Here is a 69,760-nt window from a genome sequence, read left to right as displayed (position 1 = left end):
GTGTCTGTGTTACTTTTTCCACCCATTCAGCATTTTGAGATGGATGTGGGAGGCAGGGAGTTGGGCCAGGGAGAGAGGGGTGGGTGGGTCACATGACGACAGATTTAGGCTCAGCATCAGCAGCCAAGTCTGTTCAACAGTGAGGCAGGTTTCCCTGTCAGCTGATGAGCTCCCCGTGCCTAGAAGTATTCAAGTTATTACAGGACAGTGGAGAGGGCTTCCTATATTACAGGAGGCAGTCGGACTAAGGTCATTTCCTCTGCTCATATCCTGAGTCCAAGATTTCCATTTCAATTCCCAGCTTCTCTGACTGCTTCGATGGTGTTCCAAGTCTTTTGTAGACATTCCTAAATCCTAAGATTCTGCAGGCCTATGAGACCGTGATTGCATCTGTGATCCTGTAATTCTGGGATTCAGTATAAAGACAAAATGCTCAGATCCTGCAATTCAAATATTCTATAAAACGCATCTTTGAGTCTGTGAAAGATGTTCTAATTCCAAGATTCTGTGCGTCTCAGATGCTATGAATGGTACTGACATTCACAAATGCCCCTGCTGTATGAGGAAAGGGATGGGCTTCTCACATTTCAGTATCTCTAGAAGGAGGTTTTTCAGTGGTTTATCTCCAGGGGCCTCTTGGCACTAAGAAGTGGTATCCCTGGGAGTTTCCACTGCATTCTCCCTCTCTCCCAGCCTCTCCCTTCCAGGAGCCAGAGCCCTCAGTGCTGAATGAAACGTCCAGAAGCTCCCACCCCTACGTCCTCCCCACCCCCACCAGAGCCTGGTTAATCTGCCAGCAGAGAAGTACCCCTCTCTTGGTCCCTGACACCAGTCTGAAACTGCTTGTTTGGACTGTCCCACACACGCTTCCCCTGGAGACCACTCCCCAGCTTGGAGAACAGGGCTGGGACACCCTCTGGTTTCTCTCTCCGTGCCGGTCCCCAGCCCCCCGACCCAGGGAGGCAGGTGTGGGCTGTACCCCTTCTGTCCTGCCATAGGTACCTTCTCAGTGGGGCTTGTCACCTGTCATAACCCAGGTAAGGTCACCATTGGGACTCCTGCACTCGCTCGTAAGACTTGAAGCCTCAAGTCACAAAAACCATTAGAAAAACCCTGGGCAGGGGCACCCGGGTGGCTCAGTCGGTTAAGCGTCCGACTTCAGCTCAGGTCACGATCTCACGGTCTGTGAGTTCAAGCCCCGTGTCGGGCTCTGTGCTGACAACTCAGATCCTTGAGCCAGCTTCAGATTCTGTCTCTCTCTCTCTCTCTCTCTCTCAAAAATAAATTAACATTTAAAAAAATTTTTTTAAAAAGGAAAAGAACAACCTGAGCAGATGTGGTCCCAGCTGAACACTTCAGAAATGTTTTCCTTTAGAATAAATTATGACAATAGCAGGGACAGAGTCTTTGGAGGCCAACTAGAATTTTTCTGGTGTGGCTCACTCAAACTCAGCAGCTTAGGAAGCAAGAAGGGAGGAGTGTTCCATTTCAGTTCTGTTGGTTTTTCCTGATGACTCGCCCTGCTCCACCGTGGAGGTCTCTCCCTGTTCACTGTTCTTCAGGGGCGCTCCCGGTAGGCTCTGAGCAAAAGCCATCTGTGCGTTCAGTTGGGTTTCTTAGGAAAGGAATGGGATCTGGGGAGGGCAGAAATGGAGATGAGGCAGGCAGGCTGGAATTCTGGAGGAGGCCGGATCACAGTCCTGGGACGGCCCAGGGGCCCCTCCCCGCCCAGCAGACCTGGGGTCCCCGGGCACCTGCAGCAGAGGGAACCCGGAGCCCAGAGCCCGGCGGACTTGGCCATGGGAAGGAGAGGAACAGGGCTGATGGGAGTTAAATCCCCCGCAGCCCCAGGAGACAGAGTCCCACACACAAGAGGAGGGGCAGTCACTGGCGGCCAGGTGGCCAGGGCACCAGCAACCTGCTTGCTGTGAACTGGGGGTTCAGTGAGCATCTCTGGCCGCTGCTACCTGGCCTCTTCCAGCCGGATGTGAACAGAAGGGACACCTGCACCCACCTGGGCTAAGACAGAACAGGCCTTTGGCTCAAGGACCGGACACCAGGCTGCCTCCATGTGGGAAGATGCTTGTGAAGCCACAGCCATCAGGAGCCAGCCCAGAACCTCATCACCGCTCCAGCCTGTTTTCCACTTGGTGCCCAGGGGCCGAGGTGGCTGCTATAGTAACCGCACAGACAGTCGGGACAGGGCCGAGGGGAGAGACACTAGGGCCGACGACCTGATTGGGGGGCTGGCCTGGGAGAGAATGGGGGGGGGCAGGTTGTGTTTGGAGTGGGGGCCCTGGTGAGCACTTCACATACTTTATCTCATGTAATCCTTGCAACAGCCCTGGAAACCTCTGTCAATTTTTATCTGAGGTGATTGGCACACCCAAGTCACCTGCTTCTCAGTGACAGGGCCAGGATCCCCACTCAGGCCTGTCTGGCTCCAACGCCCGTGATTCTCCTTGTGTCCAAGCAGCATAGACATGAAATAGCCAAGAGTTCCCACAGGCTCCATCAGGCACGGAGCACAGGGCTCAGGGCAGTGGGTATAAGCTCCAGGAAGGGCCCCACGCTGGCAGCAGGGAAACCGATGCTCCAGCCACCGCCCTCTCACCTCTTGGATGCATGCCTTGGGCCTCTCTGGGCTCCAGCTTCCTTATCTGTAAAAGGAGAGTGATGTCCCTATCTGGAGGGGCTTTAGAATGTGTGAGGATTAGAATGAAGCCTGTGTGCCTGGCACAGAGTGGGCTGTCGATAAATGTGAGGTGAGGCAGAATTTGAGCTCTCTGCAGGCTCCTTCCTTCCCTGAAGATACATTTCCTGACTCTGTGCATCCATCCACCCATCTACCCATCCACCCATCCACCCATCCATCCACCCACCCCATCCACTCATTCACCCATCCATCCACCCACCCCATTTACCCATCCATCGATCCACCCCCCATCCATCTACCCATCCATCATCCATCCACCCATCCACTCATCCATCCACCCACCCTATCTACCCATCCATCTATCCACCCCCATCCATCATTCCATCCATCATCCAACCACCCATTCACCCATCCATCTATCCACCCATCCACCCATCCATCCACCACCCCATCTATCCATCCATCTATCCACCCCTATCCATCATTCCATCCATCATCCATCCACCCATTCACCCATCCATCCATCCATCCATCCACCCCATCTATCCATCCATCTATCCACCCCCCCCCCCATCATCGATCCATCCATCCACCCAATCATCCTCTTGCTGATTCATAGCAAGAACCTAGAACCTCTTTGTCAGGGACTAGAGAGAGACACTGTCACCGATGTCTGACAGACCTTCTAGCCCACTGAGAGTGGCTGCAGGCAGATGACCATTGACTGGGGCTGGAACAGAGGCCTGCTGGGAGTCCCAAGGAAGCACTAGGGAGGAAGCAGACTCTCCCTAGGGAGTCAGGGAGGACAAAAGGAGAGGGTGCCTAAGTGATCACCAGTCTCAGCACAGCAGGAAGGGCACTCAGGGCAGGGGCACAGCACGTGCCAAAGAAAGGAGGGACAGAAGAGCCTGGCTTGCTTGAGGAAGAGCTCAGCATGACTGGACCTCAGGTACAGAACACAGGTGGGTGTCTCAAGAGGAAGCAGGGAGAAGACAGAGCCAGAAAGGAAGCAGGGCCAGACTCTGAGGAGCCTTGAATTTCAAGCTAAGAGAGCTTAACTTGATCCTACAACCAGTTAGAAGCCACTGAAGGTTCTTGAACTGGGGCATGACAGGATAAAGTTCACATGTTAGAAAGCACCCTCCAGCAGCACTGAGCTGGACAGGCATCAGGGGACCAGCTAGGATGCATGTCCTGGGCCCTCCCCACAGCAGGTTTCCTGACACACAGGGACACAGCAGGCTGGATAGCTCAGGTTCAAATATCAGGTGGGGGCCAGCCTAGACAATGGCCCATGTTCAGTCCAGCCCAGAGCCCAGACCGTGACCCAGCACCCCAATGTATACCTCACCTCATCCCCACAAAGCCAAGGGGATCCTGGAGTCATGCCCCAGCCCCCATCTGTCCCCAAAGACCTCATCAACAAGGGGACTGTTTTAGCCCCTAGCCCTCCTCATGTTCCCCTCCCATTCTCCTGTCCTTCTTAGCAGGTGATCTCACTTCCTCTACCTAAAGAAAATCCAAGTCTCAAAATAGGAACCCCCTAAATCCCTGACACCAAATACCCAAACGTTCCGGCCTTCACAAGGCCCTCCTCCTCCCCTTTCTTCTCCTGAAGATGGAGACTGTGTCCCCTCCTGCTGTCTGGGGCCCAGAGTGGCTCTGACCAGCCCCTCCCACCCCCAAACAGTCCAGGGGAAGAGGAGGATCAGTTTTTATCTCTTTTTCAATTTATCTATCTATTCAGGTCTCTCTCACCTTACAACAAACATGCACACCTGAACCTGATGTTCCCACTATCTGTCACCCTCTCTTTCCCCTCACGGTCGTGTGGACTTCCAAAATCAGCCGTGTAAGCTTATTGCCTCCCCACACCCACTCTTGAGCCTGCCATAGTCCCCACGCATTCCCCATGGCACTGCCCTTGTCAAGGCCACTCTGACCTTCGAACCTCCAGCCTGCATTGCAGCTAGTACCTCCTGACTGGCCTCTTTCCCCCTTCAGCCCTGTCCACACCCACGCCGTGGCCAGAGGGACCTTCAAACCCAAATTTGCTTGTGTTCCTCCCCTGCTCACACCCTGCACAGCAATTGTCACAGTCAAGATGCATCGTAACTCCCCAGCATGGCTCCACTGCCCCTGCCACCATTTACTGCATGCATGGATGGGTGGATGGATGGATGGACGATGGGTGGATGAATGGATGCATGGATGGATGGAGAGATGGATAGATGATGGATGGATGGATGGATGGACGATGGGTGGATGGATGGATGCATGGATGGATGGAAAGATGGACGATGGGTGGAGAGATAGATGGATGGATGATGAGTGGATGAATGGATGCATGGGTGGATGGAGAGATTGATGATGGATGGATGGATGGATGGATGGATGGACGATGGGTGGATAGATAGATGGACAACAGGTGGATGGATGGATGGATGGATGGGTGGATGGGTGGATGGATGGATGATGGATGGATGATGCATAGACAGACAAACAGAAGGATGATGGATGGGTAGACAGATAAGCATATCCGGGATAACACATCTAGCACTCAGCTAGACCACACCCCACCCACCCGGATTTCACAGAACTCATTCTGCCCAACCGGCAGATCTTCACCCCACTGGAGGACAAACACACACAGGATGAAGCCCTATTGTTCTGCGGACTTGACCTGTCTTTCCTTGTTGCTCCTCACAGCCACACCCCTGTGAGGTAGTTCTCTTGGTCTCAGTCCACAACCAAGGACATGGTGACTCCAAGAGTCCATGTCACCGCCCAGCGGGTGGCCCAGCTGGACTCGCACTCAGACCTGCCTGAGGAGGGCGCCCCTGGTGGAGCTGCTTGTGGGGGGCAGGGGGGGCAGGGGGGGCAAGGGGAAGAGGTGACAAGCCCTCTTCCCTGACGAAAGCCATCGGTCCCACACCTAGAATGAGCTCCTGGTGATAACAGGGCTACTAATGCTAACAATAATAAAAGCACTCACGGCCGCCACCATAGCAGGGCCCTGACCCCACAGCAGGCTCCAGGCCAGCACTCCACCTTTCTCACCTCATTTACCCCTCTCCACAGCCCCGAGAGCTGCGTGACATCCCGCGTGACAGAGGAGGAGAGTGGGATACACAGGGGAGCAGTGGCCTGTCCACGATCCCTCAGCCACAGGCGGGGCCAACCCCCCCAGGGATCTCACACCCGGCGCAGGGGCCTCCGGTGTCTCCCAAGCTCCGGTTGTTTCTCCGGCCTCTCTGGGCTTTTTACCACCTTCACCCTCTACTTGCACCGTATTGACTCAAGGTTCCCTGCAAATCGGCTCAAAATAAGCTCCTTTTTCCAATTTGCCTCACCCTGAGCAATAATATCCATGAAATCAAGGGTTTCGTGCATTAATTGCTTGTGGGGTTTTTTTCCCTGATACTCATTAAAATAAACACACGACTGGTAAACATAAAACGTTCTTCTGGGCACCGCTCGTCCTAGTCGTCCTGTCTCTGACTCACCCGGAGCAGATGCCCCTCCCTGGGAGGCACCAGGGCTGTTGCCTGAGAGGCCGGGAGGGGCGGGGAGGAGGTGGATCTGGGCGGGTGGACAGGGCGTGGCCTCCCCCAGCCCCGCCCAGGACCGCCGAGGAGTTTCTCCTTCTGCCCGGGAGGCCCCGCCCCTGCCTGCTGCCCCGGCCTGGGCCTCGGCAAAGGGAGCCCCGTGGCGGCTGGAGGGGGCTCGGCTGACCAGGGCCCCATGAGGAAGGGATCAAAAGGCTGCAAAGGCCCCAGTGGCCCCTGAGAATAGGATGCACCTGGGGGTGCTCACCACACGCGCTCCCCACCAGTCCTGGCTCCTGGAGGAAGCCCCAGGCTCGGGACAGAATTCCTGGCTCTGCCCCGCCCACAGGAGAGAGGCTGGGCGGTGCTTGTTGTCCCGCGGCCAAGGGCTCCTGCCAGGAATGAAGGCAGGAAACTGCAAGGGAAAATCTGATACCAAGAAGGAGGGAAGTTTCTTCCCAAGTTGTGGCCACATGCCGAACAGCAATGCGTGCCAACCGTGGCCTGAGCGGGGCAGCAAGCAGGGAGGCCCCAGGTGCAAGTGGAGGCTGGCCCTCGCCGTAGGGGGCGTGGCCAAGCTGGAGGGGGTCCGAGAGGCAGAACGAGCAAGGCCGGACCCCAACCCTATGGACCTCAAAGAGCACTGAAGACACCAAAGGGGTCTCCCCTGGAGGAAGGAAGACTCGGGAGGCCATATGGCACAGACGGGCCTGGGTGCAAGACCCAGAGCCTCTACATGCCTCCGCAAAGTCCCTTCTGCTCTCTGAGCCTCGCTTTACCCAACCTGTAGAATGGGGATAGTCCTGCCATCCAAAGTAGCTATAAGGAATTAATGAGATTGGTGCTATTTCGACAATGCTTACTTAGCTCATAGTAAGCACTGACAGATGTTAGCTATCCATGGACTTATTTTTATCAGTTACTATTTATAGGTATATAATATACTATATTCTATTATCTATAATATAGTGTTTATGTTTATATTTATTATTTACATGGTTATATTATTTACATATTTTATTTATATATTATATATACGTATATTTTTATTTGTATATAATATACACGTGTTATCTGGAAGTATGTATAATATACTATCTATACGGTAAGGTGCTATAAATCACTATCGATAAATTATTATTATCACCACTGAAAGGCTATGGGACACAGAGGGGGCAGATATGTGCTGTGTGGCCCAGATGTCACATACTCATTCAGTGTGTCTATTTCCCAAGGCCCCGGGAAGCAGAGGTGAGCTCGAATCCCAGGGCTTAATTGAGCACAGTCACCTTCTCAGACGGGCGTCTGAGAAAGGACGGCGCTGTCGTAGCTGCTTGGTGGCTGGAGTGCAGGGGCCCCTCACGTGGACCAAGTAAGACAGCGTGTGGCCGGGTCTGAGCGGCCGGCAATGCAGGGGCTCCCGGACTTAAGGACTCGCCAAGGTCACACAGGCCCGGGTGTGGAGCTGCTGCTCACACCCGGGTCTGGGCACAGGCTGTCCCCCTGCAGACCCCACGCTCCCTGTCACCGTCGCCATCACCGAGTAGGACAGACACTCGCACTTTGCAGGAGGGGACAGACAGGAAGGAGCCACTTCAGGCCCTGAGGACCTGAGGGGGCCACGGCAGAGGACACGTTCTGACCTGTTGGGAGGTTTGCCACGAGGGAGGAGAGGACAGCTCTTGATCTGGAGGAGGTGCTGTCTCCTCCTCGAAGCCCCGGTGGGAGACCTGTGGCCGGGGGGTCACCTGGGCCCAAACCCCGGCAAAGATGGGGTTCCGTCCTGAGCCCCGACGACAACTCGTCCTGCCCCAGGTGCCTCGTTTCAGGCTGCACGCCCCAGAGAGGTGGGAAACGTTGTCCCCATTTCCTAGGTGAGCAAACTGAGACCCAGAGGGGCAGTCAGGTGCCCCAAGTCACACAGCACGTCAGGGAGGGCCCCGGGACTCTCCCCCAGCCCTTTTGACTGTGGACTTCATGTTCTATCCAGGGTGCCCGAGAAGCCTTTTTAGGGCCCCTCAGTCATGCCTGCTTCGGGGTCTCTAATACCCCCTCCCCCACTCAGGCTGCAGTTATCTTTGCTTAAAGACTCTGATACCCTGACTTAGGGACAAAAGGCTTGGCCATTGCCCATAGGAACAAGAGAGGGGAGGGGAGCAGGAAGATGCCCCTGGGGTGCTCCTACCTAGTCCCCCACCCTGTCCCCCACATTCGGGTGTGAGCGGCCACCCCTCGCCCAGGAGAGCCCGGACGAGCCCCGGGAGAGATGCATCCAGCCCAGGCCCTTCACAGGGCATCTCAGGGCAAGGGATAGCTGAGCACGGCAGGCTGCAGTGGGGAGAGAACCACCGTCTCCAAGAAACCCCCTACCCATGCTCGGCCCCGGGGGACAGGTTGCTGCTTCCTTGGGGGTGTCTCTGTGAGTGGAGGGTGGGGCGGCTTAGAGGGGTTGATCGTGGGCTACTGAGTGCCACAAGTGACAGGAACTAGCCCAGCTCGCTGTGACTGCTGCTGAACCCCATCCCCGCCCCCGCCGCCAGGCCGGCCATCCCATTCCTGGGCTCATGCTGCCATCCTGTGGCCAGATTCCTCCATAGCAGCCCCAGGCCACTAAGATCCCTCAACTCTAAGATCCAAGGCAGTTCTTGAGATCAGTTTACCCAGTGCCAGGGGTCCATTTCACAGATGGAGAAACTGGATCACCCAGGTAGCAGCAGCAAAGGGAGAGTGAAGACAGCAGGAAATTTGGATTCCAACGGGCCTTGGCAACAGCCAAACCATCTAGGTTCTAGTGTGTCCAACTAAGTTTGAAATTCATCTTGGGGACAATAGGGAGCAAGAGAAGGTTCTTGAGCAGGCGTGTGACCTGATCAGATGTGCACTGCAGGACCATCACTCCGGTGTCTGTGTGCAGAATGGACTAAAGAACAAGGCAGGGAAACCAGTTAACCTGCCACGGTCCCAACCAGTACAGAAAGGGCTAGAACTACCCCTTTCATCATAGTGAATTTGAACCTCGGAAAGAGTCCTGCCTTTGGAGCCAGAGATTTCAGGGTTCAAACCCCAGCCCTGCTGCTTACTGGCTGTGTGGCACTTTACCTCTGGCAGCCGTGGTTTCTCCGTTTGTAAAACAAATTTATTCAAGAGATCACTGAGAAGTTTGAATTCAAAATTGTGTGTATAACAGCTCGCACCTAGTGGACAATGGAAAAAAGGTAACTCAGTGGGGGACCTACATCTGATTCTGACCCCAGGAGCAGAGATGGCCCCTCCCACATCAACAAACCGTCCTGCGAACGGAGCTCCCGTGACCGTGACCCAGCTGCCCAGCTCCGGAGGAGGGGGGCCCACACCCAGGCAGCAGGCAGCCTCCGGGCAGCTCCTATCTCCTCTCATATTAATTGCATTTGCAGCTGGAACAGATGGGGTGCTGGGACTCCCCCCCCCACCCCCACCACCACCATTTTTCACAGAGCATTGATCCAGGAGAAAATCATGTAATTAAAAGAGAAGAAATGTAAAACAATCCCCTTAGCGGACTGTGCCGTCTTCCCTCCCTTGTAAATCCGTTAATGAACTGTAATTGCAAAGACAGACCCCTTATTGAAATCTGGTAACCAATTCACTGTGGGGCCAAGGGACTCCCATTGTAATCCAAGACCTGGGGAAAGACAGGAATTTAAAAAAAAAAAAAATCCTAATTAGGTTGGTCCTGTTTATCTATACAGAAATCAAAACAACAAAAATATCGGTTACAAAGTAACTTGCCATCTGCCAATAGACTGTGGGTGCCCTGGGGAGACCCTGGTTTTCTTTCTTTCTGGGACTTGTTTATAACCTTCTGTTAATCAAACTGAGAACAGGGAAAGATGTGGGGATTACATGGAGAGCGTGGGTGGCGTGGGGCCTTGAAGCGGATGTGGGGAGAATTGAGAGGAGTCTGGCAGGAGTTTGGGGCGGGAAGACCCCAAGATCCCAGCCCCTGCCCAGCGGCATGGTCCCGTGAGAGCTGGCTCCCCCATTCAGATTGTTCTGGCCACGGTGATTGTTCAATCGTGGCCACAGTGGTGGTTCGAGGGAGGGCACAGGACTCAATGTGAGCCTGAAGTCTGAACTCAGAGCTGGCCAGGTATGAGTCTGGGCTGTGGGGGCATCTTGAGAGCAGGGCCTGGCTGGACATGAGGCTGCTGGGGTGGAGACCGGAGTCAAGGGTACAGAGAGCCGGCGGCCTGAGGACATCGCGGAGCCCAGCCCCTCCGCCAGCACCTTCCGTAACTGGGTCCCATCAACTCCCTTCTTGCGCTAAAGCTGGTTGGTGTCGTGTTTCTGTCACTTGCAACCCAGAGCCCTAACTCAGCCCATTCGGACCCACGGTGCCTGTGGTCCAGTCTCTGGGGGGTTGACCAGACCTGCTTCTCCCGCCAGCCACCCTGGGACTCTCCCTTCTGCCGTGGGATGCCTTGAGCAGGACTGTTGGAAGCAGAAAGCAACCCTCTCCCACTCCAAAATGGGTGAGTTCTGGGCACATAGCCCCCTCCGGGTATGTGCCTCTTGGAAAATCCTAAGGCTCAGCCCCAGAGGCCCCAAATCTCCCCCAGCCCACCTCGGCTCAGCCTGGACGGGAGCCTGAGCCAGGCCTGACCCGGCACAAGGCCAACCACAGCCTCGGGCCCGTCAGTTCTAGCCTCTGGGTTCTGATCAGTCTCCCTGTGCCAACACCTTCTCCAACCCCCAGCCGGGTTGGCGGGGCACTCACCCCGTGCCTGGCTCCCACCAGCCCCTCTGTGGGGGTCCAAACCTGCCCCCCTTTCCCTTGGGCCCCCTGGGGCCAGGCTCCTCTGGGGCCAGGCCCACCTTCTGTCGAGCTGTGGCCTGCTGACCACTGAGAGGATGACCGGGGAAGATATTGGCCACTGGGATCTGCTGAGCACCTACTATGTGCCCAGGGCTTAACATTCCCTGTCCCGGGCAGCAAAGCTAAGTTCACCTTGCTCTCAAGAAAGGCCCCTTGATAAGGCACACTAAGTCCTCAGCCGGCTACCACAGCCGGATTCCCCGGGAGGCTTTCTGTCCAGTGTCTGCCTGCCTCTCTAGACTGGGAGCACCACAAGGCCAGAGATCATCGGGCATTTTCTATTTTATCCTGAGTGCCTGGTCCATGCTCTGTCCTTTGGCGATGCTCAGTAAATGGGGAGGGAAGGAGGGGAGGAAGGAAAGAGGGAGGAGGGCAAGCTAAGACCGGAACTGCCCTTAGGGCCCCGCAGCCTGACTTCACCGTCCCTGCGCCTCCCTCCCGGAGTCATAGGCCCCTTTTCAGCACCACTGCCCTCCACAAGCCCCTCACTTCCGGATTTCCCCTGCAGGCACAGCCCACAGATCCCTGCAAAGCCACCTCTCCCGGGGAGCCCCACAAGGCTGGCCACCACCACACCAAGCCCTCCGTCTGAGAGCCCTCAGCACGACCACTTGTGAGGAAGGTGCCGTTGCCCTGTTTACTGGTGAGGAAGCTGAGGTCAGAAAATGAAGGAGTCTGTTCCAGGCAAGGAGACTTGGGGACTCACACCAGGACCGTTGACCCCAAAGACGGAGCCACTGAGCCCTCCGCTGTCGCTTCCCCATGGGGCGGTTCCTGGAGGCTCTGAGACTGATGCTTGGTCTCTGCCAGGCCAGACAGGTGCCGGGGCGCTCCTCTGTCTTGTCTGACTTCATCAAGGAAGTGTTGACAGCTTTTGGTCCTTGAGTGATACCATTCATTCGTCCCTTTGGAGAGTCTCCTGGTTTACTCTTGGTTTCTGGATCATCTCTCCGTGTAACAGATGAGGAGCTAAGGCTCACGGGGAGATGGGATGGCTTGTCCAGGCTCATAGAGGGAGAAATACCGTGAGGCTGGAATGTCGGCCCAGGGCCCAGGAGCGCAGGGACTGGTGTCTGTTTCTGGGCTCCGTTCTACCCCTGGGGCCTGGAAGAGGGCCTGGTGTGGGGGCTGGGCAATCGCTTGCTGCAGAACTAAAGGAGGGAGCTGGCTGGCTGTCCCCAGGGCCTTGCAGGCTCACCCCACCCTCCACACCTCACCTCCCTGAGCCCTGGAGCACTCAGGCCAGAGGCAAGGCTGTTCTTGTCTTTGCCCCCTGGCGGAGCTGGAGGATGGGTACCCATTAATGTGACACAGCTGGGCCGGAGCCATCGTGTGCGCTCTGGGGCCGTCTCCCAGCAGGGAACGGGTGTCCCAGGTGGCACCGCCACTGGAGGCCAAGTGGCTGCAGTGTTTTGAGGAACATGGGTGCCAGATGGGAACAAGGCAGGTGCTCAGGACCTGGCAGGTTTGGATGTGTCCCTGAGGCCAGGGAACCACCCCCTGGAGGCACTCTGGATGCAAGGGGTGAGTGGGCACTGTTCTGGGTGCTCTCCACGCATCTTCTCATTTCCACCTTGCAGCGCCCGCGAGGCGACACCGGCTTCCTTCTCCTTGGATGTGGACGGGGGACCCAGAGGGGCGAAGGGCCCTGCCAAGTTGCCAGGCAGCTGAGGCGCAGGCCCGGAGCCCAGGGTGGTCCTGGAACTGAAGAGTGAGCCCAGGACACAAGACCACCCCGTGGGTAGGAGACAGAGGTGAATGATCAGCTGAGTCAGGGCTCTCTCGCATTGCATGGAACAGAAACGGGCTCAGCCGTGTCTAACGTTGATGAGAGGGTTTCCTGGGTGTCCTGTGAATGGCCAAGGCAGGGAATGGAGCCCGAGGAGGGCGCCAGAGAATGCGACCCTGCTATGGATTGCAGGTGGCCACAAATTCTTCCCTGCTCTCTCCCCATGGAGAAATGGCATGTGCCTCCCCCTGTCCCCCTGCATTTGGGCTGGCCTGAAACTGCTTCAATCAAAAAAGTGCTGGTGGCTCAGTCAGTTGAGTGTCTGACTTCGGCTCAGGTCATGATCTCACAGTTCGTGAGTTCGAGCCCCGCATCGGGCTCTGTGCTGACAGCTCAGAGCCTGGAGCCTGCTTCGGATTCTGTGTCTCCCACTCCGCCCCTCCCGTGCTCACGCTCTGTCTCTCTCTCTCTCTCTCTCTCTCTCTCAAAAATAAATAAACATTAAAAAAAAAAAAGTGCCTCCAAAGTCACACAGTGCCAAAGTGGGGCCATAAACCTAAAAAGCTTTTGGAAGCCCTGAGCTGCCACGTAAGAAGCCGCGTTCCCCTGCTGGACAGACTGTGGGCAAAGGCAAGGCCCTGAGACTACGTGGAGAGAGACCGAGAGAGAGGCCCAGCCTCGCAGCCGGGCCTCCCCGGGCAGCGGTCACGAGAGTGGGCCCGGCACAGGTGAGCGGGCCGTGCTGGAGGCCGCAGCCTGGTCGAGACCCAAAGGAGGGTGGCCCCAGTCACCACCAGGGGGAGCAGGAGAACCACCCAGCTGAGCCCAGCCAACCCACAGGACCACGCCAATAGCAGGTGGTCGTAAGCCACTAAGTGTTGGGGGTGTGGTGGTGTAGTTCTGCCTGCTTGAACCGCCTCTCAGGAAGACCGCTCAGGATGGCCTGAGTCTCATAAGAGCCTTTTACGTGCTCTCAAGTGTGAATCGAGCAGTAACACCAAAATTGGGCCATTACACAGGAATGGGTCCCGAAAGTCACCCGAGCTCCCCCTCTGGGAGACAAGGGGTTGAGATTGCATGGTGTGGGGGATGGAGCATGGCTCCAGAGGGACCTGGGAGAGGCCGACAGATCCGGGCAGAGCTGTAGGGGCACGTGGAAGAAGGGAGTCTTTCTCCTGTGCTGTCCCTGAGGCGGGGGGTGTCACTGCCCATGCTGGGGACAGAGGCAAAGCTGTTGAAGTACAAGGAGACCCCAAAGAGGACTCCAACATGGGTGTGGGGGGACAGGGGGCACCCAGGGCCACCCCGGCGCAGCTGGGACCCTCCCGCCATCTCTAACTCACACACACACACACACACACACACACTCAGCCCATGGGCTCCTGGTACAACCTAAACCCACTCTTTCTCCAGCGCCCTGAGGGTGACAGGGTGCTCTACTCAACTGTAAGTCCCTGAGGGGCAGGGACTGTGTCTGTCTCCCAGGCCCCCATCTCCCCACTGCCTGACATGGGCATGTGCTCTGTGTTTGCAGTCTGCATGAATGAATGAATGAATGAATGAATGAACCCATCTGGTGCCATCGTTCTTCTTTCTCTTTGAGGTCTTGCAGTCCTAGATTCAAGTCCTATCCCTCCAACTGACGCTCGGCTGACGGTCTCCCAGTGACACAGCTTTCCCATCTGTGCCATGGGAGTGACTCAAGTCCGTTCCGGGCATGGCTGCTGGAGGACGAAGCGAGACCCTGTGTAGGCAGGACGAACACGGCCACCTCCACCACTGTTACCGCCACTGTGGCCACCCCGCAATGGCCCCCCCTCACCCGGCCACCCTCGCCACTCCTTTGTCCCGCTCCCCAAATGACCACGCCGCCCCTGGCCTCGTTCAGGGCTTAACTTAAGTCATATTTAATTGTTCTTCAGGAGGGAGTCGAAAACTCAGAAAAGAGATTCACAGCACTCGCAGTCAAGAAAGGGTTAACTAAAAAAAATAGGAATATATTAAGCTTTGGATTGGAAAAACAAAAAATGCAAACCCAGTCCCTCTCACACTCACCCCTGTGTTCTCGCTCATAACACACACGCATCCCTGCTCCAGATACGCACCCGCCCTCAGGTCCACAGACACACACACACACACACACACATACACACACACACACACACACACACACACACACCCAGCAGGGCTGGTGGAGGAGGGGGAGGCCTGGTGCCCTCAAGGCCTGTCCCTCCCAAACCCCCCCTCACTGAAACAGCAAAGCTAAACTAAACCCGGGCTCTAGGGACACACGCAGGACTCCGCGGGCTGTGCTTGGGGTGGGCGGGGGGGGCAGACACAGAGGCCGTGGCGGGGACAGGCAGCCTTAGACGACTCTGTTCTCCAGGACGGCCAGCCGCTTACTCACAGCTTCCAGTGGACTCGGGGTTAAGGAGAGACACAGGCTGACCAGCGCAGGGCAGTGACGGCTGTGGTGTCTACACTCGGGACCCCGCTTCCTGTAGCTTTAGGCCTACTGGGCCCCCCATCCGGGATCCCACCTCACCCTGACCGAGCAGGGGGAGCTGTTCCCGGCCTGGCCCTATCTGAGCCAAGACCGGTGGTAGTCGTGTCACAGAAAACCTGAGAAATGGGGAGTCCCCAAGTACCATGCTTTCCCGAGGAAGGCTAGGACTCTGTATGCGTGTCTAGTCTCCAGAGCTTGGTTTCTGCCTCAGTTTCTCTGTTGACCTTCTAGGAGCCTCTGCTTCCGACAGGAGCCGTCCCAAAGCTGGTGCCAGCCCATCTGGCCAGAGTCCAGCCCGGCTCCAGAAGGAGGCAGGCAAGGCGGAGCCATCGCCACCACCCCTTACACAGGGGCGAGGCCCCCTCTCCCCTCCCCGCAGTGCCCTGCCCCACCCCCCTGCCCCCTGCAGTGGCCTCTGGGAAAGGATATGTTTCCTGGTCAGAGCCTGCAGCAACCCCTCCACTGTGGTCTGGAATTTCACAAGGGACTCGCAGGCACACGGGTCTTCCTCTGGAGTGGACGGGAAGTAGGGGGAGAGAAGGGGGGGGTGGTGAGTGGTGGCGAGGCAGGGGGGCGCAGGGCAGACACGACCCAGGGCCAGGACAAGGGAGTCTTGGGGGAGTGTGGGCTCCGAGAGATCTGAGAAGACAGAGAGGCGTGTAGGGTTCTGAGGCCGAACTCCCAGGAGTGACCCTGAACGTCTCCCCAGTCCCTCAGAGCCCTGAGGAAAACCTCCACCAATAACACCTCCACGCTGGTCACCTACTATGTGCAGGACACTGCCCCTGGGAGCCTCTATATCCCCTTGGCGACTTCGCCCAACACTTGAGGTTTGAAAGCATGAGTACCATTTCACAAACGAAGAGCCCGGGAAGTGAAACAACTTGTCCATGGTCCAACAGCTAGCTAGAGTCAGAGCAAACATGACTCTGGAAACCATATCCTCTACCATGGGAGGATCAGAGGAGGTAGCTGGGTTCAACTCCTAGCTCCTCTGGTTATTCACGATTGCCCCCGCCCCCCCCCCCCCGGGCTTGGCTTTCCTGTCCGTCAAATGGGGATGATCATATCCTACCAAGTAGGATCAAAATATGTCTGCTGGTTGCCGAAGTGAGACCGACCAGCCTTCCTCGTGGTCCTGCCAATTCTTGGTGCCCCCCCCCCCGCCCCTGCTGACGGTCCCCATGCGTAACCGGTTCCAGGATGGCTCCACAATCTCCCCCTGGGCGCCCCGCCCCGCCCATCAGTGCCATCTCTGGCCTCACTAACCCACACAGATCTTCTTCTGCAACTTCTTGCCGATCTGGTTGATGGTCTTGAAGTCAGCCGTGTAGAAGTAGTGTTCGGCCACGGGCTCTGAGGCGATTTCCCTCAGCTCGTCCTCCACGGCATTGCCCACACCCACAGCAAACATCTTAAAGCCTGCCGAGAGGAACAGGATGAGTGGCAGTGGCCTTGGGGGACGGAGCAGCCACGGCTGAGCCTGCTGGGGAATGCCCGCGCAATCAACACAGACACCTCCTGGTGGCAGCTTCTGGAATTGCAGGCACAGAGGCCGGTAGGAATTGCGGGACAAAGACAGCATCCGTTGAGATTCTGCTACCTGTCAGACCTGCACTGATTCCCTGTACTGGGAGCTTTATAAGTGCATACGCCCCACAAGTGTCCACCTGGTGGCTATTATCACTCTCATTAAATCGGCGATAAAACTGAGACTCAGGCTTGTCCCAAAATGGGGCTACCTTCCAACAGTTGGTGTGTCCTTGGGAACATTCAGCTGGAAAATTTCCCAGCCCCACCTACATAAGGACCATCAGAACAAGCTGCTTGCTTTTCTGGGACCTCCGTTTTCTCATCAGTATAAGAAAGAGGTAGGGGCGCCTGGGTGGCTCAGTGGGTTAAGCGTCCGACTTCGGCTCGGGTCATGACCTTGCGGTTTGTGAGTTCGAGCCCCACGTCAGGCTCTGTGCTGACAGCTCGGATTCTGTCTCCCTCCTTCTCTGCCCCACCCCCGCTCACTCTCTCTCTCTCTCTCTCTCTCTCTGTCTCTCAAAAATGAATAAACGTTAAAAGAAAGAAAGAAAGAAAGAAAGAAAGAAAGAAAGAAAGAAAGAGTTGGGCAAACCGATCCGCCCTCGTTCACGTTGAACCTGGGTTGAGGGCAGCGAGCAGAACAGACAAACTACAGTCGAGCTGTTCCATATTTGTCCTCCTGGCCATCAGTGGTGTTCAGGGCCCAGGCAGCACCTACCAAGGTCCTTGGCCTTCTTGGCAGCATCATTAATGTAGTCCTGGCTCCGGCCATCAGTGAAGACGATGCCCACCTTCTGGGCACCGGGCCTCGCCCCGCTGGACACGGTAAAGGAATTGTCAATGAGGTACTTGAGGGCAGCCCCAGTCATGGTGCCCTTCTCCATGTAAGACATGTTCCGCACAGCCGCCTTAATGTCCTTCTTCGTGTGGAAACGGCCCAGCGGGAACTCCTGGCGGACGGAGCTGGAGTACTGCACCAGCCCCACTTGGGCCAGTTTGTCCGACACGTCCAGCGTGTCCACGATCTGATTGATGAACTTCTTCACCAGCTCAAAGTTCTCCGGCCGCACGCTTTTGGATCCATCGATGAGGAAGACCAAGTCAGTGGCCGAACTGCCACCACGGCCGTTGCATACTGGGAAGGGCAGAAAGGAGAGGAGGCGAAGCTTAGGGACCGCTTGTTCCTCCCGACCGCTGGGTCGGGTACCCCTCACGCACCAAGCTCTGTCCCGGGCATTATCCTGTCCCATCGCGTCCTCAGAACTCCCTCTAGAAAGCCAAGGCTCCTGGCCTTGTCTCACGTAGCATTGCAAACTGCAGCTCCAAAAGTCGCGGCACCAAGATTTGAACTCAAGACTCTGTAACTCCTTCCACCATTACTAAACCCGCCACCCACCGCGACAGAAAGAGGGCCACAGTCAGAAGATAACTTTCTGCAGACCCCAAGTTCTGGAAGGCATCGCTCGCCTTCGCAGATTGGTCCAGGAACAAAGGGCAGAGAGGAGGCTCTGAGGGGCTACTTAGAGGGTGGCCAAGCCCCAGCCCCTGCCCTCCCCACCCTCCCCCGGGGCTTGCCTGCTTCCAGCCCACTGACCGTTGCACGTCTTGCCATCACTGTTCAAGGTGAAGCCCTCCCGACAGGCGCAGGTGTAGGAGCCCGGGGAGCTGAGGCACACCTGCTCACAGTCGTGGTCTCCTGTGACACACAGGTCTGACACCACTGTGGGGACAGGAGGAGACTCAGAATCTCATAGTCACAGGGCCTTGGACATCTCGGCCAGGATGGCCCTTCACACACCCAGAGAAACTGAGGCCCCCCAACTAGGTGAGGTCCAAGCCCCAGGCCCTCCGTCCAGGACCCGAACCACTGGCCACCCCTATGCGGACTCTCTGAGCCCCGCCTGGTCCAGCCCCTCCCCTATTGACTCTCCAGCCACGCCCCCACACCGCCCCGCCCCCTGCCCTGGCTGCCCCGACTGCTCAGCCTTGGCTCTGTCCATCCCCGTCCGACCCCGCCCTGCCCCCCCCCCCACCTGGACTCAATCCGGCTGTCCAGCCCCTCTCCGATGCTCTTAGCCACGCCCATGCCCCATCCAGCCACGCCCCCGTTATGGCCCCGCCTCCACACCCCCATCCCTGCCCGGCCCCTTGCTTCCCCGGAAGCCCCCTATCCTCGTCCAGCCCTGTCCAGCCCCTCCCAGCCCCGCGCACCGCAGAAGGCCTCCTGGAACTTCTTGGACAGCTTTTCGATGACGCTGTAGCTCTCCACGTAGTCGACGTGCTCGTCCTGCGGCTCGCTGGCGATCTGCCGCAGCGTGGCCTTGTCCACGCGGCCCACGCCGATGGCGAACAGCTCAATGCCGCTGGCCCGGGCCCGTGCAGACACGTCCCGCACGCTGTCCTGGGGCCTCCCGTCCGTCACCACGATGACCACCTGCGACACGCAGGGCGCGTGAGAGGTCTTCCTCCCGCCCTGGGCTGGGCTGGGCCCTCCAGTAAGCCCCCGAGATCACTAGCAGAGGAGGACACAGAGGCCCCAGAGGCCTGCCCAGCCTTGCCCAGGTCACACAGCTAGTCAACTGCAGGTAGGTCTGACTCCCCGCCACGGTCTTGCCCCAGGGAGGAGGACCTGGCTAGCAGAAGAGGAGAGAGGTTTCCTCTGACTGAAAGACCCGGCTGAAGTGTTCTCCCCTCTGACTGGGGCCTCTGGATCTCTCCCCCTTCAGGCAGACACCTCTGTGATCATCTGAGGGCAGGACCCTGCCTCCCTCCTCAGACTGGGACCTCTTGAGAACCCTGTAGTTGAAGTGTGCCCGACACCATGCAGTTCTGCCCATTGGCCACCAGAGGGCGAGCGAGGCTAGCGAACGGCGGCTCGGCCTCCAGTCTGGCCATCTTTCCCCTCTAGGCCCTGGGAAGGGGCCTTTAAACCTCCCTCCGTTCCCCAGGATGCTACCTGCCCTTTCCGTGGGGGAAAGCACTGTCTGCTCCCCTCCCACAACGCTCCTCTGTTTGTACCCTGGGAAGGGAGACAGAGGGGACCCCGGGGCCGGTCCCAGCCCTGGCCACCCCCAGCTCTGCTCGAGTCTGGGGCCCGGAATCTAGCCCTGCTGGCTGCTTCTCTGCTTCTGACCTGGGCCTGCTTCTGATTTCCGGGTCCCCACCCTTGGCCCCGGGGCCCGAACCCCTGGCCTGTAGTGTGGTGCTTAAGGCAGGCCTGGGCTGGAAATGCAGCTCACCTTCCCGGTGAGATGATTCATAGTAAGAAGCCAGGAAGGGGAACTATTATTTTCCGTATCCCTCCCGTGGAACCACTGGGGAGTGGTCTCGAACCATCCCTTCCCCCAGAGGCCTAGACTGACCTAGCTATGACCGTCTGCTGCCCCAGCCTGTCCCATTCCCCCCGTCCCCCATCAGTCCAGCCTTGCGACCGTGAACCCACCTTGTCGGGGCTTCCCACAGGTGAATTCCAGGCTGGCCACCCACTCACCCAGACCCGATGGAACTCTCTCCCCCCCGCTTGTCCACCCTGGGCTGACACCGTTCACTAGAGGTGTGACAGCCACAGATGTCAGTCACCACCATCCCCTTCACCACGTCTCTCCATCAGGATCACCCCAGGCCACCACATCCTCCCAGTGATCGTGACCATCAACTTCCTGTCGGAGTTTGTAAATGGCCCTCACGAGGTACGACCAACAGGCCGCCTCATAGACCAGCTCTTTGAGGCCTGTCATGGCCAGGACTACACGCTGTTGTCTGTAAACATTCCTACCTCTTATTAACTGGGCAGGATGCTTAAGCCCCCCCCCCCCCAACCCCGTGCCTCAGTGTCCTCATCTGTAAAAATGAGGACCCCGCCCCCAAGCAGGACTGCATTCACTCGGCACTCATATGTCAGGCGTGTGCTCCATGGGGATAAGAAATACATCCCCTGGGGCTGGGGGCCTGGGCAGATAAGCGGTGACTCCTTGGGGCCATCGAGGGCTCTGAAAGGGAGGCGCGGGAGCCTGTGGGAGGAGAGAACACCTGACCGGCCTCACGGGCCCCGGACGGAGCCCTGGAAAATTACACCGTGGGCACCAGGTCCGTGCAGCCCCTCCACACACCCTACTCAGAGCCCTTCCTGACGTCAGCTTGTGGCACGTCGTGTCATTTTTCTGAACCCCTGCCCTCGAAGGCTTTAAATAAAAAAATAAGCTGGGGTGCCTGGGTGGCTCAGTCGGTTAAGCATCTGACTCTTGATCTCGGCTCCGGTCATGATCTCATAGTTCGCGGGATTGAGCCCCATGTTGGGCTCTGTGCTGATAGTTCAGAGCCTGCTTGGGATTCTCTGTCTCTCTCTGCCCCTGCCCTCTCTCTCTCTCTCTCTCTGTCTCTGAAAAATAAATAAATAAATCATTTTTAAGAATGAGCTAACACGGACACGGGGCCTGTTGCTGCCAGGTGCTATTCTGAGCGCTTTCGACTATGAACCCAGAGGCTTCCCGACGGCCCCTTGGGGAGGAGTTATGTTACTCCTGTTTCATAGGTAAGGGACACTGAGGTATAGATTGCTCAGGGTGGCACGGCCAGTGTGGCGGAGTGGGGGCTTCAATCCAAAAAGGCTCCACCACGGAAGCATCCGGACTGCCTCATTCTGCCTTGGGGAGCCAAGGTCAGCGAAACTGCGATAATCAAGTGCTCGCCAGATAGGGGTCCTGGGGTCAGACGGTGGATAGAGTGGGTTCAAATCTCAGCTCCGCCACTTAGCTTAGGCGGGTCTAATCCACAACCGTAAGAAGGCCAGCCCGTCAGGTGCTCTGAGAATCACGCAGGTGACGCTCTCAGCACACAACAAGACGCCGGCGGGGAGGGGCGGGCACGTACCTTGCTGATGTCGGGGGACCTGGCACGGCCCCCCTCGGCGTCGCTGAAGGCTTTGGTGATGGCGAACTGGATGGCCAGACCGGTCATGGTCCCCGTGGACAGCGGCCGGATGCCGCGAACGGCCCGCAGCAGCGCGGCCTTGGAGCCGTGGGCCCGCAGGGGGAACTCCTGCTTCACGGCGCTGGCGTAGTTGACCACGCCCACCCGGGTGGCGTTGGGCCCCACATCCAGCGACTCGATGACCTGGGACAAGAACACCTTCACCTTCTCGAACTCCACGGGCCTCACGCTGCGCGAGCTGTCCACCACAAACACCAGGTCGGCGGGCCGGGTCCGGCAGAGGTGCCCTGCGAGGGGGCAGGAGGGGGGAGGCAGAGGGCAGGGGGCCGAGGTCAGGGGCTACTTCGACCGAGACTCGAGGCCCTAGGCAGTGTAGATTGAACCTGGGCCAGCCTTCTGTCAGCGTGTGGACGGCCCGGCAGGCCATTTGCCAAAGGCCCCACCGCTCAGCTCCGTGGGAAAGACAGAGGCTCAGATCTCGGCCCCGGGGAACTCACTTCCCCTGCCTGAGCTCAGTTTCCTCTGTACAATGAGTCTGTACAATGAGCCGACAATCCCCTCTTTACCGGATCCTTCGGGGGCCCAAGCAGGAGTGCGTGTAGGGCACGAAGCAGGTGTCCAGCGGGGAGCGAAGGAGAAGGCAGCCTTTAAATTGTTTCAAAATTTTTTAATGTTTATTTATATTTGAGAGAGAGAGAGAGAGAGAGAGAGAGAGAGAGAGAAACCGTGCACAAGTGGGAGAGGAGCGGAGAGAGAGGAAGACACAGAATCCGAAGCAGGCTCCAGGCTCTGAGCTGCCAGCACAGAGCTGGATGCAGGGCTCGAACCCACGAACCGTGAGATCATGACCTGAGCCGAAGTCACATGTTTGACCGCCGGAGCCACCCAGGCGCCCCAAGAAGATAGACTTTAAATCATGCTTCTCAGGTTTCAGCCCAAGGTGGCTGCCATAGCAAGGGCAGCGTTTCTCCCAGGGAGGGAGTGGGGGGTGGGGGAGGGGGGAGGGCACAGCCCCAGGGCGGGGGGCGGGGAGGGGAGAGCAGCGCAGTGCCCATGAGCTTGGCCTTTTTCATCTCAGCATCAAAGTCAGTCACCAAAGTGGACCCAGCTTCCCTCAGCCCCGGAACCTTCTGGCTGGTGTCCCTGGGCAGGGGATAGGGCAGGGTTTCCTCGTGGCCATCTTGGCAGCCTGACCAGGTGGGTTCCTGAGACCTATCCCCAGAGAGGCAGGTCTTCCCAGACACCCCAGGAGGCAGCAGCATGGCTGGAACGAGGCAGATCAGGGTTCGAATCCCGGCTTAGCCGTTCTGCAGCCCTGAGCAGCTCACTACACCTTTACGGGCCTTGTCTGGGGGGCGGCGGGGGGAGAATAAGGCTTGATGTTTAATGCTGTCACGGGCCTGGGCCTGCAGCTGGGCAAGGCTCGGTACAAAGGCCCTTCCCTCTGCGCCCCAGAACTGAGCAGAGCTTCTCCCCGGTGAGGGTGCAGGAAGGATCGAGAAAGGAAAGGTCTGCTGGGCTGTTCCAGCCCCCCAGCCACAATGCCCTAGGTATCAGAGTTCCTTGAGGTACCTTAGAAATGACCTTGCAGACTCTTCCTGGTCCCCACTAGTTAAGGCTACAGATGGGTAAACTGAGGCCCAGAGAGGGTGAGGGAATTAGCCACACCCCAGACTAGAGGATCAGGTGCCAGGAGGCTCTGGGGCTATCTCACTTTGTGGTCTCAGACAGGTCCTCCCTTCTCCGGCCTCAGTTTCCCCACCTGTGCAGGGCGAGTTAGGCATTCCAGGATTCAGTGCCCAGGGCTAAAGCTCTGGGAATGGAACAGCAGGTAGGACCCCACCCCGAGACATGGCTGGAGAAGGGAGCATGGAGCCCTGGCCACCCCAGAGTGGCACTCAGCGGAGCCATGGGCGCGGCCCCAGGCTCAGTGCAGCTCCAGACGTCAGCTGGCTCTCGGTGTAGCCTCTGTCCTCAGGGAGACTGGCCTTTGCACCATGCATGGTCCCTGAGGGCGGCCTGGGAGCTGAGACGCCCCAACGAAGGCTCTCAGGCCACAGAGAGAGGTCCCGCTCGCGTCCCCCAACAGAGCAGACTGAGGGTCACCACTGTCCTGACCCTTGTGAATGTCACCATTGCTGTCTGCTCCTGTGCCAGCCTCCGGCTACCCCTGCCTCCCTGCCCCCCGACCCCAGCGCACCCTGGATCCCGTTTAACCTCTGCTCATCTCAGTGCCCAGCCGCCCCCCCCAGGCTGTCGGCCAGTGTGGCCCAGCTCACAGGGACCCCCCTCACCTCTGGACTGGGGGGCGAGGCCCAGCGTGCACGGGGCCTGGAGCCACAGCAGGAGGCCACACAGCACGAGGCTGGTGCCCGAGACGGCCCTCATGGTTCTGGCAGCGAGGGCAGCAGCCGGCACAGTGGTGGGGGCCGCTGGGGTCCAGGTCTTATCAACCTCTCTGCCCAGCCTCCCAGCCAGGCGGCCCCCCACTGGCGTGGGGGTGGCTGCCCGGGCCCCTAGCCCCTTTGGGGGGCGGGACCGGGGCTGAATGGAGGTGTGTGTGCCCAGAGAGGGAGGGAGACGCCTGGCCTGGGCTCAAGAGGCCCCTCCGACCACAAGGGCTCCTTTGCCTGCCGAAGGAACTAGAACGGCAGCTGGGACTCAGGAAATCTCGGGTGGGCGGAGGGCGGTTCCGCCACGGGGCCGGAGCCTGCACAGACCCAAAGCCGCCCCTCCGAGCCCGGGGAAGCCTGAGGCCCGGGCCCTACCCTGCACCCTCAGCCCCCGCCCCCATCCTCTCACCTGCCCCCGATTCCAGCACGCTTCCCCTGCACCGCCTCGGCTGTCCCCTGCCTCTCCGCCCACTCCCTGCTCTGCAGGGACAACTGGCTTCTCAGAGCTCCGCTCCGGGCCTCTCCGGCAGGGTCATCCGCCCGGAACGCCCTTCCCTCCCATCCCCTCTCTGCCTAACAGAGTCTTTCCAGATCGTAGCTCAAACCGACACGCGTGTGCAAGGCCGGGAGAGGGAACGGTTACGAGCGCAGACCTGAAGCCAGATGCCCCCGGGGCTTGCCACCCGTGTGACCGTGGGCAGGTTGCTTCCCCTCTCTGTGCCTGCCTCCTAGGGTGGATGAGGGGAGCGGGGTCAGAGGAAGTGTCTCACGGGATTCGCTCGACAACCCTACCCTGACACCGATTTTGCAGAAGAGCCAGAAGCAGAGAGACGAAGTGACTCGTCTCAAGTCGCACCGCTGAGGGGTATCATCACCAGAATAGGGCCCCAGGCCGGCGCTCTCAGCGCCGCCCCCCTCCCCACCCCCACCCCCCGCTTGCTTGGGTGTAGCCTGGCAGAGGCATCACCTCCCCCGGACTCCTCGAGGGTTAGGACCCCCTCCCCGTGCTTCCCTACACTGTGTGTCTCACCCACGAGCTGGTGAGAGTCTGATTGGTTCATTCATCCCTGCATCCGGGCCCCGCCCGGGATCTTTGCTGAGAAGGCAAAAATAAAGGCTCGTACAGAAAGGAATATAACCAGGCATGGCCCCTGGCGCTGCAGAGAGAGGTCCCACTCGCGGTGCCACCCTAGGAGGCAGGCACAGAGAGTGGTTGACGGGTTAGAGTAGGAAGAGCATAGGCTTGGCCAACTGACATTCTGTTACTGAACAGCTGTGTGACCTAGACCTGGTAACTTAACCTCTCTGAGCCTCAGCTTGTTATGCAATGGGAATGGTAGTTCTTGGCTTGCCTGCCTCACTGGGACCACGTGAGGAAGCAGTGAGAAGCAGTAGAGACGAGGGTCAAAGGCGTCTCATCTTTCCAGAGGATGGGATCATCAATATTTCAGACCCGTGTGCCTCGCTCTTCGTAAGTTACACCTCAGAAAGAAATGTAAAGACTTTTTTTTTTTTTTTAGGGGACACAACCGGGGCGCCTGGGTGGCCCAGTGGGTTGAGCATCTGACTCTTGATTTCAGCTCAGGTCATGATCTCACGGGTTCGTGAGTTCAAGCCCCACGTCGGGCTCTGCCCGTTTGGGATTCTCTCTCTCTCCCCCTCTCTCTCTTTCGGCCCCTCCCCTGCTCGCACTTTCTCCGTCTCTCTCAAAATAAATAAAAACTTTAAACAACTAAAAAATAAAAGTGCCCCACTCAATGTTCGCACAATCTTGACCAGTCACGGCGGTCACACTCTGTTATGCGTCTCCTTGTTCTCCAGACAGACCCGTGAGGTCAGCAGCTCCAAGAGCATCAGCCCATTTGTCAGACGAGGCAACTGAGGCCCGGAGGAGCCCGTGACTTGCCCGAAGCCACTCAGCCGGTTTAGGGACGGAGCCCAGCCTGGAACTCAGGCCTCTTGCCTCTTTGCCCCAGTTTTAGAGAACAAGGAAGCCAAAAGCATTTCCCTTTGCCGTTTCCCATTGACATTTCATTTATTCCTGACATTCATAGCCCTCCCCAGCCCCAAACACCAACTGAGGCTGCCGGTTCCTTTCCCCTCTCCCACTTTTAAGTGTGATCCTTTTCTGCAAAGACACTGCAGGGCATCGCGACCGCTCTGCTTCTCGCCTCCCCAATTTGGGTCTCAGCCGGCTCCCCCGCTGGCCGCCAGAGCCCTCCGAGCGGGGCGGGGGTGGGGGGGGCTTGCACGTCACAGTCACTGCTGAACCGCAATACCCGGCACGAGTCCGGAACAAGGGATCCCGTGAGCAAATGAAGAAATGAATTAAAAGAAGAACCAGATGACGAACGGGCTCCATTTCCCTGTGAACCGACGAGGGTCGGAGTGGGGACCGCGGTGGTGACCGTGGGGCGGGGGAGAGGAGGGCGCAGGGTGCTGCCCGTGACCTTGCTGGAGGTGCACGAGGGAAACGTGAGCGGCAGCCTCCTGGCTCGGGGTCCCCTCCCCGATGCACGGGGCTGTGGCCAGACTTCAGGGTACACAGCTCTCTTGGCCGGGGCGGCAGCTGGGCCCATGAAACAGCTCTTTCAGCTGCATGTCTGAATGGCCGTTCTGTGGACCCCTCGGAGGAACACAGGCACCTTTTCTGTGTCACCCCTCCGCTCATTAGCAGGGCCACAGAAACGCGCCACAGGTAAGTCTCCAGGAGCAGAGATAGGGTCCCCCCAAAAGGGGGCGGCTTTCACATGCCACGGCGGGAGCAAGGGCTTTGGGGGAGGAAGTTCAGCATATACGCCGAGGAAAGAAGATAAATATTTGTGTTTTCGGGATGTGAAGCCTTTTGTCCCCCAGGAATGAAAATCGGGAACAGCGTGTCCGGTACGAGCCAGAGGGGAAAAAAATGCTCGCGAGTCAGACAGGCAGCCGTGAAGGGCTCTCACTGTTCCCTCTCCTTGTTTTCACATACCTCGGGTTTCCAGAAACTTAAAGCCTCTAGTGTTTTGTCCAAGGAAGCGTTTGCGATCAAGCGAGAGGCCCCCGGCAGGCGCGGCTGTGTACAAAGGGCACAGGACTCCCCTTCCCAGGACCCAAGACTCCTTTCTTTTCCTAAAGAGCAAATCCTGGTCCTTCACCACCACCACCACCCCCCCCCCCCCAACCATCCCAAACATCACAGTTTGGCCGGGTCCACGCGTAGCTTTACTGTTGTTTATTTACTCTGCCTCCTGAACTCCAAACCAGCCAACTCACTTTGTGAGCAACGTTCTCCCCCTCCGAACACATCACAGCCGTGAAATCCCCGGCTCGAGGCCCAGCTTGCGAAGGTGTTCCTGTACGCCTTCAAATAAATTCGAAGCTAATTAAATTCAGCCCCTGCATCCGCGCGTGGCCAGAAGTTACCTTGGGTTCCGCCGGCCCTCGAAGTGCAAAACACCAGAATCACACCCAGCCAGGTGTGAGCCCCGGTTCCTTCACCCACCAGCTGCGCTGACTTCAGGTGAATCCCTTCGCTTTTCCGCTCTTCCGTGTCACGTCTGCAAAGCTGGGACCTCCGCGCCGACGTCACAGGGTGGTTGGGAACGGCATGTGTGAACACCGCATCCGAGTTTATTTTTTACTTTTTCGTTTTCGTGTTGCCTTCTCGTATTAGCTAGGGTAAGCAGACTGACAAATGAAGCCTCAAATGGCAGTGGCTTAACACGAGGGTGTGTTTCTCTCTCGTGACACGGTCCGGCCTAGACAGGTGTCCCCCCTGCCCAGACTCCTCCCAAAGCCGCCTTCACGTGACGATCCCACCGTTTCCAAGTCCTCTGTCTCTGGCCACAGGAATGAGGGCGAGACGGCGAGTGTCAGATAAGGAGTGCACATCACCGGCCTCTGCCTAGACGCCCAGGGGCAGGACGTGGGTTTAATGGGCAGTGACACTCGGTCACCCTCCCCAAGGGCAAAAAAGGCTTCCGTTGGCCCTCTATCACTTCTAAAGGAAAAGTCACGCTTAAGGGAGTAGTCAAGCCTCTTCATGATCTGGTTTTTGCCATCTTTTCCAGGCCTTTCCAGTCTCCCTCCCTCCCCTGCTCCGTCCCCTCTCTTCTCTGTCCCAGAGTGAGTCACTCCCTCCTCCGTGTTCTCTAAGCATACTTTTTTCCCTCCTTGCAGCAGGGGCCGTGTCGGGTTTTATGCTTCCAAGGTACAGGGCAGCCCTCAACCAGTGAGGGACAGGAGCTGCGGATAAATGGCTTCCCCACTCCCTGCTGGAAGGTTCTGACACGTGCTTCTCGCGGCTCCTCCGAGGGTCTCCAGCAGGATTGCGCCCCAACTGCCCGCAGAAGTGGCCCGTGTACCAGTGCACTTTTTACTGGCTTTCACCCCCTCCTGGTCTCCCCTCCCCTCTCATCGTGCTTCCTGGGGGCACTCCCCCCCCCCAAGTAAACTACCTGCACCCACCCAAGTCCTTGTCTCAGGAGCTGCTTTGGGGAGAACTTGAAAACAAAGCCAATGCAAAGCCTTCCCGGGTGTGGAAGACCGAGAGGAGGATGTGTTCGGGGGGCCCTCCTGGGGATGAGGGGGAGAACAGGCCTCTACAGCGTTTGGTTAAGATTTTTCAAAAGAAAACTACAGATTCCCAGGGTCCACCCCAGACCTGGTGAATCCGTATCTCTAATTCCGATATAACTAAACCGCGGTCTCACCCAGCCTCCCGTAGGAAATGTGAATTCTCTCCCTGTCTCGGAAAGCTGCTGTCCAGCCCCTGGTAGAACACCTGTCGGACAGGGAGTTTGCTTTCTTCCAGAAGTGTTCCATCCAGCTCCGGGAGTAAGCAGGTCTCCCGTGTACCAAGTTCAGTGACCTGAAGATCGCGGTCAGGGCCCCGCTGCGTCGATTGCTCCCTGATGAGAACAACCTCATTCCCTACGACCGTCCTTCACGACACACGGCTTTGCGAAAACCCAGCCTGGTGCCAGCTCGTGCGGCTTTTCGATTTGTCTCTCTCCCTCCTAGAGATTTGAGCTCTGAATTTCAGATAACCCTCCAGCTGGCAGAGCAGCGTGTATTTTCTCCTCCATTTTCCAGAGTCCCTCACCTCTGTTCAAGCTGCCCGCAGCCCCTGCCCTGTGCCCCTCAGCCTCCAAACAGAGCCTCGGGAGGCCCCAGAAGACCACAAAAGATGTCCCAACAGCGGTCAGCTCCCCTGTTCCATCCTTCCGTGTCAAAACCCTGGGTCTACACTGACCGTGACCTCAGCCCTTCAAGACTGTTGGTTGGCTCTGTTGCCACTTCGAAGTTGAAGGAGGAAAAGTAAAACGTCCTCCAGGTTGGGAAAGGGCGATACCTTCATTTTTCTCTTGCTGTGTAGCAAGGTAGGGCAAGCGTAGTGGCTTAAAAGACTGCAAATGTATTACCTCCCAGCTCCTGCAGGTCAAGGTCAGAAGTCTGGGCACCACGACACCGGGTGTCCCCTCACACGGCTGAAATCAGGATGTTGGCTGGGCCTCGTTCTTCAGGAGCTCAGGCCCCTCTTTCAAACTTACACAGTGGTTGGCAGAAGTCGGTTCCTTGCGGCTGTCAGACCGACCCCCCTCCCTGACCCCCACCCTCTGGCTGGCTGTTAACCAGCGGCCACGCTCAGCAGCTTGTCATGGGGTCTCCTCCAAGGCCCACACAGGCTTCAAATCCCTCCCATGCTGAGTCTCCTTTAAGAGGTCACCTGATTAGGGCAGGCTCACCCAATCTCCCTTTCTTCGAGTCTCCTGTGCCACGAAACATAATCTACTCACAGGGGTGACTATCCCATCCGTCTTGCAGGCTCCGCCCGCGCTCAAGGAGACAGAGCTCCCCAGGGTCATAGGTCAGCGGAGGCCACCTCAGAATTCTGCCTATCTCAGGTGGTATATGTGTGCGTGGAATGAGGGAGGGCGGGAACGAGGGAGGAGGGCAAGAGATTGACAAGGAAACACAGCATCTTCAGCCTGGGGTAAGTTGTTCCAGGGTCAGTGTGGGAGGGGCTACGTGCTAACTTACGTACCCAAACTAGTCTCGTAATTAGTCTCGAGGTTAGTCTCGTAATTTTTGTCTCCAGGCCCTTCCCTCCGTGGTGCCTTCCACGATGAAGGATGGTGGGAAAAGCACCCCCCCCCCAACCATGGAGCTTCATGGAAGATCTGGTTCTGTTCTTACTCGCACAGTGGCTACGGGCAACAAGGAGTATTTGAGGGTCAAGGTGGTCCGCCTACAGCCTTCCCAAGGATGCCCAATGCCAGAAACATTTAAATCTTCCCTCTCCGCCCTCCCAGGAGACACCTGACATCACCTCCCCAGGACAGAAGAGCCGGGAAGGTGACCAGTAAGATTCCTGATGTGTTTTGTTTTTGGTTTTTTTTTCCTCCCATCGCCCCATTCGAAATGTTTTAGAAAACCTTTGGCTTTTCCCAAAGCCCTCTGTTAGGAAGTCAGCTCCACCAACTGTAAAATTTCAACCACTTAGGGGCGCCTGGGTGGCTCAGTCGGTTGAGCATCCGACTCTTGATTTTAGCTCAGGTTAGGATGCCAGGGTCGTCGGATCAAGCCCTGGGTTGGGTTCCTCACTGACCAGGGAGCCTGCTTGAGATTCTCTCTCTCTGTCTCTCTCTCTCTCTCTCTCTCTCTCTCTCTCTCTGCCCCTTCCCACCCCACCCCCCAAAAAAATCAGCAACTTGGTCAAGGTCAAGGCTGAACGTAATCATGCCGTTGTAAGTTGTGAGGCATTGCAGGTGAGACTCCTGGGCTGGAGCCACATGGCCACACGGACATGTGGTCCCATCTCCGGGTCTTTGCCCAGGCTGTCCCCCTGCCTGGGTTGGCCCCCCGGCACGTACAGCAGACAAAGCTGCAAGGCCAGCATCCTGCCTGCCCAGCTGGGCCACTGAGGTTGACCAGATGGACTCTGTTTATTTAGGGCCCTGGCTCCCTTGTGCCGGCTGTTCTTTGCCAAGCCGGCTGCCTATCAGAACGCTCTTGGTGGCTAATTAGGCAGGCTTCCTCCCGGCGTGCCAGGAGACTAGAGTGTGAGCTCGGGCTCCCAGAGAGCCCATCCAGCAGGTAGCGGGCACACATCCAGAGTAGCTGCTCCTTACCCCCACGGGGCCGTGGGTGCCACCCAGAAGCACCCAAGGCGGGCCCACGGGTGGGTCATCCCCTTCCTTTAACCTGGCAGCTGCTTTTCCTGACGCTTTTCATGGCAACCTAGGGGCATTCCCAGGGTGCCTGAGTGGCCATGAATCTGAGCTCCCCGAAAGTCTGAAGGGACCCCTCAAAGTGGAGAACTTGCCCTGTCAGCACAGGGCGAGGTTTCCCTGTCTGCAAAGTGGGTATGATCACCCCGACGCCCCGGGGCCGATGGGGCGCAGCTGGTGCCCGTCCTGGCCGTGGCCCCTTTGGGACACACCCCCGCAGGTGAGGCCTCTCGTGTGCCCATCAGGCCTTGCACATGCTGCCTTGGTCACACGCCCTACAAGCAGGCAGACAGGGTGGGAAGCTTCTATCTGAGGGCACATCCAGCGTGGCCACAGGTCAGCATTATGTCCCCCACTGTGTCCCCAAGGGAGCCTAAATGCAAACAGAGCTCAAAGCACCTTCTTCTGCTCCCCATCCTGTGTCCTCAGCTCAAAGCTGGGCCCCACCATCTCAAATGCTCTCCAGACATGGGCACCAGCCTTGACCTTCCCTCTTCCTCTGCATCCAAGCCCTGGGGGTCCTGCTTCCCAAAATGCGTCTTGAATCTACCCAGCCCCGTGGCCACCACCTGAGTGCATGCCCAAAGCCTGCCTCCCCTGGACCACGGCTGAGTCAGCCTGGGTCTGGGCCCTGTGCCCACAGTGGACTCCCATCCCCCACCACAAGCGGCGCCCTGAGCCAGGCCTGTCCCGAGTGCCAGGTGCACAACAGTGATTGTATGTCAACCCCCTACCTTCAAGGGCCTGTCCCAGCCTCTAAAATCATGCCCCTGATCCTCTCACCTTGTCGGGCAGACAAGATAAGCTAGATAAGACAAGAGAGACGACCTCAGACTCCGGCCAGGCCCGTCGGAGTCCAACCCCAGCTCTGCCCTCCACCCGATCGTGACTTTGGGCAAGTGATCTGCCTGCTTCGAGACTCAGGACTAATCATCACACGACACCTGCCGCCCAGGGCCCGTGGGAGAGTCACAGATACGACCCTGAACTCCTCTCAATTACAGGGGAACGTGCCTGCTACCCACGCAGTCCTGAGACACCCAAGTTCCTGCTCGGGGACCCGGATCTGATTTTGCCGACTCTCCTTCCCTCTGAGAGACAGCCTGTGCGGGCGGTCCTCACCTGCCCAGCCTGCACGCAGCCCGCTCTTTCCTGGGGCTGGCTCCCTTCCGGGCATCCAGCTCAAACAGGCCCCCGCAGTGGGTCCCAACTCAGCCCTGTCAAAGGACCCCTGTGTGAGCCTCAAACGGGCCATTGATAGGGCCGTAGTGAGCGCTGCCCAGTGGATGGTGCACTGGCTTGGCTTGGCCAGGCCACTCGACTTCCCCAAACCCAGCTATTTCCTGTTTCTCGGGCCAGCCTCCTCTCGGCCGCCTGGCCACAGGGCACAATCCCACCATACAGCTCAGCCTGCTTCTTGGCTTCAGGCCAGGAGGGATGGGAGGCGGGAGGGTGTCGCTTCAGCCGGTCCTCCGGACACACGGCCACGGCCCCCTCTTGGTGTCCTCTTGGTGAGGATACAAGGCTGGAGACAAGACCAATCCCCTTCCCCCTGAGAACTCTGTCCCCAGGGCTCATTTGATGGGGGCTTCTGGGAAGCTCCTTTACAGGGATCGTCTCGAGAAGCAAGAGCTCACACATGCTGGGGCCTCAGACCTTCTTAATAGCCCCCAGCGTAGTAGAGAACAAAGGCACGTGGTCCAATCTTTGGCTGCTTTGTGGCCTCGAGAAAGCCACCGGATGTCTCTGGACCTCCATTCCTTCGTGTGCGAACGGGAGCTTGCTACCCATCTGTCGGAGCCTGCGTTGTCAGTTCCTTGGGGATCCGACAAAGAGCAGGAAACACCACGAAGAGGGGCACCCACGTGGCTCAGTCGGTTGAGCGTCCGACGCTTGATTTGGGCCCAGGGCATGATCACACAGTCGTGAGATCGAGCCCTGCATCGGGCTCCACGGTGTACGTGGAGCCTGCTTCAGATTCTCCCTCTCTCTCTCTCTCTGCCTCCCTCTGCCCCTCCCCTACTTGCACCAATGCGCTCTCTCTCTCTCAAAAAAAAACCCCACAAATAATAATAATAATAATATTTAAAAAAACGAAGAAATGTCCTGAGAAAAGCTGACACCTCCTTCATCAGCCTTCTTGTGGCTCCCTGCACCTGCTCTCATCCTTCCTAGAGCCCAAACCCGACCCCGCAACACCCCTGTCCAAACCCTCCAGGGACTCCCTCGTCCCAGTATCAGCCCCCGCTCCTTGTGCAACATTAAAGGCTCGATCAGCACCGGTGACCAAGCCCAACTCAGGCTGCCCCAGGCTCTCTATTGACTTCACTCTCAGGCAGGCCCTCCGCAGCTCAGCCTCAGAGGATAAAGGCCAGAGGTAGAGAGAGAGAGAGAGACAGAGAGAGATCATTGAAAAATTTGATTCCTAGGTCCGACCATGCCCGAAGCCAGAAATCGCTGCACTTGTCGTTTATGTGAGCCAAGAAATATCACAACCACCTTTTTTTCTTTTTTTTTTTCTTAAGTCGGTTCGCTAAGGTTTCTGTTCCTTGGACCATCTCCTTCCTGCAAATACCCTTCTTGGCTAAAGTGAGCCAGGGTGGGCTTGCGGCCAAAGGACCCTAACGACTGCCGAGGGTCTTCACGATCCAGGCCCACGACCTGGCCAGGCTCCCCATCCCCACGTGCAGCCACGCCAGCCCACCCACCCCTCCCCTCCCCACCTCTGCAGGGGCCCTCCACATCCTTCCCCTCTTTGTTTACTGCTGCCTGCCCGCCTTTCCAATCCCGCTGGGCGAGAGGTCCTCCAAGAAGCCTTCGCTGATTGTAGGGGTCTCTGGGACTCCCCCCATCGTGGTGTTGGCCGTGGGCTATTATAATCATCATGGATCTGTCTTCCCCCACCCCAGACTGTGGGTCACTGGAGGCAAGTCCGACCCATTGCGGTCACCCCCGGTTCTCAGCACAGGATCTGACTCCAAGTAGGCACTCTCTAGGTGAGTGGAGTTCACACCTTACCTGGGGAGACATCAGGGTACTTATGCGGTCCATGACTTGTGATCAGAAACAGTGCAGGGTCAAGAACTCCCAGCCCTTGCCTACACCACATTTTAACGAATCACATCAGGGGGACCTGGGTGGCTCAGTCGGTTGAGCGTCGGACCTCGGCTCAGGTCATGATCTCGCGGTTCATGAGTTCGAGCCCCACGCAGGGCTCGCTGCTATCAGCACGGAGCCTGCTTCGGATCCCCCGTCTGTCTCTCTCTCTCTCTCTCCTTCCCCCGCTTGTGCTCTCTCGCTCTCCCTCTCTCTCTCTCTCAAAAATAAATAAACATAAAAAAAAAAAAAAAGAATCAGGTCAGCCAAAGAGAAGCGTGATGCTGCTTTATTGAAATTTCTTCCCCGTCACACACAAAGCAATTACCCAAGGGGGTGCTGGCAGGGAACCTCTTGCACAGCCCTCTGCCTCTGTATCCCCCTCTCAGACCCCAGAGAACGTGCCTCCATGGCCCCGTCTCCGCCTTGGGGTCAGCGTCCTCAGAACCCCGGAAACAGGAAAAAGAGGGGGTGTTGGGACCAAAACCTTCCCTTCTGCCATCACCAACACGAGCGCCCGTGGCAGGGTCTGGGCCCACAAAGAGTCTGCCTGCCTAACCTGTGGATTCAGTCCAGCCAACGGACCCGCCTGGCGTCAGGGCTAAATTTCTGCTTAAGCACAAGCACTGGGCAGGATGGAGTCCCCTGTGCCGGGACTGGTGACGGACGGGCCAGCCTGCGGAATGGACTGGCAGTCGCTGCGTGACTATAGTGACCACGTGCGGCCAGCTGCTGGTGACGACAACTCTTCGGCAAAACCATCGTGTGTCGGGACGGTTCCGTGACGAGACAACCGTTATTTCCTGGAAGTAGCTGCTGGGTGACGTCTGGCAAGTGCCTGAATGTTCATTTGCGCTAACAATCGCTCAGCCGCCCAGAGGCGCCCAAGGGAGCAGCGTGGGCGACCAGTTGCCGGGGGCGATTGCATGGCATAGTTTGGGGGCTAATTTGATTTTTAGCATTGTTATTATTGAATGCTGTCCCTAGTTTAAAACTGACTGATGGGCGGCGGACCGTAATTGTTGAAACAAGCCGTCTGAAGAAATCGGAACGCTGTGCTTGGTGGAGGTGGAGGGGGGGGACCAAGAGGCGATGACTGAGCGGCATTGTTTGTTGTGTGAACGGACAACGGCCTGAAAGCCAACGCGACGGCTGTTGCTGTCTGGACAAACCACCTCCCCGCACGGGGAAGCGTATTTTGATTTGACAGCCACGTGGCGAAAGCGGTCAAGTTGCAAGTTGTTTAACCAAACCCCCCCGAACTTAGAATGACGAACAGGTGAGACAGGTGCTGGAGATGGAAACGAGCCGAGGTTCGTTGGACTGAATTTCTGAGGGACTCCGGGAGCCACTCCGCTGACAGCGTTGACCCAGTCGTGAGCATCTCCCAGGCCCCACGGGAAAAGCAGGCCAGCGAGGGGGACACAAGCCGGTTTGTCCTGAAGTCAGCCGGGCGGCTCACCCCGGGGCCGCAGGGGCCACCAAAGCGAAGAAGCGGCTTGCGAGACAGCTCCGCCCCTCCCAGCACCAGGGCTGGGCCTGGCAGGCGTCACACCTCCGAGTAGGGGGGTGGTGCCGGGTCCCCGTCCGGGGTCTTGTATGGCAGAGACACGGCTTCCTCATAGGATGGCAGGACCGCCTGGGAGCGACAGAGAGATAAGGGTTGATGATTGGCTGGAAGGAACCAGAATGCCAACCTGGAGTCAAGAGGCTCCAACCCCCACCTCTGGCAAAATGGATGACGGTGACCAGCACCTTGCCCACCCAGGACCTTGGGTACTTACTATGCTTGACACTGCATGCACGAGACAGGGGCAGTGTCTATCCCTGTAGGGGACAGACTGGCCTCTGCCTGTTCAGCTTCAAACCCCCTTGTTTTGATAACCATGCACCATTTTCCCTGGGAAAACGCTCTCGGTCCACATGCTTTCAGAAGAATTGGCCCCACCCCTCAGATCCAAGGACATGCGCCCTGGGTGCAGCCACGCAAAGTAGAATCTCCTCCCCCCTGGCTAGCATCATTGGTTTGGGGATAGGCTTGCGACCCAAGCTGGTCCATCAGGCGTGCTCCTGGGACTTTCTGCTGGGGTTGCTGAGAGGGTGGGATGTCAACCTAGGGATTTTGGCAGCCATTTTGCCACCACAAGGAAAGGGCTACCTGAAAACGTAGCCAACACTGAGGAGAGGACAGTCCAGAGACGGAGAGAATGAGATCTCACCAGAGGTCACAACTCAGCCAGCCTGAGCCAGACTTACGCTGGACGCTCAAGTCCTGGGAGCCAATAAATTCCCTGTTATCACTTGAGTCAGACCGAGTTGATTTCTGCCATTGGCGACCAACAGACTCTTGGCTAATACAACCCCCATTTTACAGAGGAGGAAAGTGGCCCCAGACGTTTAGACCAGCTGCACTTTGCCCATCACATCTCCAATCAGCCGCTTCTAAGACCGCCTCAACCCTCTGCCCAGAAGGCCCCTTCCCCTTTCCCAGCTAACTTGCATCAAGTGACAGTCCAAGACTTGGTCAAGTGTCACCTCTTCCAGGAAGTCTTCCCTGATACCCCAGAGGAGACCAGGTACCTCCTCTATGCTCCCATTCCCCCCCCAACGCTACGCCCCGAGTTGCAATCAGATCTCTGAATCTGGATTCACTCTGGGCTATGCACTCCCCCAGCACAGGGTGGCGTCTTAAGTCCTCTCTGCACCCCCAGGGTTGGATATAAGGCCACCAAAGAGTCAGAGGCAGAAAATATTGAATGCATGCATGAATAACATCCTAGACTATCAGGGCCAAAAGAGATCTTCCCATTTCTTCTGGTCCAATCATCTCACAGTGGAGAAACTGAACCCCGGGGAGGGAGAGAGGCTTGCCCCAAATGACACAACATATGGCAGGGCTGGGACCTGACCCCCCCCCCACCACCACCACCACCACCAGGCTCACCTTCTGGAGCGTCTTGGAGCCGCTCCTCTCCTCGGCTGAGTTCATGTACTTCATGAAGTTGTAGCATCTCCACACGCACTTGAACATGTAGACCTGGAAACAGGCCCGGGTCAGGCTACGCTTTGCCGGCCCTTCTTCTCGCTGACCCAGCACGCCTGGGACAGATGCTGGGCACTCCCCGGGGAGCCCCAGCTCAGCCCAGAAGGCAGCAACCGGCCACTGCTGCTCACGCCCTGGTTCCGGTTGAGGGGTGCCTCCCCGGCCAGCCCCAAGCGTTCCACACACTGTCCTTTTCACTGCCCCCACAGACCTAGCGCAGAAGGGGGCTTCTGGGGGCTTCTGGGTCCCCCTCCAGTCTCCCTGGCAATGGTCCCACAAATCAGTCTTCTCCACCCCCCGAGCTGGGAAACTCCCCACCTCCTGAGACGACCCCGTCCTTCTTGAGACAGAGCCCGTGGTGGGAAACCTTTTCTCCCAAAGTGCTTAGGATATGTCATTTGTTAAAGCAGATTACAAAACCGTGTATGCAACAGCATCCTGCGTTTATAAGGGCAGAAAAAACTATATCTACAGATGTATACATCTGGCAGATGACGTCAGCAACTGTTTTCTCTTAGCAGTTGATGTAAGAAGGGGGGGGGGGGATTTTCCAAGGTGGGGAGTGAAGCCCCCAAGGGCCTGTTCAAGAAACAATAGCCAGTAGGTCTCTCTCTACCCCTAAACCACCCCCAAGGAAGGAGAGTGGGTCCCGTCTCAGGAAGCTCTCTTGTTTTACGGAACCCCACGATGAGGACTTAGAGGTCGCAGGAATAAATAAAATGAATTCTAAAAGAATGAAGTAGGAGGGGCCTGGGGAAACCAAGCAGGTGGAGGGTGGCCAGTGAGGCAGCGTGTGGGACGCAGAGAGAGCTCCCACCCAAGGGGGTAAAGAAGAGGAGGGGAGATGGGGGGAGGGGGGTACAGGGCAGTGTGGTGGCCTTGATGTATGACGTCAACCCCCGCGCTGGTTCCCCCAAGCCTTCCGGAAGGTTCTCGCTGCACCTCACTAAAGCCCTTGCACTGGGTTCGCCCTTAGAGGGAAGGTTCGAAGGAGTGAAGTTCCATTTCCAGGCTGGCATTAGGTGACAACAGAGATTGCTCAGGGCTTTCCAACTGAGGGAGGCAGTGACGTCCGGTGACAGCCACCCACATGGAAAGACGGGAAGGAAATACACCCAGATATCCGGACGTGGTCCCTGGGCGGTGGTGGGTGGTGAGTTGACTGCCTCCTTTCTGCTCATCTTGTCACAGTCAGAAAAGAACCCTCTTTAAAGCCCCGTCTTCTGCCGAGTCGACATCAGCCTCCCCGCGGCTTTGGGACACGGGTTCCAGCGCTGGCCTCTGGAATCCCCATGAGGGTCCTTCAGGTATTTGAAGACAGGGATCATGTCCCCCTTGACTCATCTCTCTTCTCAGCTGAATTGCCCTGGTCTCCCTGACTCCCTCAGATGGCAGAGTTTTCTTACCTCCCCACCCTCCTGGTCATGCTGCTATTGACACACTCCAGTCTGTCCTGTTTCTCTAGGAAGTCTCTAGAGTTCTTATCTCTCTAAGAACTCTAAGGTCTAAGGGACCCGACACGGGACTCTATCCTCTGGACCGGACCACCTCTGAGAAGAATAAAACCACTCGCCTCCCTCCCTGTCATCACCCAACCTCTAGTAACATGACCTCAGGACCCACCTACATTTTGGTGCTTGAATCACAGAAAACTGTGACGGGGCGAAGCAATATTAATTACGTCCCTTTCACAGATGAGACCCAAGGCCCAGAGAGAAGTGGCTCGAACACCAGCTACACAGCTAGCAAGGGGAGAGCTGGGACTCACATCCAAGACTTTCTGAATCTGATTCCAGACCAAACAACTCCTCCTTCCCTGGATCAGGGTCTCTCCAGGTTACAGGTTAAGTCCTTGACACCTGAACACGGGGCGGGGGGGGGGGGTCTTCACAGATCCCCTCCGTCTCAATGGGATGTCCCTGGGGATCCTAAGTGGGGTCCAAGGAGCTGGTGTGGGAAGGCTGGAGTAAGGAGCCAAGAGCAGGGAGGGCAGCAGCGGCTCCCCACGCTTCCCAGAGCCGGGGGGGCAGGGCCTCTCACCTTCAGGATGAGGACAGTGATGAAGGCGATGGAGAAAATGATCATCATCTTGATGAACTGGCTGTGAGCCATACCCTCCTGGCTGGGGAGATAGTTCTGCAAGAGATTTGGGGGCCACGTCAGCGCCTCTGCCCGCAAGGGACTCTTCCACACGTGGAGGAATGACACAGGCGTGGCACAGCCATCATCCTGCCCGACCCCTGCCAGGGGTGCGACCTACCATCAGCCCCAGGCGACAGGCGAGCTCAGCAAGCCCGCCCACGTGGCTCTTTCCTGGCTCGAGCACCCGGCCCCCAGCTGCGGTGGGGCCACGCCGATGCCCTTCTCCAGAGGACGGGCTCCGGGACGAGGGCTCTGGGAGGTACGTCCCAGCCACACCAGTAAGCCGTGTCGGGAGTGGGTCCTCCAGATCTAGTCAAGCCCTTGGCGTCCGCGGCCCCCTCCCCACCTCAGGTGTAACCTCACGAGAGACCCTGAGTGTGAACGACCCAGCTGAGCCGCTCCCAAATTCCCGGCCCTCGGACCCAGCGTGAGACAGCAACGGTTAGCCATTCCGCGTCACTAGGTTTGGGGATGATTTGTCAGACCGCTAGAGACAACGAGTATTATTTCTGCGGTGCAATTCACACAGCAGGGCTCCCCCTGGGATCGAGCGGGGCCGCCCCCCAAGTCGCGCGTCCTCCCGGCTTCTCCCTTTGCCTCCCCGGCTTCTCTGACTCCTTTTCAAGTGACGTCCTGAGAGCTCTCCTTCGAGAAATCACCCCCACCAAGAGTCCTCCTCCCAGGCCCCGCTTAGGAAGGGGGCCCAGCCTGAGCACCGAGGCACAGAGAGGGGAAGCAGCTTGCAGAGCCGGTGATGGGCGCCGCCCCCTAGCCCAGACTCACCATGTGGTTCATGGCCTTGAAGTTGAGATAGGTGGGGACTTCCATGTAGGAGCTGCAGAGTGTCAGGACGCTCAGGCAGAAATCCAGCAACTGCAGGGTCATCAGGGGGACCTTGGGGGCGCCCTTGGGAGGGCAAGGGCGGGAGGAAGGAAGCAAACCGGCAGTGAGGCCCTAACCCAGAGGTCCCGGGGCTGTGGGGCACACGGTGCTCCCTCAGCCCGAGAGACACTCAGCCAAGGATGCTGACGACTGTCCAGCCCACAGTACCCAGAAAGAAACGGACGCCCGTTTCTCAGACATTCCCACCAAGGGCTGGTGGCAGGCCCCGGGGGGGCTCCCGCGGCCCAGCCCGGGTCCAGCAACTCAGTCTCTTCCAGGACAACAGTTAGGGAAAGTCTGAAGGTGACTTTTGGGGCGCCGAATCAGGGACCGGCACCCTCCGTCACAGGCATTGGCCCTCATCGTTGGCGTGAATCGTCTTTAGCCTCCTTCCTTCCGCTAGGTCACGAAGGAGGGACAGAGCAGGGGCTGGGGACTGAAATGGCCATGCGCCCTTCCCTGTGGTATAGCATCACGTGTGGCTGGCATTTGATTGCCCGCAAGGCGCTGAGCGCCCCGGATACACCTCCCTCCCTGAATGCCCATAACTCTGTTGATGATGTGCCATCATGCATTTTCCAGAGGAGGAGGCTTGGGGTGATCCGACGGGGCTCGGGCTCATCACCCAGGGAGGGGCCCCGGGGACTCCCACCCTCGCCAGCCGGAGCCCCTACCACCTCCCCCAGGCAAGGGGGGTGGTTGTGGGACGTGGGTCAGGGTTGGGTACTCACAACCCTGCTGCTCCGGGAGGCAAACTTGAGGTAGGAGGGCAGCTCGATGTAGGAGCCCAGCAGAGTGAGCAAGCACAGGAGGAAGTCCATGATTTGCAGGGACAGGAAGGGCAGCAGGTACTTCTCCCGGTTCTGGAAGACAGGCCCGGCACGGTCAGGGTGTCCTGTGCAGCCCGACGCCCCCAGGGACCCCCCGCCCTCACCGGCAGCTCCCTCCCCCGGGGAGTATAGCCCTCTCCCAAATCATCCCCTCCTGGCTCAGCTGAGGTCATTCCTCGTGGACCCACACCCCGGAGTGAGATTCTGGGGATGGGGAGAAGGTAAGACCCAGGCCCTGAATGCAAGGCGTCTCGATGTCCCAGGAGACACAGGGAACAGTCCCCACCTACAGAGATAAGCGCCCCAGGGCCTTCGGGGGCAGGGTCTGACTCAATGTGTTCTCAAGAACCCAGCAAGGAAGGGCTTTGTGCCCATTTCACAGATGAGAAGGGATCAGAGAGGACTTCCTAGAGGTGGGGACACTGAGGCTAGATCTGGAAAGAACCACAAGGGGGATGGGAGGCGACAGGAGGCAGAAGGGCCGAACAAAAGTCCGGTGGTGGGGAAAAGTCTGCACTGGCTTAAATGGTGGGACCCTTCCCTAGGTGACCACTCCCAGGGGGTCCAGTCACGGTGAGAGGCCCTGGGAGGCTGAGGCCAAAGTCCCTCTCCTTCAAACTGAGGGGGCCAGTATGAGTGCATTCGAACCCGCTGTTGGGGACAAAATCGCAGAAGGGGTGGTTTTGTGGTTTCTCGGGTGGCTGTCTAAAATCACTCAGGAGGCCACCAAAACAACCCAGACTCCATTTCAGAACCTTCCAGACGCCCCGATCCAGTTTTCTAGCTGGACCACTTGCGCCCCGCGACCTGCCCTGCCGAGGGTAAAATCACTCCCTGGGTACCGGGCTTCCGAAAGAGCGGCATTGGCTCAGGGAGTGAATGGTGGCAGTTCAGGCAAAGTGGAGGCATTCCAAAGCACCCCCAAACCATCCACTGCCCCACCGCTGCTGGCCTGTGAGTCCCGGGCCACCGGCTCCCCAGGACACCCTTGCTGGGTTCTGCTCTGGTGCCTGTGTAGTGAGGCCCTGGCTTCCTGCCCCCTGGGGGCCGAGGGACAGACTGGTTCCTCTTCACAGGGGGCTGAGGCCCAGTCTCTCTCTCTCCCTCTCTCTCTCTCTCTCTCCTGCTAGCTGGGTGAAACAGAGCCAGAGGCGTCTACACCCCACCCCACCCCGCCTCTGTTCTGGTTCCTCTCACTGATGACAAAACCCGCTGCTTTCTCGTCCCCAGGCCTCAAAATGACCCTTCTCTTTCCCCTGTCAAAACTCCCTGCTTGCATTGGCAGCTTACGAGCATGTGGGTCACCAGCTAGTACAACCAAAGCATCCGTGTGCAAGCCCCCACCCATGGAGCGTGCATTTTAACGGGGAACCAAGGCCTCCATCCTGACGAGTCTGGTACAGAAACGAGACTTTCCAAACGGCCAGGAAGCATGGCGATCTCTAGGGTGCAGGGGCGGGGAGGGGGGAGTCTCCCAAAATACCCACCTCCCACCCTGTTGGCAGCCAGTGCTGCCCACTCAGTGGGTGTGAACAGGAAGGGGGGCAGGAGGGCATCTGGGGTTCCTTGCCAGGCCCAGGTCCGGACACCCGTCCCCTCCCCCCACCAAGCCCTCACCTTGACCACTCCGATCAGCAGACTCAAGCTGATGACAAAGAGCATGGTGATGAGCAGGAAGCTGGAGATCAGGTTGGCTGAAAGGCAAGGGAAAGCAGTGAGCAGCCCAGAGGTGCCCCCAGGAACCCCATGCAGGTTTCAGGGACCACATTTTGGGAGCCACTGGTGTGGTGGCTATGACAGTGAAGGAGCAAGCCCAGGCCCTGGCCTCCTGCAGTTCTCAGTCTTGGGGACTACTAAGGCAGCAAACAGAACATTTCGGGTAACACAGGATGCAGGGTAGGAGGGTGGCCCGGGTCTGCCACCCTCGGGCCCAGGGCGAGGTCAGGGAAGCTTTCTGAGAAGGTGGCTTGTGAGTGGAGTGACCAGGAGTCCAAGGAGCTGAGACGGGGCTGAGCTCGGTGTGGCCAGCACCACCAGAGCAGGGAGCAAAGGGACGCTGCAAGGTGTAGCCGGAGAGGTTCACCGGGGCTGGATCCCACCATGGGGAGGTTCTAGTTTATTCCAGGGTCGTAGGCAGCCATTGACAGAGGGAGGCAGGAGAGTCCTGCCATCACCTCCCTGAGCTGGTTAGGTTTGCGAAGCACCAGCCTCTCTGCTCCCCCACCTAGAGACTTGGGTGGGGACAGATCTCCCTTTGCCGATGAGAGATCTGAGGCTCAGAAGGGAAGGGGCAGGGCCTCAAACCCCAGCCCGTCTACCTACCGCCAGGGCCCCTCCCCCTCCCGGGTCCCCTGGACCTACCGAGCCTGAGGTAGCCATTCTGCCAGACCCTGCAGGAGGCCTTGCCGTGGGCCACCTCCACGGAGTGCTCGATGAACAGCAAAACACTCATGATCTGCGGGCAGACAGAGCGACCATCAGTGAGGCCCGCACACCCCCACCCCTGCTCCCGCCCACCCTGGTGGCAGGCAGTCAGGGACCTGGGAGGAGGCTCCTGGAGGAGACGGAAGGCCAGGTCCGTGGAGCATCCCGGATGAAAGTGTGGCCTAAACAGATAAGACGGCTCAAGCCCATAGTCCTCCTCCTTCCTTTTCCCAGCTGTGTGAGCTTGGGCTAGTTACACAGCCTCTCTGTGCCTCAATTTCCCATCTGTAAAATAAGGATAGCACTAGTAGCTACCTAAGGTTATCATGAGGAATAAGTCAGAGCATCCCAGGAGAGCACTTAGAACCATGCCTGGTTCTTGATAAAACAATAACTATGACTATTGAAGGTCAAGGTTGGTGGCGGGGGGTGGGGGGGGGAGGCTCTGAGGGCTCTCGCCAGTGACTGGCCCCTCTTCTGCACCTTCTTTTATAACAGGCTCTGGGCCTTATGGGATCTTAGTCATGGCATCTGAGCATCATAAAGCTTCAAGCTCTTGGAATTCTCAACACAGGCCTGGGAGCACCTGATCCATGAATCCCTGGGGAGCCCTGTCAATACCAATCCCCAGGTGCCCTCAATTTCTCCATCTGCAAACTGGGGATAATAATGCCTGCTTCATACAGTTGTAGTGGAGCCAGATGGAATAATTCACTTGAAGGACCTATGCTTGCTATTATTATTGCTATTATTCCCACTGGACTGAAGGTTCCAGGCAGGGAAGGCTTGTGTCTCTCTTGCTCACTGCTCTAGCTATTGTATTGGATGGATGGATGGATGGACGGATGATGGGTGGATGGATGGATGATGGATGGATAGATGGATGATGGGTGGATGGATGGATGGATGATGGATAGATGGATGGATGATGGATAGATGGATGGATGGATGATGGATAGATGGATGGATAGATGGATGATGGATAGATGGATGGATGATGGATGGATAGATGGATGGATGGATGATGGATGGATGGATAGATGGATGGATGGATGGATGGATGATGGATAGATGGATGGATGGATGCATGGATAGATGGATGGATAGATGGCTGATGGATAGATGGATGGATGATGGATGGATAGATGGATGGATGGATGGATGATGGATGGATGGATAGATGGATGGATGGATGGATGGATGATGGATAGATGGATGGATGGATGCATGGATAGATGGATGGATAGATGGCTGATGGATAGATGGATGGATGGATGGATGGATGATGGATAGATGGATGGATGATGGATGGATAGATGGATAGATAGATGGATGGATGGATAGATGGATGGATGATGGATGGATAGATGGATGGATGGATGGATGATGGATGGATGGATAGATGGATGGATGGATGATGGATGGATGGATAGATGGATGGATGGATGGATGGATGATGGATAGATGGATGGATGGATGCATGGATAGATGGATGGATAGATGGCTGATGGATAGATGGATGGATGGATGGATGGATGATGGATAGATGGATGGATGATGGATGGATAGATGGATAGATAGATGGATGGATGGATAGATGGATGGATGATGGATGGATAGATGGATGGATGGATGGATGATGGATGGATGGATAGATGGATGGATGGATGGATGGATGATGGATAGATGGATGGATGGATGCATGGATAGATGGATGGATAGATGGCTGATGGATAGATGGATGGATGGATGGATGGATGATGGATAGATGGATGGATGATGGATAGATGGATGGATGGATGATGGATAGATGGATGGATAGATGGCTGATGGATAGATGGATGGATGGATGGATGGATGATGGATAGATGGATGGATGATGGTTGGATAGATGGATAGATGGATGGATGGATGGATAGATGGATGGATGATGGATGGATGATGGATAGATGGATGGATGATGGATGGATGATGGATGGATGATGGATGGATGGATGGATAGATTGATGGATGATGGATGGATGGGTGGATGGATAGATGGATGGATGATGGATGGATGTTGGATGGATAGATGGATGATGGATGGATGGATGGATGGATGATGGATAGATGGATGATGGATAGATGGATGGACAGACAGATGGACAGACAGACGAATGAACAAACCCCATCCAAATCTTATGGGCCTGAGTGTTGTGGCCCTGGTGACAGTTGAAGTCCAGCCACAAAACTGCAGTTTGAAAGGACCTTGGATGTCACCTTGCCTGTGCCCTCCGCCATCCAATGTGGGAGTCCTGTGCCATGCGGCCTCTATTTAAATACTTCCAGCCAAGGGAACTCAGTCTTCTGTACGTCCGTGTTCTTGCAGCAGCCTTCTGTTCTTCCCCACCTCTACACACAAGTCTCCAGGCACCGTCGGCCCACATTGAGAATCACAAGACTATCTCCTTCCTTGTAGTGGTTGCCCTACCTCTAGTAATATGGCGTGAGTTTACACAGGCTTTCTGGGTGGCCCTGCACTAAGTAACTCATGCTCAGCTGACAGGCAACCAAACACCCACCACCTGTTTCCCCCCTGCCGATTATGTGGGTTTGGGTTTCTTTGTTTTTTGTTTTTGTTTTGTTTTGTTTTGCTTTAGCTCAGACACAGGTCTCAACTTGTCTTCCTGCCATGCTACATTCTGTTCAAGGGGGGGCACAAAGGGACAGCACAGAAGAGTGATGAATTGCTGAGCTCCAGGTCAGACGGAGGTGGATTTCAATCCAGCTCAATACGTGGCCTTGGGCAAGTCATTTCACCTCTCTGAGCCTTCTCGTCTGGAAACTGGCAACCCCTGGATTCAGTGAGGAATAGTACTGTATTTGCAAAGCACTGAGCCTGGAACCTGCAGTGGGGGCTCATCAAACACAATCTGCTTTTGGCTGAGGGGAGCTTACATGAGGTGCTGCAGCGGTACCAAGACCAGGGTGCCAGGGGGTGGACAGCAAGCTTGCTGTAGCTGCCCTTCTACCTGGCGCGAGCTGAGCCAAAAAAAAGGCTCTGTTTCACCAGAAAGGTTGAGAGCAGCCCCGAGCGGAAGGCAGATGCTGTGAGAGCTGCGGCTGGCACCCACAGGAAACGGCCCCAAGAGAAAAGAGCTGCTTCCTCAGCCCCTAAAAGCTGGGGTTCCAGCCCCTCGCAGCCCCCACCCCTCAAGTTCACCTTTAAGGAGGGAAGGAGGAAGCGAGGTAGATGACAGCTCCATCCGGGACGGAACAGAGCACCCTGTGAGGTGGTGAGCTCCCCGTCCCTGGGGGTGTGAGAGCAGACCACAGATAAGACGCAGCTGGGCTTAGAAGGGCACATGGGTATCTACCAGGTGTGGCAAGAGAAGACTCTGGAAGTCCCAAATGAAGCTCAGAACCAGACAATCCCAACCTCCAGTTGCTCGAAAGAGCCTCTGCCCATTCATTTTATAAGCTCCCCTCTGCTTGTTTTGGAAGCTCAGAGAGGTTAGGTGGCTTGCCCAAGGACATACAGCAAGTTGGGGCCAGAGTGGAGACTGGAATCCAAGTCTCCCAGTGCTCTCCTGATTCCTTCGCGCACACCCCACTCCCCAAAACACCTCAGCACCCCTGCTAGCCAGTACCCCAGGGGGTGCAGATATTTTGACCATGCACCTGTGTCAGTAAAACCCTTTGAACACACTCCTCTGTATTTCTTCATTTCAATTTTTTTTTAAACGTTTATTTATTTTTGAGACAGAGAGAGAGAGACAGAGCATGAACGGGGGAGGGGCAGAGAGAGGGGGAGACACAGAATCGGAAGCAGGCTCCAGGCTCCGAGCCATCAGCCCAGAGCCCGACGCAGGGCTCGAACTCACGGACCGCAAGATCGTGACCTGAGGTGAAGTCGGACGCTTAACCGTCTGAGCCACCCAGGCGCCCCTATTTCTTCATTTCAAAACCGAATGCACATGCCACTGTTCTGGTTACCACGAACATCGTAAAACACACACACACACACACACACACACACACACACCCCCAGAAGTTAATAAAGGATATAGTGGAAAAGTTTGGAAATTCTAATACTGTCCTCCTGAGGTCCCAGCGGTCACCTCGGGTATCACCGCACTTTGGAGACCAATGCTAACCCACAGCCGTCCCCAACCCCTCAGTTCTGGTCCTAAACATCTCTCACGGCCCCCCCATCTTGCCTGCCATCCTGCCATTAGCATCACAGTCACCCCCTCCCTCCCCACCTCCACCCTATCCAATGACCCCGAGAAGAGGAGACAAGGGCAGGGACCTTTGTGTACCCTGACCGCATGCTATCCGTGCCACCCACACCTTCCCGACGATCCTCCCAAACGCAGCAAAGGGACTATTCTGAATACTCCCACCCCCCACTTCACAGATGAGGAAAGCGAGGCTCAGAGAGGTCCAGTGACTTGTCTGTGGCCTCCAGCTGGTAATCTGTAGGGCCAGGATTCAAACCCAGGCCAACGGGCCCGAGATTGGATTCCTTCTTCCACTGTCCTTCCAGCACCTCCGAACCTCCCGCCTCTGCCTGAAGCCTGGCCCGCTTCGCCACTCCCATGCCTGCGCCGGGGGCAGAGTCAGAGGGGCCCCAACCCCCTCTCTCCCCGCAGTTCCTGCGAGGTCAGCAGGTGCCGGAAGTGGTCTTCCTTGCGTAAGAATCACCTTCTTACGGGCTCAGCCTTCCCTCCATTCCACCTTCTCAGCAGCCCTATAAGGCACGGGAGGTAATTCTGTCCCCCAAGTGAGAGCCCCGAGGCCCAGAGAAGGCAGGAACCAGCTCAGAGCCCAGCAAACTCAGAATCTGACTCAGACGCTCTGCCGGCCCCTAGCCTTCAGCAGAAGACACCAGCCCCAGTCCAGAAGAAAGACAGGAGCCTCCGCTCCCTAGGAGATGGGAGGGGGAGGAACTGACACTTATTGAGTACCTACTGTGTGCCCAGACCTGCACACACAGGCCTCCATCGCAGTCTCCCAAAACCCTGCGACAGAAGCCACATTTTCCCCATTTTACAGATGAGAAAATGGAGGCTCCGAGAAGAGAACTCACATGGCCGCCGGGGATCTGAACCCTGTTACCTGGGCTCCCAGGGTCCAGGGCTCCACCCAGGGCCGAGTGGGCCCAGCCCCTGGTCTTACCAACCTTCTGCCCACCCTTCCCCCGGCAGCTCTGGACACCTCCGACTCCAGAGCCGGCGGGTGGGGCACCAGAGGCCTCCCCCACTGCCTCACTGTTGTGTAACCCTGCCCAGTTCCGGACTCCTCCCTGCCTTCAGTTTACCCCCGCTGGTCATTGAGGAGGGTCACCCCCATTTGCACCACTGGGATGATCGAACTCCTTGCAAACTATGGCAAACTATGGCATGTGACACCGAGGCCACCCAGGGTGGCCCCCTGAAGCTGTGCTCTGTTCATCCGCAGGCCCTCACTGTTCCACCCAAGCCCCTACCCAGGAGCCTTGGCGGTTCCCGGAAAGTAACTGGTGTTCCTACAGTGTATGCTGGGAGAGGCCCGGAGACCTCAGGAGCCCCGAGGTTCCAGGCCCCTGGCCGCCACCTTCCCCCTCGCCCCTGCCACACCCCTGCTGCTACCCACCTGGACAGAGAGCTGCCTTCTCCCGGAGCTTTGAGGGTCTGGCTGGGCCCTGGCCCACGACCCCCAGGGACAGGACAGGGCTCCTCTCCTCCCACAAGCCCACTCGCTCACCTGCTCCCCCAGGGCGGCGCCTTTCTCACTGCCTTTTCTCTTCGGCGGTGAGATCATGCAGGGAAGAGCTAGGGTGCCTAGGTCAGGTGGTCCTGGGTCCAACCCGAGCTCTGTGCCTTCCAGCAAGCCACTGACCTCTCTGAGCCTGCCTCCTGGGGATATCAACCAGACCTGCCCCACAGGGTTGCGGTCAAGCCAAATGACATCCCAGCACGGGGCCAGGCGTCCCAGCAAGTGCTCCATAAACCAACACGGTTGGGCCGCGTTCGTTAACCTGTGTAGGCGCTCATTCACTCCCTCTGTTTGTTCATCCAAGAAATGCTCTCTGAGCACACAATGGCCCCAGGCCCTGTCTAGGTAAGCCACTCACCCTGGCCTGGCCCGCTGGCGTCACAGTCCCCAGGGGAAACCATGGGTGACCAGTGTGTTCAGAGTCACGACAAAGGGCCTGCAGAGGGCTGAGGGTCCCTGATGAGGGAGTGATCGCCACTGTCTGGAAGCCTCACGGAGGGTTTCACAAATGGGAAAAGTTGGAGTAGGGTTTTGAGGGTTAAGTAGGAGTTTCCCAACAGAGAAGAGAACAAAGCATTCCAGGAAGAGGGAGCATCACAATGCAGAGGCCCAGAGGCTGGCAGTGCAGATCCAGGGAAATTCGTGGGCGGGAATGCCTCTCCCTGAAGGAGGGGATGTTACCAGTGGGCAACTGAGACCCCGAGAGACACAATGACCAGCCCAAGTCCACACAGCAAGCCTGTCGCAGAGCCGGGATGAGCCTCCTTCCAGACACCGAGCCAGGGCTCAGGCGGCAAGACCACATTAATCCTGACCGTGCTCAGCCCCCCCCCCCGCCGCCACCCCTGCTCTCCATTCCCCCCTCTCACCCCTTCCCTCTGCTCCTCCCTGGGCTCGGTCCCCACGCCCAGCCCTACCCTGTCCCTTCTTTCTCAATAAACACAACCTCCCTAAGCTGAGCAGGCCTGGAAGCTGGGAGATTTTCTGTTTTCCTAGTGATTCTGAGAAGCAACCGACAGCTAGAGCTGAAATAGAGGCAGCAGGGCTCGTAGGGTGAGCGGCAAAACCGGGGGGTGGGCGCGAGAGGAACGGGGTGGCTACGGAGTATGGCCGTGGCCATAGTGGTGGTGACCCTGGCGACCTTGCTGGGGGGTGAGGACTGGCTGTCACGTGGCTGGGTTTGGCGTGGCGGAGACAGTTACGATGACGTGTGTGACCACGGCTGTGGCAAGGGTGGGGGGTGACAGAGGCAACTCCAGCGGACCTGCTGGAAAGTAGTCACGGACATCGTTGCTGATGTTGATGACGTGGTGACATCTCGATTCGGTTGTGCTGATGGCAGTCACGGGGAGGGTGGTGGTGACATGTGACATTCCCCGACTCTGGGGCTCAGACACCACTTCCCTGACCAGGAAGGTGGGCCTGACCTCCCGGGGCTCAGGACGCACCCCCTCAGAAGCAGGCAGGCAGGGCCCCGGCCTCTGAGATTCCAGGGGGGCCGCCACTTACAGAGACCCGCCCCTCGGTGAGCACCTACTACGTGCCAGCTGGAGCGGGACACTTTCCCGGCCTTTCACTTTATCGACGCTTCACAAATCCGCGAGGTCAGACTGTCCCCCCCGCCCCCACCGCCCCACCTACGTCCGAGGAGAGCAGGGGCCTGGGTGTGAGTTGGCTGAGTTTGCACAAGGAGTCAGGCCCGGGCTTGTCCTCGACCCTCCCTCCACACGTAGCGCAGCTTGCAAAATGGGAGATGAGTCCCAAGTGCACACCCCTTCCCGCCCCTTCTCCCTTTTCAGGGCTGCTCCAGCCAGACCCTGTGTCCTCCGGCTCTGGTGGCCTAGGGACCCAAGGGCTCCTGCATGCTTGGACCATCATCATCATCATCATCACTTTCATCATCGTCGCGCCATCACTGAAACTCACCTGCCCACTCTGTTTCCCCTGCCCGCCCCCCCCTCCCCGCGTATCTGGGAGGAGGAAGGGAGAAGACAGCCAGATGTATCAGCGTCAAGAGGAAGCTCTCCTCCCCCACCCCCTCCTCTGCCACCCCATACTTCCTGCCGAGGCTTATCGGGGCCAATGGGCGGGGGCCGTTCCCCCACAGCACTACCGTCCCAGTCACCTCCCCAGCCCGCCCAGAGATCATCTGCCAGGGCTCCCGGAGTCAGGGCTCGGCTACCCTCCTGTGCCCCAGAGCCAGCTTCCCCGCCCGGAGGCTGCCACTCTGCCGTCCTCCCTGCCACCCCTGCCCCCTCCACTGTTCGCTGACCAGCAGAAGTGCCTGTGTGTGGACACCAAACCACCAGTCCCCATGGCCACGGCCACCCTATTTGTAATAGCCCCAAACTAGAAACGACCCTCCCGCAGGAGGACAGGCAAATACCTGGTGATGTATCCGTTCAGTGAAATATTACACGGCAGGGCTGCTGGCCACACACAGAGGAAGATCACAAACCCAGTGTTGAGGCAAAGAAACCAGACACAAAAAGGCACCTGCTGTGAAATCTCATCCCTAGTTAGTTCTAGAACATATGTGGGAAGAAGCCAGTGGGGCAAGGGCGGTGATGAGGAGATGTCACCAGGGGCCTCTAGGTGCTGGCCTTGTCCTATTTTGTAATGTGGGTGGAGGTGACACGGGAGTGTTCACCTCGTACAAGTTCAAGATGTGCACTTGTGATAGTTATGTAAGTTATACACCAATAAAAGGTTGGCAAAAGCCAAATCAAAGAGCGATTAGCTGGTACCTACTATGTGTCATGCTCTGAGGATTACAAAGATAAATCAGGCTTCCGGGCCCCCAGGCCCGAAGACAGGAGCCACGGGGCCCAGGAGCTGGGGGTGAGGAGCCACCCTGGGATGGGGATGACTATTGGGGGTTCAGGGTCCGGGACTGGGGGCTCCAGGAAGGCTTCTGAGAAGCAGTACGTCTTAAAGACATTTTCTCCCAAAGGGCAGTGGGAAGGGTGTTCCAGGCAGAGGGAAGGACAAGACCAAAAGTGGGTGAGCCCCATTCAGGAAACTAAGAAGTTCTCTTGGGGATTGTAACTTGGGGGCCATCCATGCCAGGCACCCAGTAAGCCCCCAGGAAACGGTAGCTGCCGTGCGGCTAGGCTGGTGTGGGGGGTGTCGGAGACATGAGGGAACAGGTGATTTTCCAGGGGCCGTGACTTTGGGACTGGCAGAAGCCCGAGAAAGACCACTCCAGGCAGAAAGGACAGCTTGTCCAAAGGCGGGGAGCTCACAGAACATGATTCGGACGGCGCGTGCCTCGGTTTATCACATTGTAGCATAAGGATCGCCAAGATGGGAGCGCTCCGTGGGGAGCGTCTTGCTCCGGCCCGGGCTGTCTGGGAGGGCCAGCGTTCTATCCTCAGGGACCCCCTGCCCTCCACATGTAACAGCCCAGCAAGACCTTCCCTTTGCCCTCTGCCCTCTGCCCTCGGCCCTTCCAGACCTGCCCCTTATCCTCACTTCAGCCTTGTGAGGCAAGTTCTGTTTTTCTCATTTTCTCCCCATTTTGCAGGGAAAATCGAGACTGTGTCTTTACACGTGGGCTCTGAGTTTCTACGAACGAGCCCCCCCCCAGATCTTACAGTTGACCCCTCCCCTGTCACTACCAAGAAGCCGGCCCCCCCACCACCACAGTCTGGGCCGTGAGCAGGACCCCCGGGCTCTCGTCCTTCATCTGCCACAGGCTGCAAAGTCGACTGGCCCCTCCAAGCCTGTTTCCTCTCCTGCCCAACGGGGGCTCCAGCGTTAGCTGCCATTTGTGGGGCGCTCGTCAGGGGCTAAGCATGTCTCCACCTGGTTTCCTGTGAGTCCCGGAATGACCCCACACTTCTGGGCCACCGGCCCCCACTTGACAGGGGGGGAATCTGAGGCTGGGGGAGAGGAGGGATGGTCTGGGCCGTAGTAGGGCCGAGGACTGGCAGGGCAGGGAGCCAGAACCTTCGCCTATGCAGCCTCTCGCTCAGCCTTCGGCCTCATTGGGCGTTCCGTGGGCCCCTTCCTCACAGGAGACCAGCACAAGCTTTGCAGTGAGCACAGAGCGAGGCTCTGGTCCCAGGACCTCAAAATAGAAGCCTCACCTCCTGGGTGACTGAGGAGACGTCACCCCACCCAGACCCGGCCCTCCAGTCATGGGGCCCAGTCCGAGTGGGGTGGACGCCCTCCTCCCAGCTGGTGCCTCCCTTAGCTGCGGCCCTCTGACAGCAGTGGGTCCTTCCAATCCAGGTGATTCCTGAAGACTGGGACCACCACGCACACCCCATGCCCAGAAGCCCCTTCCTGCCCTTCCCTGGGGCCTGAGAACCAAGGAGTGGGGAAGAGGACAAAGCCCAGCCTGGGGTCTGGCCTGTCTTCGCCCCCCTCAGGGGGTAAAAAAGTTCCATCGCCCAGCCCTCCAGGTCTGGTGACACAGGAAACGCTTAACTTTGCCCCCCAGGGGACGCCCTGCGTGCAGCCCCCCATGGGTCCAATGGGTCTGACGGCCCCCTCGAGCAGCTGTGTAGGCCTCCAGCATTTTATAAGTTAGCAGGTGGGGTGCACATCTCCGAGATGAGGAACAGAGCTCAGTTCCAACGGGGCCCCTGGCCACCCCCGCCCCACCCCCACCGGCCTCTTCACACCTCCAGGAAGGGCACAGAGCTGCAGGGCACAAACCAAGGCCTTTCTGCCCCACATGGGGGCACCAGGCGTGAAGGCGGAGGTTCTAACAGACTTTCATCAGGGACTTTCCCCACCTGGAAGTTGGGGCCTATTTTTAGGCCCCAGACAGACGAGCTTTCAAAGATGCAGTCTGCTCCCCCAGCCCACTCTGGGCACCAGCCGGCAGCCCCTCCCTCAAATGGGGCCGCATCAGCTCAATGCCCCAAAGCAGTCGCCCTTGAGGCCGGGGCTACTGACCCCATTTAGGAGATGAGGAAACTGAGGCCCCAGACAGCGAAGTGCCTGCCTGCGCCAGGTCACCCCGTAAGTTAGGAGACGGCTCTATGATTTTCAATCCCAAAACGGAGCGGAAAGGAGAGCCCCTGGGGGATCTGAGAAAGACAAGTCAGGAGGGCTTCCTGGCGGAGGAAGCTTCCCGTGAGCTGGACCATAAAGAAGAAATGGGTAAGAGGAGAAGACTGGGTGAGGAGACTGGCTCCCTCCCTGTGACCTGGAACAAACCAGGAACCTTCCTGGACCTCTGCTTTTCTCATCTATAAAAGGAGAGGACTGGACCAAGCAGAGATCCCTCCTTTTGGCTATGAAGCCTGCAAGAAAAGAGGAACTCGGCCCAGCCTCCCCCCACCACACCTCACAGCCATCCCTCCCTAAACCCCAGCTTCACGAGCTTCCCCGTGTTCCAGACATCACATGGTCTCTCCCACCCCCAAGGCTTTGCTCAAGCTGCTCTCTCGACCTGGTCTGCACTCTTCTCCCCAGCACCCCCAAGCTCGGGCCTGCTCATCCCTAGCACGCCAGCCTCCTCCAAGAAGTCACCCCTGAATCTCCCCTCCCCCGTCTGTTCCGGGACTGGGATAAGGCCCCTCATCTGTGCCCCCAGAACAGTCAGCACCGTCATCCAGCAAAGGCATTGTCACAGTCGTCCTTGGGCCTGGAGCCCCTCGAGGTCCAGACCCTGGTCTGGAGCTCGGCACATAAAAAGAAGGCATGTTGGAGAACGTATCTTCATTAAGGACAGGCTCCTTCAAATAGTAAGATGGCTTTACTTTTTTTTGCCAATTTATCGGGTTTTTTTGTTTGTTTGTTTTTGTTTTTTTTATTTATTTTTGAGACAGAGAGAGACAGAGCATGAATGGGGGAGGGGCAGAGAGAGAGGGAGACACAGAATCGGAAGCAGGCTCCAGGCTCCGAGCCATCAGCCCAGAGCCCGACGCGGGGCTCGAACTCACGGACCGCGAGATCGTGACCTGAGCTGAAGTCGGCCGCTCAACCGACTGAGCCACCCAGGCGCCCCTTTTTTGCCAATTTAAAAAGCAATATACTTGAGCAACCAAATAAATACAGTAGCATTGGATGATAACCCAAAGTACAAAATAAATATCCGTGAGTTTCTACTGCTATAAATAAGTAAACCGTTTCGTATTATTAACACATGAGGAAAACAGACGAATCTCCCATGAGAAATTCCAAACGCCCTCAAGAAATAACTTCCCATTCTTTAAGTGACTTTCTCCCCCAAAGGAGAGTATGGAAGGCGGGGCAGGGGGGAGAAGTGGGGGCAGTGGGGAGAAACCTGACGATCACGACTGCCGCCAGGTGACCAAGGTCACCGTCAACAGTGCTAAGACACGTCAGGAGTCCATACCTTTGATATGATGTGCTGACGATGGCCCCTTACCCCTGTGGTCTTCCTCCCAAAAACACCTGACCCAAGCCTCACCAAGAGAAAACCCTCAGACAAGTCCCATTTGATGCATATTTGACAAAACGTACGCCCAGCACGCCTCAAAACTGTCAAGGTCACCAAACACAGGGAACATCTGAGAAACCGTTCCAGCCAAGAGGAACCTAAGGGACATAAGGACTAAATGTGACACGGCATCCTGGATGGGATCCTGAGACAGGGAAAAAAAAAAAAAAAGAAAAAGATGTTAGGGAAAAGCTGAGAAAATCTGAACAGAGTGTGGACGTTAGTGCGTCGAAGGCGACCCATCAACTGTGACAGACGAGCCATCGCATAAGGTGCTAACACTAGGGGAAAACAGGTGCAGGGCATACGGAACTCTGTACTATGTCTGTGACATTTCTGTAAATCGAAAACTGTTCTAAAATTAAGTTTACTTTAAAAAGTCATACGTGTGCATTGTACCGGACACGAAAAATACGGGAGTGTAGAAACAATTAGAGCTTTCACAACCCTGGCAGCCCAGAGACAGCCAGCCCCGGCCTCCCTCCCTCCCCGGCCTGGTGCTACAAGGTTTTGCAACCACAGCGGGTGTAAGCTTTTTCGTCCGGGCAGTGCGTTCCTAATGGGATTCCAGGTGCCTTGGAGGGGAGAAGTCAGGGAGGGAGAGATTTCTGAGCAAAAGGGCCTTCCGGGGATCCTTTCCTCTTACCATTGATTTAAGACAGGCTTTGGGTTGCAGACAAGCCGGGGCCAAAGACCCAATTTAAGCCTCCCCAGAGAGGCCGAGTCTATGAATAGCTCTTAATGTTGTCACCCATGACTGGCTCCAGATGACGACAATCTGGGCAATCAACACATCTGGGCAATAGCTTCCCTTTTTCCATCCAGATGTTAGAGGCCAGGACTGTATACCTGTCCCCCCAGTTGCTCAGTCACAAGAAAGCCCCCAGCCCCCCTGCCCTTTCTGGGAAGGAGCAGAGGACGATCCCCCCATCGGAACCAACCAAGGACCCCAGACAGCACTGCCCGGTACAGCTTCCTGGCTTCTCCTCTGTTCTCATGCTTTATGTTCTAGAACATCCCATGGCTCCCCGTGGTTCACATTACAGACACTGGGAGTGACTTAGCACCCGGGAGACATTTGGTAACGTCTGGAGGGATTTTGGGTTGTCACAACTGGGCAGGTGGGGGGAGGCTACCGGCACCTTGTAGATAGAGGCCAAGGATGCCGTGAAACGTCCCGCAACGTACGACAAAGAATTCTCCAGCCCCAAATATCAACAGCACCCTACCCCGAACTCCCAGAGTCCTCAGCTTGTCACTCGGAGCCCCTACCACCACCTGCACCCCAAGCCAAAGCCTCCAGCCTGGGCTGTGTAAGTGTCCCCTACACAAGCCACCACCCCTCAGCCTGTGCACTTTGCACACCTGTGCCTCACCACCCCCCATACGCTACGCCTCCCCTAATGGCACCTCCTCCAAGGAGGCTTCCCTGGTCACTCGCCCACACTTTCTCCAGCTCTGCGGGCAGGCACTGATGTCGCTTCACCACGTCCTGGTGAGGACCTCACGCAGCGTGGTCAAGAAGAACTCTCGAGAGTCGCGAAGCCTGGGGCCTTCAGGACAGAGGCCAGGCCCAAGCAGCCTGCATGTGGACGCGGTCCCACCCGCACAGGGATTTCTTTTTCACCTCGAGCCGGTCGCCAACATGGGAACGCCACAACATGGGGCATAAAAGGCCGTGTTTCCTGCTTCTCTGAATGTCAGAAGAGCGGCTGCTGGGGCCCGCATTCCTGTGTGGCAACACTCAGCGGAAGCAGAGACCGGCCACCGGGGTAGACCCAGAACAGGGCCCCGAGGTCACCGCGGGTCCGCCCGCCCCACTACGCTCACTTACGCGACCTGTCCGGCCCGTCAAGAGGCTGGAGTCTGAAACCTCTGCGCCAGTCCACATCCCCACCCCTCATTTTCTAAAGGGGACACGGAGGCCCGAGAGAGAAACTCGTCCGAGGTCACACAACCAGTCAGTGGCAGAGCTGGGGTACGGACCCGGGGGCCTTCTCCCCCACAGGGACGCCGCGGGGGCCAATCACCGTCCTTCGGAGAACGCTGCCCAGTCCGAGCTTGGAGAGGCCCTAAGGATTTCACATGGGGACAACCAAGGCGCCATTCGCTTCTCCCAGGATCACTCTCACGCCGGCGGGAGCTGGGCAAGGCAACCTCTGAGAAGCGCCCCAAACCGGCATCACTCCAAGTGCCCGGCAGCACACTGTGTCGGAGGCACTGCTCACAACACTGCTGTGCGCCAGGCACCCCGACCCTCACAGCCAGAGAGGTATTACTGTTTTCAATGAGGAAACCGGGGCCCAGAGAGGTTAAGTCGGCGGTCCCCAGCGGCACAGCTCGGAAGCGGGGAGGCGAGAATTTGCACCCAGGAGTGGACCCCGAAGCTAGCTGTGCACTGATCCGCTGAGGAGCCCTGCCCCTCTGAAGGCCGGGCTCTCGCCACAGCCCTGCCTGTCCTGCCCAAGACAGGAAGCAGATGCAGCCAGACTTCAGCAGTTTCCAGCAGCCCACCACAACAGAATGCCGGATTTAGGCTAATTTTGAGGAAGCCCTTCTAGGCTCATGAGAGAACTGTTAACCACAGGCCCTGAGTCACCCTAAGGAGGAAGGCGCCTGGGTCTGGGGGAGCTGGGTGTGGCTCGGAGTCGTGCGGTGGGGTAGACGGGGTCTGGGCAGGAGTGAACAGAGACCCCAAGCTTCACCCACCGAGACAGAGCGGGGAGCCGCTGGCCCCAAGGGGCTGTGGCTTGCCCACAGTCGCTCCGAGCGAAAAGACAAAGGCTCCACGCCGGGGGGGGGGGGGGGGGGGGGGGGCGGTTTGCACACCAGCTTCCAAAGGGGAACTGCTGGGCTGCTCTCCCTCAGTGCGGGCCAGGCAAGCCACCCCACCCCGTAGCACCAGATCTCAGATCTTCTTTGGTGGTTTGGTGGGTTGTAAACCAAGAGGATTCAGCCCCCTCCCTCCCCGCCCGGAGCACAAAGGAGAGGGTCCCACCTTCATCCCCCCGGCGGCCCAGGACCCCCCACAGGAAGAGTCAGGCTGTGCCTGGGGCCCGACCCCATCCCCTGGCAACAGCCCCAGCCCACATTTCTCCCGAGATGCCTGGCTCCCGACGCACTTTGCCGGCTGCTGCTGCCTTTGAACCTTGAGGCTGTTCTTTTGTCCCATTTTACAGAGGCAGAAACTGAGCCTCAGAGACAACGTGAGTTCCATTCGCTCAGCATGAAGACCCTCCTCCCACCACTGCTCCACTCTGCCAGCTGCTGCAGGGCACCCCCCCTTCCCGGCTTGAAAAAGGGGAACCTGAGGCCCAGAGCAGGGAAGGGATCTGGCCGGGCTCCCGCGGAGAGGTGGTGGGCAGCGGTCCTCTCACCCGAGGGGGTCAGTAGATTGGGGCCCTCTCTCTTGCACATGCACACACACACACACACACACACACACACAGCCTCCCCGCGCCCACCCGCCCACTCACCACATGGTAGATGGCCAGGGCGGTGGTGGCAATGCGGACATTGAAGCAGCAGCAGGTCTGGCGGACGGCAGCCGTGCGGGGGGCCATGGTGCTGCCGTCCCCTGCTCCTAGGCACTGAGGGAGAGAGCCCAGCGCCTGGAGCAGGGCAGAAAAGAGGAAGCCGCCAGCTACCCTCTTCACTTCCTTCCTGCCCCTCAGACAGGCAGGGGCCGGGTCGTCACCACTGGGGCGGGGCAGCTGGGAAGGGCTACAGGCTGCCTCCAGCACCACAGCTGGCCCTTTGCCAGCCCCGGGGGGCTGGGGAGGGGCCTCCAGGGGAGGGCAGGTCCTTGCACCTCCATACGTACCGTTCGGTAGAGCTGGGGTTGGAGCAGACTCACGCCCCGCTTACTGGACGCTCCCCATCGCTCGTGGAAGGCAGCGTTACCATTTTGTAGACGGAGGAACACAGGGCCAGAGAGGTCAAGGCAACCACCCCAAATCGCACAGCAGTCAGTGCTGGTGGCGCAATTCAAACCCAGGTCGGCCTGGCTGCAAACGTAGCTACCGCATAGCGTGCTCCTGGATGAGTTGCTCTCATGCTCACCTCTGTCCTTTGAGGGAGGTCGCATTACCAGCCCTAGTTTACAGATGAAGAAACGGGGGCCCAGAGAGGGGGAGCGACTTGTCCAAGGTCATGCGGCCAGCCCATGGAGGAACTGGGATGAAGGGGAGCCGACTGCTCCGAGAGGTGGCCCCTTGGAGCTGGTGTTCTCTTCACTCTACGTCCAGCCTCAGAACGTGTCCTTCCTGAGCTCTGTCTGAACCAGGACAGAATGATTACTGAGCAAAGCCCTCAGTCACACGTCTGGCCCTGGGCTGAGCTCTCCCCATAGCTGGCTCCTTTATGCTTCGCGGCAATCTGGGAAGCCCTCAGTCAAGCCTCTCTCCGTGGCCCACAGGGACCCCGAGGCTCACATGCCGCCAGGGATTTTTCTCCCCCTCACTCTTGGGAGGAGTTGGAATTAATAAAGCGTGACTATTAGCAAGCTTCGCCGGCAAGGTAGCGTCTCTACGCCCTTCTCAGGCGACAAGTGATCCCTATTGCAGTAAAGGAAGGGCATACGAGGCACTTGGGAAATCCCTGCCAGAATTCTGCTCTGTGCTGATGCCAAGCTCACTTGCAATGCATAGTTCCCCTGGAGAACTCCTGGGCACCTGCCATGAAGCCCCACCCTCGCATGAGGTCCTGGAGTTTGGATTGGCCACCACGGCTGCTCATCATTTCCGCCCCGGGAGAGGTTATAAAAGGTATCTCTGCTCCTACCCCCGGGCAAGAGTTGCTCCCCCGGGCAAGACTCACAAAACTTGGCTGGTAGACTTGATCAAACCTTTTTCTGTTTGCCTGTCAGACCAAGGGGGCTCTGCAAGCTTGGGGTTCCTGGGTGACCCAGCCAGTCCCTCCCCTACTTTACTTTCAAGCTTGTTTAGCTGGCGTCACCGGCCTTGCTGGATCAGACGTCACGGAAGGGTGGTGCGGGGTACTTGGTTACGTGCGTGGGCTCCGAGGCTCCCGGGTTCAATTCCCGGCACCTGCCGGCCACAGAGACAACACAGAGAGAAAAGTCCTGCTTTGCCCAAGAGCGGCAGGACCAGAGTGGCAGGAGATAAAGAAAGCAAGGGCCAGAAGGGCCCCGAGGCCGCGCTGGGGAGCCTGGATTTCATTGTGCTGGGAAACCACTTGAAAATTTAATGCCCTAGCAAATGATAGCCATTAATAACATCATGATTTGATGAAACTAAGGCAGGTGTAGAGCCCGTTCCCGGAGAGAGTGCCAGAACCCACCGCCGGTGTGTGAGACCATTTCGCACGGTACGCGGATGAACACTTTTCATTTTTACGGTGATAAATTCCTTTTAATGTGCATTATAAAAATACACATAACTCGCCCATGAGTTTTGTGACTTTCCATTTGTGAGAGTAATAGAAAGCCTCTTTTTAAAACAGACGCCTTTAAATAAAAAAGCGGTGGGTCGGCTTAAAGAAAACCATCAAGCCCGCCGCTGGCCAGGAGGCAGGCAGATGTGGCAAACAGCCACGGAGCAGGATGGGCATCCCCGGTTTGGGAATTCTGGGCCGAGGGAAATCTCACGGTAGCTGTGTGATCTCAGACAAGGCGTTTGATCTCTCTCTGAGTTGTTGTTTCCGCGTCCGCGAACCAGAGGGCAGAGGCTCTACCTTGGAGAAGACGAAATGAGATCACGTGCAAACACGTCTGTCTGTTTCCTCCCTTCCGGGACATGCCTGCTCCCCACGCCCGCCCCCACCCGCAGGGCTGCTGAGAAGAGGCAAGGTTGGGACTCGAATTCTGGTCCGTCTGCTCCTGGGTCCGGGGCACCACCTCCCTTCCCAAACCGATGGAGTTCTGATTGATCGTGAGCTCCTTGCTGCCCCCACCACCTGCCGGGCCCTTGGTGGGAGGGGGAGACTCAGTCTCTCCCCCACGGGGTGGAAGCCCATTCCTCTTTATTTCCATCCCCTCCAAACCTCCTGAGAGAGGGATGCTTGTTCTGCAAAATATCAGACCTCTCGGCCAAGGCCACTGAGGTAAGCAGACTAAAGATACCCAGAGCTCAATCCCTGGATTTAGAGATTTAATCCCACGGTGAAAGGGATTTTGCAGGGGTGACTAAGACCCGAGCTGGGAAGGTTGTCTTGGAATATCCAGGTGAGAGGCCCCAGGTAAGCAAAACAGAATCATCAAAGTGTCTCGCGCTCACCATCAAAAATGTAAGCACAAGGGACACCTGGGTGGCTCAGTTAAGCGTCAGACTCTTGATTTCCTCTCAGTTCATGATTTCACGGTTCACGAGTTGGAGCCCCACACGGGGCTCTGCTCTAACAGCGCAGAGCCCGCTGGGGATTCTCTCTCCCTCCCTCTCTGCCCCCTCCCCCCGCATGCTCTCTCTCTCTCTCTCTCACTCAAAATAAATAAATAAACCTTTTTCAGGTAGAGATTGGAAGATGCGGAAGTGCTGACTCCGAAGATGGAGAAAGGAGCCGACAGCGAAGGAACACAGGCTGCTTCTAGAAGCTGGAAAGGGGCACAGACTTTTCCCTGTCCAAAGGGAATGTACCCTGCTGACTGCTGACGCCCTCTTCTGATTTTAGCCCGATGAGAGCCATGTTGGACTTCTGTCCTCCAGAATATGGTAAGGGAATAACTTTGTGTTGTTTACGCTGTGATTTGTTACAGCAGTGACAGGAAAGACATGCTGCCCCTCGGTAGTGTCCACGCTGGGCCCTGGGCCCCTCCAACACTCCACGGAAGCCACAGTCCCCATCCTCACACATGCAGCCCTTGGCCTCCTCGCTGTGGACCTTGGGCAAGTCACGGGCTTCCCTGAGCCTCGATTTCCTTTTGCCACATGTCCTATAACGATAACGCCCATCTTGCTGTTTGTGAAAATGACCTAAGGAAATGCCCAGGCGGGCGGCAACCTGGCATGTGCCCCTTACGCCTCTTCGGCCCGTTTCCATGACAAATGACAAGGTTTGGGCTTCTCCAGGCTTCTTCCTAACCTCACCGTAAACTGGTGGAAACCTTGCAAACTTGTGACCTTCCGAAGCCCAGAGAAGGAGAAGAAGGTGTTCCAGATTTCCATAGCAGCAGCCCGGTGGGGATGCACCTGCCACGACGCCAACCTCCTGAGTGTCACTTCTGACAAGGGATCTTCGGGGACTCCCATCTCCTAGCTGGTCACCTTGTGTCCCCAAAGCATCCGTACCTCCAGCTGCTTGTCCCGCCTGATGTTCTTTTAGTATATATTTCAACAGACTTCTCGGTTTCCTCAAAGGCAGAGTTGCTTGTGAGCTTTCTTTGTTGGGCCAGAACATCACTGGGACTTCCCTCTTCACCCACAGGCCTGGCGGTAAAAATAAAACCCGCCACGACTCCTCCAGGTTTCTTATTCAAACAAAGAGCTGGGGAGTCTTGCCCTCTCAGTTAACCCGCAGTGTTCAGGAGGGCCTGGCTCCTAGTCACGACTCAACAGCGGGAGCTACTTTGATAGGATTGTTGCCAGGATTCTTCCTGGCATTAGCTAAGCCCTTTCCCAGCGAGTAACTCAGCTGAGCGTCCCCCAGCCCCAGCCTGGAGAGGAAGGCGGCAAAGAGGTGTCAATCGATCGGCCCCTGGCAGGCCCGGAGGGGGCAGTGGCTGGTGCACGCAGCTGGTCAGCGGCCGAACCAGAGTGTGTCCCCCTGCCTGGGGACAGCTGCTTAGGAGATGAGTGGTGCGGCCCAGGGTAGTTCCGGGGCTCTCTTCCCCAGAGGGCTCCTGCGTGCCCTCTGCAGCTCACCCGGGGCCAAGGGACAAGCTTCCTACCCAACCACCAGCCTATAATTCCCCCCTGGCTGCCCTCACCACCCCACTCCCACTTTTGAGATTTGGAGCTGGGACCTGCAGGGCCAAGGCCGGTGGCCTGGAAAATGTGAGAAAACACGCAGTACTCTTTCCCCTCTCTTTCCGCCCAAACCCGCCTGCCGGCCAGGGGCTCGGGGCCCGCACACGCAGCCTCGGGGTACCCCCCCAACACACCCCTGCCCTGCAGAAGGGAGCCAGACCTCGACCTCAGAGGGTCATCCTGGCAAGGAACGCACACAAGCCCGTGACCAGGCCGTCGTCCCGTGGACAGGCGGAGCCCCTGAGGTGGTCTGGCCAACACAGGGTCAAGGAGGCTGTTCTCAGCCAAGGAGATCAAAGGTCACTGGCTGCACCCAGGGGCATAATCACAACCTGTGCTGCTCTGTCATTGCTGCCGTGGGCTCCCCTGGGCTGCGGGCCCCAAGGTGATGGCACCACAGTCAGAAAAGGCACCGGATGTAAACAGTATGAAGGGCCACGCCAGTGCCCTCCAGCTGAATACCAGCACCTCCCTCCACGCAGCTGTTAACCACACCCTTGGAAAGAACCTCCTAGATCCAGGTCCCTAAAAAGTTGGTGCTAACGTGCACACCTGCCATTGAGACCACAGTTAAGAATGATCTCACTGGGGCATTTCCCCCAGATAGGGGATTTTTACGTAACCAAATAAAAACAACAACAACCAAACAACAGAAGCGACAGGCCCTGGAAGAGGCTTAAAGAAAAAGAAAGGCAGAGAACTACTATTTCGGGTTCTGGCCAATGTACTATTAAGGGACTTCTGGGCAATCTATGGTTACCCTGATCAGAAAGGGACAGGTTCCACAAATGCCTGCCCTTCTACCCCTTGTCCAAACTCCCCTATCACCGCCAGGAATGCAGGCATTCCTGCGTGGGGGAGCAGCAGCTATTTTGGAAGCATGAAGACAAGAGCCATACCCTAAGGATACTGGCGGAGAGAGACAGAGCCCGGAGTCCTGAGCGCATCACAAAGTCTCTGCACCGGCCAGGAGCCCTCTTCCTCTGGACACCTTGTGACATGAGAAACAGAAACCCTACCCAGGTCTTTTTCGTTTGATATCCATGAATATCCATTCAACAAGAGGCTTGTGTTAGGTGCTCTGGAACGCAGCAGGGGACGAGAAGACATGGTCCCTGCTCTCACGGGGTGAACGTTCTGGGCGGGGGGGTGGCGGGGGGAGGTACAAACAAGGACCGGCAGAAACAAGGCCATTTCAGCAAGTAAACACTTCGCTCTGCGGCCTGCACCGGCCTGGCTTCCCGTCTTAACTGGAGAACAGACTCGCCGTGGGACCTGGAATGGTCATCTCTCAATCCACCCCGACTCCCCGTCCGTAACACCAAGGAGGCGTCCCACGCCACACTGTCTGAGCCCTGGCGCCCCTTGGCCAGGCCCCGGGGCCAGGCAGGTCATCTACTCGGAGCAGCTGTACCCGGCGCCTGGACACCCTCCAGCCTGACTGCGTGGCCTCAGATTCCTTGGCACTGACTAAAGAGCCGGGGGGCCCCGGTCGGCGGGCCCAAGCCTCCTGACTGCAGCCCTTTAAGGGCCGCCAATAAATCTCAAGCAACTGCTGAAAGCTCGGTCCCCAGCCGGCTGCGGGCTGAAGAGGCCAACTGCGGCCGAGGCTTCTCCCTGCCAACACTGGGCACGGCCCTGGGCAGGTGGGCAAGCCAGGCGGCGATGAGGCAGCCCCACTGGACTCTGCTGTTTCCCCAGGGGCCACCACCCCTGCTCTGGTCACCCCCCCCCCCCAGTGGCCGCTAGCCACCTGCCCGGGTCAGCTACTGAGCCTCACCACCCCCAACACAGCCTTGCGTGTATATGTATATATACATATATGTGGAGTGATATATACACATATATATGCGTTTATGTGTGTGTGTGTGTGTGTGTGTGTGTGTGTGTATTCTTCAACAATTAAAAACACTGGACAAATGAGGAGACCACTGAGGACCCCTGCGTGTCCCGAAGGCCACACCACCTCCCACAGAATCTGCCCAGAAGCCGAAAGTCCGGCGCTGTGCTCGTGAGGCTGCCCTAATAAGAGGCACCTGTTCAGATCCTGTGGCTGCACCCACACCGGCCTGAAGGTCAAGGGAATCCAGGCCTGCTGGAGGTCTCCCTCTAGGGAACAGAGCAGCTGTGTGAATCTGCCAGGCGACCGCATCACTCATTTATCCATTCAACAAGCCCGTATTGCGTGCCCACCATCTGCAAAGCTCTGAGCTAGGCCTTGGGGACAGAGCAGCGAGCCACACAAAGGCGCTGGCTGCAGGGCACTCCTATTGCCCGCCAGATCTCAGCCCCTCATAAGAGTCAGAGTGGGGGCCTCCTGCCCCTTCGGGGCTCCTCCAGCCTGGGCCAGGCCGGGGCCACAGGCAGCAGCCCCAGCGACTCCAGCCAAAACCCAACTGGGGAAGAAAAAGGCCAGTCACAGTCATGACATTAGTAAGAGCAGCACGGGGATGGGTAACAATACCACTTCTTAGTCAAAGGCATAATGCAGATGCACCTGTGATCTAAAAAAAGCTGTCCCCTCAATGAGAGGGGTGTCAGGTGCAGGGGAAGTCCGTAGACCCTGGAAGGGGGCACACCCAGGTTCACTCCCCAACTTTGCCCCTAGCAAGCTGTGAGGCCAGCCTCACCACCTCTCTTAGTTTGCCCATCTGTAAAACAGGTGTAACAATAGTCTGCCTTTCTTGCAGAATTATTATAAAGATCAAGATAACGATGGGGATGTTGGATTGGACATCAGTGGGGCATCTATTCTTCCCCCGATCCATTGCCGTCCCCCCTGCCAACCATACTTCTTAAAGGCTGATTCGGAACAAGCCCTGTTTGGCTCAAGAACATTCAGCGGCTCCCCATAGCCCGTAGGATCCATTCTCTGGCAGCCGCTAATCAGAGGCCGTTGCTCTGTCCACGCCACCCCAGTAAAGCCAAAACCTTCTCTGAGGTCTTCTGGATCCATCAGAGTGGGGCAGCTATGAGGCCCAGAGCCCCGACCATGTTGTCCCCGCGCCCCAAAGGTACCTGGGCCAAGAGGGCTGGGGAGGGGTACAAGGCCTAGAGACGTCACCGGCTTCACCAGCCTCAGCTCCACCCCATTCGCCTAAAACCCCACTACCCTGGAGGGAAACGTGGGGGTGTTTGTGGTTGGACAAGTGTGCTATTTCCCATGGGGCTAATCTGATGTTGACATTTTCCACCCCACCCCCCCAGCTGTTTTGCTAAGCTGCTCCTGCTGGGGAGGCGGGGGAGAGGGGAGAGGGGGCCAGGGTCTGCCCCCGAGGGGGTTCCCAGGGATGACAGAGGGCAGCGCTGAGGGGGCAGCCTGGCAGAGCACCTCTGGAGGGTTGGCTTTTCACATGCGTCGTCTCATTGAACCCCCTGAAGGCGCTGTTCTTCTCCCCATTTTACAGACTAAGAAACTGGGGATTCCTGCGGTGAATCGGTTTGCTAGGAGTACGTTCAGGTTTGAAATCCTGTATAGTTTCCACACCACGGGACCACCCGATGCTGCTCAGGACTCAAAAGAAATGTTGAGATGCACGCAGGGTGGAGACCTTCTCCTCTTCTTCGTTTCCCGTCCAACGACGCCTGAGAGTATCCTGTCAACCCCTCTCCCTACGGGGAAAGCAAAACCCTCGCCATTCAGTTTTGTAATCGATTTTGAACAGCTAACAAAGGTACGTGGCACCACACTTAAAGTCTACGAAAGACTATAAAATGAAAAATAAGTATTCATCCCCCCCTCCAGGGCAACACTATTACCCGGTTTCTGATGTTTCTTTCCAGAGATTACTATGCCACACACATACCATTACCGAGAATGGCAGCCTATCTTCCTTAAACACGTTCTGCACCATGAGTTTTTCACCGAAAAATACGTTTGGAGCTTGTTCCGTCTAAGCACACGAAGAGCGTTCCCAGTCCGGATTATGGCTGCATCGTCCTCCTTCGAGTGACTGTCTCACGACTAGAGAAGCTTTCATGGACGTCCAGTGGATGGGAGACTGGTCTCCAATCTTTTGCAAATCACAAACACTACAGCAATATGTATCCTCGTATGTGCATCAATTTCACACTGTTCGAATACATGTGTGAGACAAGTCCCTAAAAGCCGAATTACTCGGCTAAAGAGTATGAGTGTGCCAGTTTTGATCAAAATGGACAAAGTGGTCTTCACAGAGGCCGTACTAATATATGTTCCCACCCGTGACGTAAGAGAGCCCCCGTTTCCCACATCCTCACTAACACAGTGAGTTATCAAACTTCTAATCTTTACCGATGTGAGAGATGAAAACATGGCTTGCTTTGTGGTTCATTTCACAGGTAAAGAATATTCTCACGTGTTTCGGAGCCATTTGCGCTTCCTTTTCTGTAAACTGGCTGGATCCTTAGCCCATTTTCTTCCGTTGGTCGGGGAGTCTGTTTCTTATTGATTTGAAGGCACTCTTTACGTATTCAGGAAGTTAATCTCTGGTCAGTAATAGACGTTGCAAGCATTTTGACACAGTTTATCTTTTGGCTTGCTGGTGAGTTTTGTCACCATTTTTAAAGGAGCCTCGAATGTGTTGATATTGTAAGTGACAGCATCTGTTAAAATGTCAGGTTATAAACATACTCCTACCTGGGTTTTTTTGTTTGTTTGTTTTTTGTTTGTTTGGGTTTTTTTGCCGTTGTTTCTGTGTCGTTTCCTCTTTTGAATTACTTGTGTGCCCTGGGTTTGGTAACATTTTTCAGGCCCTGATGATGCCGTCTCTTCTTCCTGTTGTGTATTACTCTGGAGTGGAGGCTGAACCAGGCAAGGTGTAGAGCGGGTGTCCATAATGCTTGTCCACAGGCTGCCTGGGCTACTGGAAGGGAAGGAGTACAGACCACAGGAGGCCATGCGCTATACTGGGAAGAGCACTGTGCCGGGGGCCACTTCTATTTTACTGGCTTTCTGTCCTGACTTAGTCTGTGCCTCCGTTTGCTCATTCATGAAATAAGACGAACTTCCCCCATGGACCTTCAATGGTTATATGTGGCAGGATGTTAAACGGAAAAAGCAGAGAGATTGCACAAGGAGGAACAGTAGAGACCTCCAGAACCGTCTCTGCCCCTAGGTCACTGTGCCACCCGACCCAACTCCCTCCTCTTCTCTGAGCTTCAGAAGGAGGTGTTCTAGACGCTTGCCAAGCTCCTTTCCTGCTCCCCCGTCTCTGTCCCACTGCCAAACTATTCCTCCTTTGAGTCTAGAGGTTGGAATTGAGCCCGGGCTGTGGCAGTCAAGAGAGACCTCCAGGAGGAGGCAGGAGGCAATCTGGGAGCCAAGCGAGAGAGGATGGGTGTGCAACCGAGCCCGTGCTTCGTAGCACACGGGCTTACCTTACTTGGCCAGTCCTCACAACAACCCAGTGATCCAGCAACACTGGATTCCCATTTTACAGATGAGAAAAACGAAGCTTCGGGAGGTTAGTTTGCCCAGGATCCTACGGCCAGTACACGGTAGGGCTGGGGCTCAAATGCTGGCTCGTTCTTGGCTTCTTTGAGGGTTGCAGGGGGTGGGGGCGGCTGGGCCAGGGTACAGACAGTGGTTGCCAGTCCGTGGCTCTCCTGTGGCAGGAGCGTGGATGGGGGAGGTGGCCAGAGCTGGGAGACAGGAGGCCCACGGACAAGGCAGGAGGTGGGCGGGCTTTGTGTACGTCCCCACAGCCGGCCCCACGCAAAGGCCAGAACAGGGCCAAGCCGCTCCCGGGCCCGGCTAGGCCCACTCCTCGCTCCTCGGGTCGCATCTCAACTGAGCCTTGCAAAGCCCGCAGCGGGGTTTCCCCTGGGCCTGGGATGCCGCAGCCCCAGCCAGGCCGCCGCCGTCTCCACTGGGACAGAAAGCGGGGGTCTGTCCTTCTGCCCCATGCCAGCCGCTCG

General features: G+C 57.3%; 2 protein-coding genes across 2 annotated transcripts; both read right to left on the bottom strand.

Annotated features, from left to right (window-relative positions):
* Positions 1-15,153: 15,153 nt before the first annotated feature.
* On the bottom strand, positions 15,154-24,229 carry MATN1 (matrilin 1). The gene is made up of 8 exons (XM_081796304.1): positions 24,051-24,229; positions 21,697-22,043; positions 19,039-19,261; positions 18,422-18,547; positions 17,546-17,962; positions 16,564-16,716; positions 15,687-15,804; positions 15,154-15,208 (listed from the first exon to the last, which is right to left on the bottom strand). The coding sequence occupies exons 1-8, from the start codon at positions 24,142-24,144 to the stop codon at positions 15,154-15,156; spliced, it is 1,533 nt and encodes a 510-aa protein (XP_081652430.1). The 5' UTR covers positions 24,145-24,229.
* A 10,503-nt stretch (positions 24,230-34,732) lies between these two features.
* On the bottom strand, positions 34,733-59,585 carry LAPTM5 (lysosomal protein transmembrane 5). Its single transcript, XM_060624546.3, has 8 exons — positions 59,417-59,585; positions 43,718-43,811; positions 42,974-43,050; positions 41,258-41,389; positions 40,428-40,550; positions 39,543-39,638; positions 37,404-37,496; positions 34,733-36,098 (listed from the first exon to the last, which is right to left on the bottom strand). Exons 1-8 carry the CDS (start codon positions 59,501-59,503, stop codon positions 36,009-36,011), a joined length of 792 nt encoding a protein of 263 aa, XP_060480529.3. The 5' UTR covers positions 59,504-59,585; the 3' UTR covers positions 34,733-36,008.
* Between the last annotated feature and the right edge of the window lie 10,175 nt (positions 59,586-69,760).

This window comes from Panthera onca, chromosome C1, assembly GCF_046562875.1.
Source record: "Panthera onca isolate mPanOnc1 chromosome C1, mPanOnc1 haplotype 2, whole genome shotgun sequence".
NCBI classification, from domain to species: Eukaryota; Metazoa; Chordata; class Mammalia; order Carnivora; family Felidae; genus Panthera; species Panthera onca.
The sequence above is the reverse complement of the archived record's forward strand: the minus strand, read 5'-3'. Positions and strand labels throughout refer to the sequence as shown.

Bases quoted from the DNA above. Each gene is read 5' to 3' on its own strand.
- MATN1 (XM_081796304.1), bottom strand. From the start codon at position 24,144: ATGAGGGCCGTCTCGGGCACCAGCCTCGTGCTGTGTGGCCTCCTGCTG. The intron at 16,717-17,545 runs GTAGGTGCTGCC...TCCTCTCGGCAG, and splicing joins CAAGAAGGCCAAGGACCTTG to GCTTTAAGATGTTTGCTGTG. The intron at 15,805-16,563 runs GTTAGTGAGGCC...CGTCCACTCCAG, and splicing joins GCAGAAGAAGATCTGTGTGG to AGGAAGACCCGTGTGCCTGC.
- LAPTM5 (XM_060624546.3), bottom strand. From the start codon at position 59,503: ATGGCCCCCCGCACGGCTGCCGTCCGCCAGACCTGCTGCTGCTTCAAT. The intron at 40,551-41,257 runs GTGAGTACCCAA...TGCCCTCCCAAG, and splicing joins CCTCCCGGAGCAGCAGGGTT to GGCGCCCCCAAGGTCCCCCT. The intron at 39,639-40,427 runs GTGAGTCTGGGC...AATCTCTTGCAG, and splicing joins TCAAGGCCATGAACCACATG to AACTATCTCCCCAGCCAGGA.